The following is a 66,955-nucleotide window of genomic DNA, read 5'->3' as shown; positions in this document are numbered from 1 at the left end:
CCCAGGGCCAGTCCGGGCGGCGCCCACATTCCTCACAAGCGGGTGCGTCAGGGCTGGGCCAAGCCAGGTGGATGGCGCCCCGCCCAGGCCCCCACCTGCCCTGGAGACAGCTCAGCGCTGCTGCCTTGTAAGGAAGTGTCTGGCAGTGCCTGGAACAGGGTGTGGGAACTGCTTGCCTTGCACATCCTTGCTAGGTGGGGTGCAGGCGGGGGAGGGGGGCACCTGCTGTAACTCCTCCTATTCCTTTTGCACTCGGAGAACTGGAGGCTGAGGTCTAAGAGACCTGTGGTTGGGCCTGGGTCTTGTTTTCAGTAAGCAAATGTTGGGGGACGAGAACCATGGGGTGGGTGGGGATGGGGGTGGTGAGGACCCATCAACGGCCAGGATGAAGCAGGAGGGCACGACCTGTTCACTGCCCCCAGCTCCCAGGAGCTTTGTCCTCACCACCTGGGCTCTCTGGGCACCAGGTGGGGTGCGGGGGCAGAGGCTCCCTATGCTACGCGTCCCCACAGCTGACAGCTGCCTTCCTGTGGCCTCCACACCCCACCAGGCTGTCTGCATTGGCATCAGGGGCTGGGAGGGTCTCTGTTGGGTTGTTCAAGGTCAGTCCTCTCCTGACCTATCACTCATGGTGAATTCCTATCCACAACCCACTTCTCTCTGGGCCTCATTTTCCTCTCCTGTAAATGAGGTCAGGAACGTCTATGCCGCCAAGGCCCTTGGCCTCTTGGTGGATGGAATGTGACCTTGAGACTAAAGAAGTGACCTGAGATGGGCTGTGTTGGGACCCCCCCTCCTGCACAGCCCATGGCAGCCCTGCAGCTTCCCTGTCAGCCACAGCTTCCCTGTGGGTCAGGCCAGCCTGGTTGGGGATAGGGGTGGTGACCCTAAGTCTGGGATTTGGGGACCCTGTCTACTGTTAGCCAGCTGCTGGTCGACCTAGTGTTTCAATCCAGCTGTTTCAAACAGCTGTGGGGGGCACCTTGCCTCCTGCCACCCAGTTCAACTCAGCGGTTCTGTGCTCAGTCCACGGCCTGGGCTGGTCCCCTCTATCCTGCCCCTGCAGCAGGCAGGGCTGGCTGTTTCCCAGGTGACCAAGGGCAGCGGGCTGCAGGAGCCACTTCCCAGGCTTTGGTGGGAACCAACAGGCCCTGGCCCCGGGCCCAAGGTGGGCGTGGGAATTCTGCCCTGTATGGAAGGTCAGGAAGGGCGACCAGGGCTGTGGGAGGAAAGGCTGCGAGCAGAGGATGGCCTGCAATGAGGGGCAGCAGGCCAGGCTCCGGACATCCTGGGCCACGTCAGAGGGGAGGGGGCGCAGCAGGTGCAGCCCCTGGCCCAGCGAGGTTGTACCGGGTTGGGGCGGCAGCAACTCCTGGGATCCCTGTCCCAGTCTTCCTTGGGCTGGGCCCTGGGGCTGGCTTTCTGTGTGACCTCCTTCCCAGGGGCCCCTGCACCCCGGGACTTTGCCTCTCTTCCCTCCTCCCCTGCCCAAGCAGTGCTTTGTCTCAGGGGTAGTGGTGGGGGTGCTGTTTGCAGTGGGAGGAAATCCCTACTCTGCCCTGGTGTCTGGGGACCGAGGCTGGCTTTGTGTGTGCATGCGAGCCTGTGTGTGTGTGTGTGTGTGTATGTAGGGAAGGCAGCTGTCTCGCGCAGGTGGGCTTCTGGACATTTGCACTGGGCTATCGTAGTTGGATTCTGAACCCTGAAGGATTCTGGGAGCTGGCACTGAGGCTGAGCCCAGGGCAGCCTGGGTGTGGCGGGACAGGCCAGAACAGGCTGGGAGGGTGCGAGGCAGCTGGATGTGTGGGCCAGAGACGCCCTTCTCTCTCTCTGGCAGGCCTGGGCCTCAGCTGGGGAGCCAGGACCCAGCACCTGTCCCCCGCTCTGCCCCACCAGGCTGCCCCCCTGCTCCCTCCTGTGGGGCCCCCACATCCCCTGGCCCTTGCTGGCTTAGAGCCAGCAGCCGGGATGCACAGGCTGCCTGGGAGAAGCCCACGGTGTTCCTGAGAATCCCCACTCCTGGGGTGGTGTTTCTGATCTCTCTGGGGAGCTGGGGGACACACGCTGCACCACGGGGTGGGCCTCTGGGCCTGCCCTGCTCCTGGGAGGGGACCCCCACTGGTCCCGGAGCCTCCAGACACTGGCCTTGGGCCCCCCACTGGACAGCACTGTCTTTGTGCTGTGCAGTCGGCCAGGGGGCCGCCGTCTCCGGAGGAAGGCCTGTCTCACCCGGCACAGGTGGCCTTGCTCCGGGCTCCGCTGCTCCCTGCTCCCCTGGTCTGGGCGTCCTGTGCTTCCTGGAGGGGGCAGGCCCCTGTGTCTCCTGGCATGCAGGCGCCGGCCATCTGCCCAGAAGGCCAGTGCCCACCTGTGCCCCCAGTGGGTATAGGACCCTGCTCAGACTCTTCCCTGGGGTTCTACATCTTGGGCTGTGTTGGGATCCCTCGCAGGTGCTCCCACAGCCCCACAGCGAGGCTTCCCCGTTGGCTGCTGAGTCATGTGCTGAGGTCAGGGTCTCGCCCGGAGCAGGGTCCCCGGGGTCAGGGCACGGCCGCCGTCCTATCCCGGGGCCTCCCTCAGGAGGGCAGTGAGTGACAGTGGCCTCTGAAGGGGTGCTCGAATTTGGGGGAGTTCCCTGAGGGCTGCAAAGGCTGTCTCACTCTCCGGGCCCTGCTTCCTCCAGTCTGAGAAGAAACACCCTCCACCTTGGGATCGGGTCTCCCAGAAGATTCTAGAGTCTCTTGGGGTCAAGGAGACTGCAAGTGCCTTCTCTCCCTCTTATGGCCCGAGGTCCAGCGTGTGAGAGCAATGCTGTCCTGTGTGGGTGTGCACACGTGTGCAAGCATGTACGCCTGTGGCATGTGAGTGTGGGAGCGTGACTGTGTATTGGTGTGCAAGGCTGACACGTCTGCACTGTGAGTGGGAGCCTGTGAACATGGATACATCTGTGTGGGTGTAGGAATCTGAGTGTGAGTGTGTGTGTCTGTGATTTTGAACCTGAATCTGGGTGTGTATGGGTGTGACTATGAGGGCTGTAGGTGTGTGAATGTGGGACTCTGGGAGGGAGCATGTGCATGAGTGCGTAAGAATCTATGAAGGGATTCGAGTTGGGTGTGAGCTACAAGTGTGAGTGTGTGAATGTGTGTGGATGAGCCTGCACATGTGACTGTGCTGTCTGTGAGCACATGGCTGAGTACATGAGCTGTGTGTGAGCGTGTAAATATGTGTGAATGTGTTTGAGCGTGCATGTGTGAGTCTGAAAGTGTGCAAATGTGCATGTGAGCTGTGGTGTGAGTGTGCGAGATGGTGAGTGTGCAAGAGCTATGAGAGCGTGCAGCTTATCCTACAGGGGCTGGGAGATGACCCCGGGGTGTCAGGAGAGGCAGGCCCCCTCCCCCAGGCTCCTCCCAAACTCAGGGTCCCCGCTGGAGTTCTGGGGAGGCCCGGGGAGCTCGGAGCCTGGATTTTGCCCAGAAGAGCTGACTGAAGGGGAGCGTGTGGTCACGCTTGGTTGAAAACAGCAGTGATCCTGAGCGGACTGCGGGCGTCTCCAGGCGTGTGCAGGCTTCAGGAGCTGACACCCCTTCAGAAACAGACGAGCCTCTCCCCACGCCCGCCCCGTGCTGCGCTGCGGGTGCGCAGGGCCTGGATGGGGGGCTGTGCTCCCTCCCTGTCCTTGGGGCATCCGCAGCCTTTGTGGCCCGCGGGGGTGGCCGGGCCCTTCCCGGGAGGGTCCGCAGGGCGCCCGGCGGCTCAGTGCTGCCCTCTGGGGGCGAGGACGCGGCTCCTCCTGCTCCGCGCCGCCTCCGCGGGCGCGGGGCCCCACGCAGTCCCCTGGACGAAGTGGGGTGCGGCCTGGGCACACTCATTGCGCACACAAGCGCAGGGCACAGCGGGCACAGGTGTGTGCCCCGGCCCTCGCTGCGGCTCACGCGCAGATGCGCGCCATGTCCTGTGAGCAGAGCCGGGGGTGCCCTGGGTGGGTGCGCCCACAGGAGCCAGGGGGTCCCCAAGAGCGCAGAGGGCCTTGACTCCCTTCAGAACTGGGCGGGGGGCGGGGGAGCTGGGTAGAAAGGTCGACTTTGGGGGGAGACGTTGAGTAGAACCGCAGGGGAGGAGTTTAATGGGATGGCGAGGGCAGGGCTTCGAGCCGGAGGCTGGGAGGGGTGTTTGTTTCTGTTTTGGAATGGAGAACGGGGGGGGGGGGGAGACACGCTACGTCACACAGGTCACGTCACAAGGGGATTTTGGTTCATTGACCCGGAGGCGGGAGAATGGACGCCGTGACCCGGCCTGGACACCCGGCGCTGTGGGGGTCCTGGGAACGCGGGGGAGGAGCTGCAGGTGCTGAGGCGGCTCCGCGGCCCTGGAGGGCAAGAGGCCGGCGGGCGCGAAGCCCGAGGCAGGATCAGCGTCCAGTCCCCGTCCCTCTCCTTTCGCGGGCTGCCCGGGCGGAGGTGCGCGACCCAGAGCGGCCAGCAGAGGGCGCTGCCGCCACACATTTGAGTCTCCCGCCTGCGGGCTCCAGAGCCCGGTGTTGACTGAGGCTCATTCTTGGAAAGCAGCGGATCCTGCGGTCCTGCGGGGAAGCCTCCTGGCTTTCCCCACCGGAGCTACCAAGCACAGAAGAAACGACCCTGTGAAGTGGGGCCCCACAGTGTCCTCTTTCTCCCCTTCCCCTGCCCCCTGTCAGGCCCTGTCTGCTCAAGACCGAATTCCTTTCTGAAGTTGACCTGTGGTTAAATCATGTCTCCCCTCCCCTGCTCAGTTTCCATCTCCTGTCTCCACGTAGTGACCTTGCAGCCCCCCAGAAATGTGACTGGTCGGGCTGCCCTGCACTGGAGATCCTCCTCTGGGCCAGCTGGCTTTTCTAGAAGGTTCCCCAGTGCTGCAGCCCCTGGCTCTGCCTCTGCAGTCTCCCTGAACTCGCTGGCTCCCAGCTTCCCTCGCCTGCCTCTAGGTGAGCACTTTCTTGGCCGGTGGCCAGCGGCCTGTGCCTCCTGCCTCATCCAAGGAGCCAGCACATCCCAGAAGCCCCAGGAGCAGTCTCAGCTTTGTCTTCTGCCACAAAGGACTTCCATGTAGCCAGGTGGTGGACACAGCTGGACACTGGCTGGCTCAGAAGAGATGTGGCCTGCCCATCCGGGAAGTCCCTTCTGTTGTGAATGCCTCTTTTCACTGCCTGACATGTCCATGTGGGCAGAGACACCTCAGACTCAAGATACTCACCCACCCCTCCCTCTCTCCGTACAGTTACCAAGCTCCACTTGCTAATCTGTTTCTGGGGAAACAGGGAGAAGGAGCCCCGGGCCCCGCCTGCATCTGGATGAGTGAAGAAGTCCTAAGTGCTGACTGGCGGGTTGTTTTCTTCCTTCGATCCCTGCTTTTCCCTCTGGCTTCTCCAGCCTGGTCAGTATCACAATCCACCCACCTGCTCAGCCCAGAAAATGCAGAGTCATCCTGCTGCCGTCACCTGGGAAGACGCATTTGCGACTCACGTGCCAGAGGCCTCCTTCCCTGACTCAGGAAGGAGAAGGCCCCGCCAGAAACACAGGTCGAGATTAGGACCAGCAGCTTCACAGACACCAAGAAGGGACCAGCCATTCAGGGGAGCACGCTCAGCCTCACCAGTAACGGAGGAGCGGAAACCGAAGGCCAAGCGAGGACTTTTCAACTCTCAAGAAGACACTGGACAGCAGACAAACCCTCAGACTTCGATGAGGCCCCAGACTGCGGATGTTAGGGGAAAGTGATTCTCATTCCTGGTGGGTTGGTGGGAGCCAATATTTGTAGAACTCAGTAGAACTCAGGGATACATACATATAATATATGTATATGTGTATATATATATATATATATAAATATATACACACACGTACAGTGGACGATTCCACAGAGTAAAATACATATAAACACTAGTGGACGCTGACGAACAAGTGAGTTTTCTGAAGTTAAGAGGAAGGGGGTGGGAGAAAGGGTTGAAGGGCATGAAGGAGGATGGTGGAAAAAAATGAAAAAAAAAAAGCCATGCAAGGAAGAAAAAAGAAAGATTTGCATTTCATTCTGGAAGAAAATACGGCAACACTATCCCAATAAACAGTGGGCTCGTTCTGTAACTCCGTAATCCCACTGCTAAAATTTCCCTTCAGGATCTATTTGCAGAAGTTTGCCCTGCTTTCTGTTCAAGGTTTATCAAGTCACTGTTTGCAAAACCAAAAAAAAAAAAAAAAAAAACAACAACCCAAAAAACAAAAAACCCCTGGAAATCAGAGGGTTCAGTAGGATCAGGAGTAAATAAGTCACAGCTCAGGGACCATGGACTTTAATAATGAGGGGGGTCTCCAAGAGATAGAAATAACTGGGAAACAGGCATGGGAGAACCTTTACATATAGGCATATTAAAAGCAAAACAGGGCAGCAGTGCTTTGCCCACGCTGCAAGATTAAGTCCACTCTGCAGTACTTCCTTCATGGTGCGTCCCCTGCAGCCTTCATTCTAGCCGGGTCTCCTACTTCTGTGGTTCCCAAAATGGGTTCCGGGGAACCGTAGTTCCACATGGTCTCCGGGAAGTCGCGCCTTCATTTGGGAAACGCTTAGCACTTCCTGTACTCCTTGGAGAGTCACAGGCACAGCTGGGCGCTGGGAAGACAGCTGTAAAACAAGCAAAAACCGTGGAAAGGATGAATCTTGGCTTGGCTGACCAGGCCGTGAGCGCGGTTCTCAGTCCTGTCTCTCAGCACTGACTGGCCCGGCTGCTGTGCACAGGAACCAGAGCCGTTGCTCTGTGGGGTGGGCCCTGTTCCTTCCTGATCTTACCGGCCCCCTCGCTCCCTTGCTTACTCCACCCCAGCTGCACTAGCCCTTTTTCTGTTCCCTGGAAAGGAGTGCCTTGGTCTGGCCTCAGGGCCTTTGCACTAGCTGTTACCTCAGCCTAAATGCCCTTCCTCCTACATGACGGCTCCTTCCTTAATTCATTTTCTCCCTTCACAGGGGCAAGTTCCCTGTGTTTCCACGGAGAACAGACCATTCTCTGATTTTTTTTTCTTTCTTTTTTTTTTTAACAATGTCTTCTTTTTTTTTAAAATAAAGGCATGTTTTATTTATTTATTTATTTTATTTGTTTGTTTGTTTGTTTTGTTTATACAAGCACTGGGTACAGTCAGAAGCGCGGGAGGGTGAGAGAATTCACCAGAGCCAGAGCGGGGAGCAGAGCAGGCAGAAGGACCGAAGTACACTGCTGAGGGGAGCAGCGGGCGGCAGGAGAGGTCTGCGCGCCATGTGGGACCCTCCTCCGGTGGTCGGGGAGCAGCCGGGGATCGAACCGGCGCTGCAGAGGCTGCGGGCAGCTTCGCAACCCAGCGCTCAACTGCTGCGCCACCGGGGAGGCCCTATTCTCTGATTTGATTACTCCTCCTCTCTTCCGCTAGGATGTCTGCTCCAGGAGAGCAAAGATGTCTGGTGTGTCCATCACCATCTGCCCAGAGCCTAGGAGAGGCCGGGCACACAATAGGTGCTCAACTAACAGGGAGCCAATGGGCTGCCCTCCGAGGTCTGTTTCCTTAGCATTCCTGTTGCATCCCAGCGGGAATACCGGTCCAACTACAAGTCTCCCAGAGTCCCTCCACACCAGGCGCCTTCCCGCCTCTGCCTGGCGCTTTCTCACCTCATCTCCAGGGCCTGGCAGAGCCCTGCCCTGGCTTCGAAACCCAGCTTTGTTGTCCCTCCCTGTGAAACTGTCCTCAGCAGCCCCGTCTGAATGAGTCGCTCCTCCCAGGTGCTTGTACACACATACCTTTATCACTGCACAAACAGCACTGTGTTGCGGTGGACTCTGGCTCACACCTGCGCGCATTCCGGGCAGGGCTTGGCTGACTCAGTGCTGAAACTCAGTACCCGGCCCACTGACAGCCGTGCAGTGAATGGTGCTGAGTGAAGCCCAGCGTGGCTCTTCCTGCCTGCCTCCATGCAACAGGCGCCACAGGGTGCTGAGCTAGAGCTTATCATGGCTCCAGAGAGGAACAGAAAGCTGTCTTTTGACTGCAAGGGATAATTCTAGAAGGAAAGCGGATCTACCTCCAACGAATTCTAACACAAGTGAGAGTGGCTGGCACTCCATGGGCTGGGGGAGTGTATTCGCCTCCTACTGCTGCTGTAACAAAATACAACGTTAGGGACTTAGAGACACCCATCGTATTCTCTTTCAGTGCTGGAAGTTAGATCTGAAAATGCGTCTTACGAGGCAGGGCCGTACGGCTCCTGTTTGTTACCCTCTCCAGAGTCCACCCACCTCCGTGGCTCATGACTGCATGGCTGGGCCCTCTGATTCTGTTGTCGCGTCTCCTCCAATGCCAGCCCTCCTGCCTCCCTCTACAGTGGATTGTTCTCGTGTAAACTCCATGGCAAGTGCCTTGATGTCCTCCTAGCTGCAAAGTCCTTTTTGCCGGGTAAGGCACATAGTCACAGGTCTGGGGATTAGGATGGGGACATATCTGGGGTTTGTTGTTCTGCCCAGCACAGGGAGGGGAGGACACATCTCATCCCCGGGGGGTCACAGGCACAGGCCAGGCAGGGTGCCAGCTCAGGCTCTCATTGGTGGAAGGCTTGCAGAGTTTGTCATGGAAGTCACGGGGTACTGAGGCTGAGAAGGGATGTGGCTTGCCCATGGCCAGAGTCTGGATGGATGCTGTGCCCTTGGACCTGGGTTCCAAGCTGTTTTCTTTTTTCTTTTTCTTTTTTAAAGATTTATTTATTTATTTATTTATACAAGCACTGGGTACAGGCAGAAGTGCAGGAGGGTGAGAGAATTCACCAGAGCCAGAGCGGGGAGCAGAACGGGCAGACTGACGAAATACACTACTGAGGGGAGCAGCGGGTGCGGCAGGAGAGGTCTGCGCACCATGTGGGACCCTCGCCTGGCGGCCGGGGATCGAACCGGCGCTGCAGAGGCTGCAGGCAGTTTTGCAACCCAGTGCTCAACCGCTGCGTCACTGGGGAGGCCCTTCTTTTCCTTTTTCCTTTTTTTTCTAAAAGATTTATTTATTCATGCACATAAGAGCTGGGGCACAGGCCAGAGATGTGTCGGGGCTGGGGGGAGAGGATCCACCAGAGACAGAGCAGGGAACAGAACAGGCAGATTGACTGAAATACACTGCTGAGGGGAGCAGCAGGCGAGACAGGAGAGGTCTGCTGTGTCATGTGGGTTGTTCCCTGGCCGGCCGGGGATCGAACTCATGCTGCAGAGGCTGCGGATTGCTTCGTAGTGCGGTGCTTAACCCCTTGCGCCACCAGGGAGGCCCCCAAGCTGTTTTCATGATGTCACAGTCACAGATAACACACTTGATCTGAGGGGCTGTGAAGATTAGGGGTTGTGCTTCCTCCTGCCAAAACCTTCATGGACATCACACCTGAAGTGTTAGGTAAACAGTCTCCAGGACTCCTGGGTTCTGGGCAGAGGCAGGGACAAGGGGGCTGTGAAGTTCAGTGGAGGGAGCTTGCACCTGGCTGCTGGGTTGGGGCAGCGTCAGAGATGAGGGGGCACCCCGGGTGGGCAGAGTGATCCATGGAGCCCGGACCTGTGCGCAGGTGACCCTGCCCTGCTCCCCTGTTTTCCCTCTTGGAAACGTGGGACCACCTGCCTTTCCCCTGTGGCCTTGCTGCCCTGGGAGCCCTCGGCACTAAGGCCCTCGGCCTCTTCTTGCCTGTCCACACCCCTCCTCCCTGGTCTTCCCCCTGGTCTTCCCGTCTGGTCTTCCTCTGTTCTTCCATCCCTGGCGCTCCGTCTCTGTACCTCCACCCCTGGTCCTCTGCCCCGATCCTCCCCTCCTGGCTCTTCTCTCTGATCCTCTTCCTGTGACTTTGCCGCCCCCACCCCCATCCTCCTCTTCCCCTGTGTGGGCCAGGGGCGCGGGTCGTCCTGTGGTGGACCAGGCGGTCAGCAGCAAGTCGAAGAGTCGAGGTACCCTCCTCCGTGGGCTGTGTCAGGTCGACGGACACAGTGACCTTAGAGCGTTTCCTGCTCACCTGTAGAGTCCGAGGGGGCCCAGCGGCTAGCCTGAGCACGTGTCCAATCTGAGGGCAGAGACAGAGCCTCTCAGGGAGCCCCTCACCTGCCCCTGGATGAAACATGGAAGGAGGCACAAAGAGAGGGAATTAACCAGGAGCAAGGGGATGAGGTGGAGAGCAGAGTGGGCGCAGGGCCTGGAAGGCAGGAAGGAGCCCGGAGCCCCTTCAGGGTCTCTGACTTGGCACCCTCTCTCTCGCTGGAGGGTTCCTGCGTGGGAAGCTGCAGGAGTTCCCATGCGCACCTGCCTCGGCCCAGGCGCCCCTTGAGAGCGTCCTCCCTACCCATTCCCATGGCTCCAGCCCGCACCTGGCCCCATCGGGGCACTTGGACCTCAGGATCCTTCTTAGGGACGGGCCCAGACAGGGACTATGGCTGTGCCTGGGAAGGTGGGGTGTCCCGGGGTGTCTGTAGCCCGTCTTGGGTTCACCCCAGGCCGATGGTTTTCAGAAACCAGAGGGAGGTAGCTGAGCCTGCTTGTCCCAGGGCAGGGGAGCACCCCTTGACCCCTGGGGTGTGCAGGGGGCCTGCGGGAACCCCGCTTCTGACTTTCTTAATTGGGAGGAGGCTTGATGGAACCCCAGGAATGTTCTGCAGGAGCCAGACACAAATCATTAGTGGGCGGATCTGGGCGGGCGGCCCTGGCGCCTGGGGACAGGATGAGGTTGAGGAAACAGGGGAGGAAGAGTTTCCACCTGAGGGCAGGTGTGGCTGGGCGAGGGTGCATTTCTGGGGAATGCCTGGCCATCAGGGTGAGGTGGGCCGGGGCCTGTGGTGGCCCTGCCAGTGCCCTCCCCAGGCTGTGGGCAGGTGAGAGGAGAGTAGACTCGGGGTCTGTGGAAAGGAGCTGACAGGTGCTCTAGTGGCAGGGATCTGGGGTGAAGTGAGGTCTTTGGGACCCCTGAAATATTTGGGGTCCTCTTCTCACCAGCTAAAGTCCCAGCTGGGAGGCCAACCCAGACTCTGGGGCCTTCACTCCCCTGGCCTCACCCACATGGGTCCTTTCCTTTCCTGGGTCCCTGCCTCCAGCCTGGTCTCTGTCCCAACAATTCAATGAGCACTTACAGAGCACCTGCTGTGTGCAAGCCATGCCCCAGGTGGACAAGGGTGGGCTCTGTCCTGGGGGATGACAATGCTTGGGAGCCTGTAGGAGTCAAGGTCAGCTCATATGATCTTCCTCCGCATCAGCATGCACCTTTCGAAGGCAAACTGTATAGGGGCCCTCAGCTCTACACCCCTCGCCTTACATCAACATTCTAGGGGACCCTGGTTGCTTACATCCCAGTTGGGGCCTGCCTTACTCTACCTGCAAACATGTGGGCTTGGCAGCATCCTGGCAGAGGAGACCCAGGGCCTCTGGGATTCGGCAAGCCTGGGGCTGGTGTGAGCCTGGGAGTGTCTCCCTGGGACCTCCCCCTCTTGCACTCCCCCACTGTACTTGGCTCCCAGCAGTCTCTGGGGCTGACTCTCTTGCTTCTTACTCTCCCGTCCTCCATGTGGGCCAAGCTGCTGACAGCTGCGGGGGCCGTGGGCCTGGCGCTGCCCCTTCGGCTGCCAGGGGCCTCTCCCTGCCGGGGGTGGAGGACAGGCCCGGGCAGGAGGAGTCCTGGTCAAGAGGACCTCTGTGCAGCCCTCGGTGAAAGCCGTGGCCCTGGCTGTGGGCCTGCAGTGCCGCTGAGGCGGGGTGCCCTGCTGTGTCGCTCATGTGTCTGCGCTCTCCTCTCCTCACAGCTTTGTGGAAATGTCCTGCGGGGTTGTCCCTGAGGGTGGCGAGCTCTGTCCCTGCCTTCCTAGGCCTGCTGGGTCTAGTTCTGTCCTTCCACCTGGGGAAGAGGGCTGGACTGGGCCTGCCCTTTGGCAAGGATGGCCTTGCTGGACTGTGGCCCAGGCTACAGACTCACCAAAGAGCAGAGGCGCAAGGGAGTCATTGGTGTGGGGAAACTGAGGCCTGCCCACAACATGCAGCTGGTTATCTGAGGGCAGGGGACAAATAGTGTTGTTAGGCTGAGGCCTTAGTGATTTTGGAGGGAGGAAGGAAGGTTAATTAACTTGCTGTCCCTTGAAACAGGCCTCAAGACAAAGCTTGGGGCCTCCCTGGTGGCACAAGGGGTTAAGTCTCAGCATTATTAAGCTATCCACAGCCACTGCAGCACGAGTTCGATCCCACTGCTCCCCTCAGCAGCGTGTTTCAGTAGATCCACCTGTTCTGCTCCCTACCCTGTCTCTGGTGAATCCTCTCACCACCCCCCCCCCACACCTCTGGCCTATACCCCAGTTCTTGTATGCATAAATAAATGAAATAAAATCTTAAAAAACAAAAAGACAAAGCTTTGGGGGCTTTGGGAGTGGGGTGAGGGCGAGGTGTGGACCCTGGGGAGAGGCACTGAAGGGTGGGATGCTGGCTTGCCTGGCAACCTCGCCAGGGTCCTAGCTGTGTTCCAAGTTCAGTGCTGGAAGGCAGACCCTCTCTGATCTGACTGAGGACTGCCTGGAAGAGGGAAGGCAGAGGTTAGTCAGCCCCTGGGGAGAGGGGTTCCTGGGAGTGTGGCTCCAGCAGGGATGGGGAAGACCTTTATCACCTGTCATTACTATGAGGACCATGTCTGGTGTAGGCCATGCCTCTGACCCACTCCGGTGACCCCAGGTTCTATGGGTTCCCTGTCTCCCCCAAGACTGTCCAGAGTGACAGGAACTCCCCACTGATGTCTAATCTCCTGGAAGAGTCGGGTGGGCTCACCGTTTTTTCCCTCCAATTTATTTTATTTATTTATGCATACAAGAGCTGGGGTGTAGGTCAGAGGTGTGGGGGTAGGGGGAGGTTGGGTGAGAGGATTCACCAGAGACGGAGTGGGGAGCAGAACAGGAGTGTCTACTGAAATACACTGCTGAGGGGAGCAGCGGGGGAGACAGGAGAGGTCTGCAGCGCCATGTGGGCAGCTCCCTGGCCTCGGATCAAACTCCCATAGCTTCATAGTGCTGAGTCTTAACCCCTTGGGCCACCAGGGAGGCCCTGTTGGTTTTACCTTATTCCCTAGTCTTGCCTCCCCACACCCAGCAGCCCCAAGAATTCCCAGACATCATCGGCAGGACGAGCACAGATAAGGTTGGGGTTTACCCACTTCTTGCCCAGAGAGCTTCTGTCCCTACTCCCCAGGGAGGAGAATCTCCGCAGGAGGGACCACCCACTTTCCAGGTGGGAAGTCCTTTCAGCAGGCCCGCCTCAGCTCTGGAGCTCTGGCTCCATGGAAAACCCGACTCCCTCCCTGTCCCCACGTGTGGGCCCTGAGCCCAGGCCACCCGCGAGCCTGCCCATGGAGCGGGCTCGCCCTCCCTGCCCATCCCGCAGGCTGGCGGCCGCTGCAAGCTCCCCTTTCAGACAGGCCAGCTGCAGACGCCAGGGCCCTGGCAGCGCCTAAATCATTAGCGCCGCGGAGATTAGGCTGCTAATCTCATTGTTGGGCGGCAGGCGGGTACCAGCCGCCAGGATTGGGGTGGCGTTCTCCTCCAGTGCGGCAGCCCTTCCCCAGGGCGTGGTGCTGTGGCAGACAGGGAGTGGGGACCCTGCTGCACAGACCCTGCCTCTGCTGCCCCCCTGCCTCCCACGGGGACCCCAGCGAGTGGCTTTCCTCAGGTACTGGGGGGATGCGCCTCGGCTGCACCCTCTCCCTCAGCCCTGCCTTGGCTGACGTCACTGTCTCCGGGTTCTCTCTAAGCCTGGGAGGCAGGGATTACCAGCATTTGACAAATGAGGAAACTGATGCTTGTAAATTGACTTCCTGAGAAACTTGGATCTGAAGCTTTCTCCATGATGGCATCTGTTCCCTGAGATACCGGGATCCCCCTGGCCAGGGCCTGTGTCTCTTTCCATAGACTTGGGATTGTACCAAGAAAGTTGGGGGCTTACCTGGGAGAGGAGGTTACCTTGAACCTCCCACCCTCGCCTGGAGCCTAGGAATGCTGGGTGGGGGGCCAGGCCCGCCTCCAGGCTGCAGGCCTGTAGAGCCTTGTTCTGGGCCCTTTCTGACTCTCAGGGCTGGGTTCTACTGACACCCCTCAAGAATGAGCTCATAATTGCGTCTGAGGATGGAGGATCACCCTCCCCCGGGGCTGCAGTTCCAACCCCAGGTTTGTTTTTGAGAAGACAATGGACTGCTCAGAGGCCACCATGCCCAGGCCAGGCTTGGGCAGGCGAGGGCCTGGGGGTGCACTGTGTCCAGCCTGGCCCCAGGCCCTGGGCGGCTGGTACAGAAGCAAATTATATGGCTGGGGTTTTGGCTCTGACTTCAAGGGTCAGGGATCCAGCCCCCCTTTAGCCTGGCTATAAAGGGCCGCCGGGGTCTCTCTCCAGACCAGACCCTGCTCCTGACTTGTGGACACCATGGCCACCACCAGCAGCAGCATCTGCCAGTTCTCCACCTCCGGCTCCGTCAAGGGCCTGTGTGGGCCTGGCGGGGGCTTTTCTCGGGCATCTTCCATCCGTGTCGGGGGTGCCTGTCGGGCCCCCAGCCTTCTGGGAGCTGGCAGCAGCTGTGGCAACATGTCGGTCACCTCGTCTCGCTTCTCGACGGGCTTGGGGAGCGGCTATGGTGGGGGCTACACCTGCAGTCTGGGTGGGGGCTTTGGCTCCAATTTTGGCATGTCAGATACTCTGCTGGGGGGCGGCGAGAAGGCCACCATGCAGAACCTCAACGACCGCCTGGCCTCCTACCTGGACAAGGTGCACGCCCTGGAGGCGGCCAATGCCGACCTGGAGATGAAGATCCACGATTGGTACAAGAAGCAGGCCCCGGGGCCAGCCCGCGACTACAGCCACTACTTCAAGACCATCGAGGACCTGCGGAGCAAGGTGGGCCTCCCTGCCCTCTGTCCTCTGTCCTCAGTAACCTGCTTCTGACTCACTCCTGCACAACTCTGGCCCTTTGGGGACATCTCTTCTGTCCGAGGTCTACATCATATATCCATCCTTATATCCACCCTCTCACTTGCTTTGGAACCCTGTCCTGTGTCCTCACTGGCTCCAGGCCTGGAGGACATCCTTTTCTGGGGGAGCATACTTGGGGTGGGTGATGGAGGCGTGAGCAGCAGGACTTCAGAACCTTGAAGGCAGCAGATAACTCTCCGGGTGGAAAGGACAGCACAGGCCAATGTGCAGAGATGGGAACAAATCTTCTCACTATTCCATTTCCTGTGTCTGCTTCTCTGCCTGCCTTCCCTCCTCCAGGTAGCCCTCCTGGATGCATTATTCTTGCCTTTTATCTTCAGAGCTTGGAGTCCCTTCAACATCTGACCTTCAGTTTACACTCTCTTCATGGTGCTGGTGTCACTGATTCTGGCATGTTCTTGTGGCTGCCTTTGTTGTGGGTCCCTCTCCTTCCTCCAGGATGGTCATTCTGAGGGTCTTGAGGTGGGTGGGGGTGGGTGGTCCCTGAAGGAGGAGTTGTCTTCTCGCTTCTACTGGAAACTCCCAAGGGAAGGAATTTCTCTTAGTCTGATGGAGGAGACCACACACACAGACACACACTTGTGACCTCTAAGAACATGGCCTTGGCATTCTGTAAATGTGGCACTAGATCTTCTGCACAAGCCCTGATCTTGAGGGTCCTACAGTGCTGCCCCCCCACCTCCAGAGGTGGGTGAGAGGTTAAGGAGTCTGTTACCCAGGTCTGGGGGAGACTAGGCTGGGGTTGACTGCCCCTAGGGGGGACAGGCTTCTTCATTCCCTGGTGCAGAAGCAAGCCTGTGCTGCCCTGCAGGGGGCTTGGCCTGCTCCTGCAGGGACCTCCGAGCAGGGAATTCCTGCAGTTTCCCCTAGAGACAGGCTTGTAGTGCTAGATCAGATACTGGGCTTGGTCTGGGCTCAGGGAACCCAGGGGAGCCCTGGTGAGTCAGCATTCCAAGCTCTGGGGTCAGCCAGCTCTTCACCCCCACTCCCACATGCACCCCCGGAGTTATCCCTCTGAGTCACCCCCCCTCAGGGGTTTTCACAACTGTGCTGGCTGAGCCAAGCAGTTTCCTGTGCAGGGGGTGGGTGGGGGGCGGGTCTGCAGGTTATAGAAAGGCCCAATGAGACCCAGGGCCAGTACCAAACTGGCCCCGGGGGCCTGTCCCAGGCTTATTTCACAGAACTTAGGGCCTCCAGTGGGCTTTGAGGCTCAGGAGGAGCCTTGGGGCTGCTTTTACCTGCTGGGTCTCCCCACCATGCTGTCTACACTTCAGCCCTCAGCCTTCACCACCTCAAATGCCACTTCCATCAAGGCCTCCTCTCTGCTCTGTTCCCCCACCCCCACCCCTACAGCCCTGTCAAGGGGCCTCTCCTGGCACTTCTCAGGATAACAATGACTGTGCCAGTAATAATAACCACCCCTGCTCCTCCCTGATCTCCTCCCTCCAATATTCTCTTGCGAACCTCCTGCGTGACCCAGTGGCAAAAGACAACTGCACCGTAGGTTTGAAGTGGGCTGATCATAGCCTCATTAATTAATCAGTTAATCAATCAATTACTTAATTACGCAAATGTTTTAGGGGCTGACTCTGGGCCAGGCACTGTACCCAGGGCTGGAGATTCTGAAGAGAACAGGCAGACATGGCCTTGCCCCCTGGAGCTTGGGATCCAGTGGAGGAGGAAGCAACCAAAAAAGTCATAGAAAAAATTGCATCTGGGAGAAGTGCTGTGAAAGAGAGATAGGTGGGGAGGAACTGACAGGAAGGAGGGACCCATGCAAGGAATCATGGAGCACTTCCTGGAGGAGGTGGCAACCGAGCCTAGAGGTGAATTCAGTTGGGAGAGAGGGAGTGAGGTCCTGGCAGCTTGGACAGTGACCCTGCGGTGGGAGAGGTCTGCATATGGTCTCTCTCCTGGGATCATGGTTACCGGTGCCTGGGTATCATAGCCCCTTCCTCGAGGCTTTGACAGGGTCGTGAATTTCCAGCAGGTGCTCCGGTAGAAGATAGGGCCCCTATATCCCTCACTCTGACCCCCTCTCAAAAGGACTGCAAATGGGTGTGGTAGGACCTTCCTGGGCTGCCAAGGGTGTTAGTTCACCGAGCCCCGGTGTCCCTCAGATCCTGGCGGCCACCATCGACAACGCCAACTTGGTGCTGCAGATCGACAACGCCCGCCTGGCTGCTGATGACTTCCGCACCAAGTGAGTCTGCTCCAGGGTGGGTGGGGGTCTGGCCTGCACACCACAGACCCCCTGTGTGTACGAGGGGTGTCCTCATGCACCCCGTGGCTCACGCCTGCATCCCTCCAGGTACGAGACAGAGCTGAACCTGCGCATGAGCGTGGAGGCTGACACCAACGGCCTGCGCCGGGTGCTGGACGAGCTGACCCTGGCCAGGACCGACCTGGAGATGCAGATCGAGAGCCTGAAGGAGGAGCTGGCCTACATGAAGAAGAATCATGAGGAGGTGGGGGAAGCTCAGGAGTGAAGGAGAAACTGGACTGGGGCAAGCGAGGCTGGGGCTTCTGACTCCCTGGGCCAGAGTCGTGTTTTTTTGCTCCTGATCTGGTCTCTGGTGGAGTCCTGGCTCTGCCTGGAGGCCCTCAGAGGGCCCTCCTGTGGCCTGGAGGGCCCTCTCCCCCAGAGGACGCTTCCCCTGTCCCTCCAGGCGCAGCCCACTGCGTGGTGACAGTTAACTAACTAATGAGCGAATCAGTCTAAGAGCCAGCGTGCTAATTATTATAATTAATTGCAGTGGTGATAGTCATAACAACAACAAACATCTGCACTTTACAAGTGATTCACAGCAATTATCTCAGCCGATACCCAGACAGCACTGGGAGAGGGATGCTTGCTCTTCCTGGCTAGTGAGGAGACCGAGGCCCAAAGAGGTCGAGGGATTACTCCAGGGCTGCACAGGGCCTTCCCTCTGGTCTGTCTGACCCATATTGATTTATACCAAGGTCTGTCCCACCACTCTGCCACCTCCCCCTCCTCTTCCAAACAGCTCTGGGTCCCAGGGACTCCAAGGCTTGGCCCAAGGATGGGGGCCAACGACCCTGCAGGAGGACAAATGAGCTGGTGGCTTCCTTCTCAGCTGACCTCTGAGCTGACCTGAGCTGGGGGAGTCTCACCCCTGCATAGCAGGAGCCCTAGAGTGTCTCCCCTTAGCTCTGAGGCTGGTCGTATATTGAATTTCCCAGAAGGCTAATATTTCCCACGAGGCCTGGCTTGGCCTCGCTGATACTGGGCACCGGCTATATGCCTGGTGATGGGGACATGGCAGGCGGTCAGGGCAGTGGGTGAGGTTGTCCAGGCTCGGCCCCTATCATGACAGGGATTTGCCATCTCTCCTGTCCCAGCATACATTGGGGGTGGACCCGGAGTATGTATTGGGGGAGATTGTTGACTTCCACAGCCCTGCACGTTTGGGACATGGTGACATCTGCCTCACCTTCAGGCTGAGGAGCTACAGGCCTGTTTGTGTCTGTCTGTCTGTCTGTCATCTGCACCCAGCAACCCGAGGTGGAGAAGGCAGGCCTCAGGGTGGCCCTGCGTGAGCTCCTGCTCTCCTCTCTGCCCAGGAAATGAACTCCCTGCGAGGCCAGGTGGGTGGGGACGTCAGCGTGGAGATGGACGCCGCCCCTGGTGTGGACCTGAGCCGCATCCTGAACGAGATGCGCGACCAGTACGAGAAGATGGCGGAGAAGAACCGCAAGGACGCCGAGGACTGGTTCTTTAGCAAGGTGGGTGGCTGCTTGTGAGCGGGTGTGCGCCTGTGTGCATGTGTGTGCTGTGTGCTGAGCACGGCTGTCCCAGCGGGAAGGTCATCTGGAAACCAGATGGACCAAGCCCGCGAGTGAGATGCAAACTGCGAGGCTCAGAGAGGCCTCAGCACACCCTTCGCTGTGTCCTGGGGCAGACACCTGGGCCTCACCCTGGCGGGGCCTGCACCATGCACAGGTGTGTGTATTTAAGTCATGCTTAAAGCGTGACCTGGTAGACACCCTGGGCGCCTGCAGGGCCCTGGATGAGAAGAGTAAGGCCTGTGACCATTTCCAGCCAGGCCTGTAGTTCAGTGGGAGTAATGGATGCTGATGACCCCAGTGCAGGGTGAATGTGCTAAGTTCTGGCGTGGTCATAGGGGGTCTCCGTGGGCAGGTGTGTTTGGGGTTCCATGGAGAAGGCCAGGGAGGGGCTGGGGGAGCAGGTCTGGGTGGTCAGGGCTCAGCGCGGCAGCTGTCCTCTGCCCCACCTCTTCAGCCTCCCTCACCCCCCGGGCCCACCCTGCCTCCCCCTGCAGACAGAGGAGCTGAACCGGGAGGTGGCCACCAACACGGAGGCCCTGCAGAGCAGCAGGACAGAGATCACCGAGCTCCGCCGCACTGTGCAGAACCTGGAGATTGAGCTGCAGGCCCAGCTCAGCATGGTAGGGCCTCCGTCCTCTCCTGTCCTGCACCCATCACCCCAGGGTGGGCCCCACTGCACAGACCCCACTCATCCTGTCTGCCTTGGTCCTGGCCCCACATACCAGCAGCCCACAGCCCCACACAAGCTGGAGCCCTTCTCTGCATGCTGTGCTACGGGGAAGGGTCCCAGCTTGGTCTTACCCAGCTGCCTTCACATTGGTCCACAGAAAGCATCGCTGGAGGGCAGCCTGGCCGAGACGGAGGCGCGCTATGGGGCCCAGCTGGCCCAGCTGCAGGGGCTCATCAGCAACATCGAGCAGCAGCTGTGTGAGGTGCGCTGTGACATGGAGCGCCAGAACCACGAGTACCAGGTGCTGCTGGACGTGAAGTCCAGGCTGGAGCAGGAGATCGCCACGTACCGCCGCCTGCTGGAGGGCGAGGACTCCCAGTGAGTGGCCCCTGATGGGGTGGGCCCAGAGCTACTCCCTGCAGCAGGGGCCTGTGGCAGAGGCATCAGCAAAAGCTGGAGGCCGCGGAGAGTTGCAGGGGTGAAACTGAGAGCACTGGCTGGGGTGTGACTTGAGCACAGAAGGTCGAATTAAAGCATCTGGACTAGATGCTCCCGGTGTCTACCCGGGAGGGGTGTGATCCTCAGGAGTTCTTAGAACCTCCACTCTGGCTGCAGGGAGAAGAGCAGATCAGAGGGGTCTCGGTGGAGCCAGGGAGGCCCTGAAGGAGGGTGGAGCGGACAGTGGGAGCAGGGGCCAGAGAAGTCCCGCTGTGTGGTGGGGGAGGGCAGCGAGGGACGGGAGTGTGCAAGCAGGTGTGTTACAGCTGAATGCAGCAGGGCTGGAGTGTGGGGCGAGCATGGCTCTCCGGGGGCTCGGTGGATGTTGAGTGAGCGCATGGAGTGGGTAATGCCTGGGTTTCTGGCTCCGGGGACTGGTTGGAGACCTCGTTACCCGGGTTGGCGGTGCTCTGGTTTAGAATTGGGAGGGCTGATGGGGCCCGGCCATAAAGGTGCTGACAGTGTCCTGGAGTCGCCGTGGTTAGTTATGTAATCCTGCATTTTGCTCTCTGATGATGGGGAAGTCCATCTGTAGTCCAGCCACAGCCTCTCCTGCTTTAACTGAGTTGGTTTGTTGGGCCCTTTAGGATATGGAAAATCCGCTTGCTCAGCTTCTTGTAAATCCCTGGTTAGCCACAAGTGCCTCTGGCCTAGGATTGGGATGTCCTCTTTCCTTGTTTCTTCTTCCTGTCTCACTGGGCCCTTTGATTCTTGTGGTGGACATTCTTCGCTGTGATTTCTCTCTGGTTTGGGAGGGACCTCTTCCCAAACCTCCCCAGCCATGCCTCTTCCCAGTAGGGAGCCCCGGGGGGCTGGGTTCCACCTGCATCCCTGGGCTGACCGGTCCTTTTTCCCTGCAGCCTGGCCACCCAGTACTCCTCGTCCTTGGCCTCACAGCCCACCCGAGAAGGTAAGAGCCTGCCCGATCCTGCCTGGCGGGCAGTGGGGGGAGGCCGAGGACCTTCCCAGTGGGAGACTGGGGGAGGGCCTTGGCCTGAGTTTGCTTGTGTTTCCTCCACTGCCCGCAGCGGTGACCAGCCGCCAGGTGCGCACCATCGTGGAGGAGATGCAGGATGGCAAGGTGGTCTCCTCCCGCGAGCAGGTCCACCGCTCCACCCACTGAAGCCCTTCCCGCCTGCAACTGCCCAGCCTCGAGGGCCAAGGGCCGCCCTCGCTTCCAGCTCCTAGCTTCCAGCCCCCAGCATGCCACCGCCACACCCCAAGTGCCTGACTGCACCCCCGGCCAGGAGCTGTGGCCTTTCTGTCCCTGTAGCCCTCACAACGGGCCTCCTGGGTTTGCCTCAGTGACTGCTATTAAAGCTTTGCCTGAAGTTTCATGCCTGGTGTGATCTGCTTGGTTGTCGACTCAGGGCAGTGTGGAGGGAGGGGTGGGGGGAGGGGAGAGTGTTTGTCACCTGCCAACCTGGGCCCCACCTGTCTGGGCCCTCGGGAGGACCCTGGAGGGAGGCAAGGAGAGAGCGTGGGGAGTTGGGACATACGTCTGGCTGGGAAAGCTCCTAAGAATCAGCCCCTGGGTCTCCATTGCCAGGGCTGGTCCCTGGGAGGGCTCCACAGGTTTTCCTGGGAGCCACACCTGTTACAGACATTGCCCTGCCTCAGCCAGGGCGGGCCCAGGTTCAGGATCAGAGGGAGAAGGGCTGGGCGGGGGGCTTTCCGAAGGAGCAGTCCAGAGCGCTGATGGGGAGAGGAGGTGGCAGCCGCACAGGCACAGTCAGCGCAGGAAACCAGACCGGCTCTGCCCGGCCGGGGGTGTGTGCGGGGCGGGGTGGCGGCGGTGCCTGTGAGCGTGGGGGGCGTCCTGTTTGCTTTGGTGGCTTGGCAGCAGCTGGGCTATTGGGGAATCTCTCTCAGCTGCTGGCAGGGGCTGTCTGGGCCTGCCTGGAAAGGGGAAGCCACCGGCAGTCTGAGACACGACCGCATTCCGCCCAGCGGGCCTGCTGAGACCCCGACCCAGGCTGGCTGGGCGGGGCTGTGGGCGGGCTCCAGCCCCCCCAGGGGCCTGGTCCGGTGGAGACTCCAGAGGAGGCTGGAAGCAGGGGACTGACTTGGGGGGGTGTCTCAGGAAGACCTGGCCCAGTGTCCTTTAGGGTTCCCAGCAGGACCTGCAGTAAAGGTCCCCACCTTGGGACACCGTGGGGGGAAGAGGGGGAGCGGTTGAAGGAAGTGGAAGGGGCATGCCCCTCACATCTCTTTCGGTTCCCCGTGGACCTCCCCTCCCAGCCTGCCATTTCCTATCCTCAAGTGAAGCTCCTTTTCTGCCTGCCCTAGCCCAGTACTTGTAGGAGGGAGGTGGGGAAGGCTCAAGAGGAGGCTGGCTCACCAGTGGGTCCCAGGGATGGGGCAGGGCAGTCAACTGACCAGATGGGATCAGCCTCTGGAGGGTCTCCTGGGTGATGGGGCTCTGCAGAGGGGGCCAGGGCACCCAGCACCCCGAGGACTACGGGTGCTGTGGCATGGAGGGGTGAAGGAGGCAGCCCTGCCGGCTCAGCTCTGGAGTTAGACGGATTAGACACTGCTCCTCTCTACGCCCCATTGTCCTTATCTGTGAGGGTGTCCGTCTGAGACCTGGCAGCGCTCCTGTGTGGTGTGGTGGGCCCGGAGCTCAGGTCTGGTTTCCAAGGCAAGACAGCGTCTTGGTTCTGCTGGTCTCCCCAGCACGCAGCTCGGGGCCAGAGCCGTATGCAGCGAGGAAGCAACCTCAGGCTGGGGCTGCCTGGCTCCCCAGCCTGTTTCCCCACCAGACGCAGGGTCCAGGTGGGCAGGCTGGGGTGGCAGCTGCCTGGGAGGGCCTGGGGACGGTGACATCCTGGCTTTTCCTCTTCCCCTATTAGGTCATGGGAAAGCATAGCTGGAGGGCCTGCCTGAATCACAGGTGACAGCCCGAGACCAGAGATACGCGCATGTTCATGCCGACGCCCAGCACGGGGGTTCAGAGAAATGAGGCAAAGCCCCACTGGTGGGAGGGGAGGGGGCCCGCAGCCACCTGGGAGCTGGCAGGCGGCCAGCGGTGATGAAAGCCCAGGGGAATGGAAACCCAGGAGCGAGCCTGTTGTAATCGCTACGCCCACTTGCCGGCCTATAAAGAAGGCAGGCGGGTCCCGGCAGCAACATGCTCCTTGGGCTTCTCTCTCCTTGAACCCTCTTGCTTTGTGCCTGCCCGCCGCCATGACCACCACCATCCGCCAGTTCACCTCCTCCAGCTCCATCAAGGGCTCCTCCGGCCTTGGGGGCGGCTCGTCCCGCACCTCTTGCCGGCTGTCCGGCAGCCTGGGTGCTGGCTCCTGCAGGCTGGGGTCAGTGGGAGGCCTGGGCAGTGCCCTCGGTGGGGGCAGCAGCTACTCCAGCTGCTACAGCTTCGGCTCGGGGGGCAGCTATGGCGGCAGCTTTGGGGGCAGCTTTGGGTCTGTGGATGGGCTGCTGGCTGGAGGCGAGAAGGCCACCATGCAGAACCTCAACGACCGCCTGGCCTCCTACCTGGACAAGGTGCGCGCCCTGGAGGAGGCCAACACGGAGCTGGAGGTGAAGATCCGCGACTGGTACCAGAAGCAGGCCCCGGGGCCCGCCCGGGACTATAGCCACTTCTATCACACCATCGAGGACCTGAAGAGCAAGGTAGGACCTGCGGGTGGGTGGGAACTCGGGGGCGCTGCATCTCCCCATCCTCATTCCACTCCCTTGGGCTCCGGCCCTTGGCTGAGGCCTCGGGTCTAGCCTGGGGGCTGTCTCAGGTCATCCAGGGCAGTTTGGCTCTGGCTTGGTTTCTGGAGCCTGCCCTGGGGCCCCTGTATGCTTCATTCCTGCTTGGGTCAGCAGTCTGGCCCAGGGGCACGTGGGCATCGTGGGCTCCCTCGAGCCTCGGTTCCATTCTCATGAGCTTCCTGCCCCCTTATGGGTCTGGGGGACAGTCTGAGTGGATGCCCGAGGAGGGCGGGCCCATGAGGGGCTGGATATGAGTTCCCCTCTCTCCTTGGAGCAAGAGAGGGTTTGGAGTGATGGCGAGATGGGGGTCTCAGTGAGCTCCCAATGGCACCTGAGGGGAGGAGGAGGCAGGAGAGAGAGGGCGGGACCTTAGGAAGTGTCTCGTGTGCCTTCTTTGGGCATGTTTCTGGCTTCCCCATCCCACCTGCTGCCCTCCTCAGCAAACCTCAGGGAGCCAGACTGCCTGTTGGAGCCCAGGGTCAGGACTCACCAGGGTCCTAACTCGTGATTTGAAGCTACTCTTTAATGAGGGCTCCTTTAACCTCCTTTTGGGGAATCTCTCAGGGGCATCGTGTCCCCCAGTGTGAAAGAGGAGGCTTCCTCACATCCCCTCCTCTTTCTGGGATTCTGGGGCAGCTCCTGCCAGGGACCATCGTCCGTCCTCTCTGGGCACTCCCAACCTGCCATCTTCCCTCATGGAGGCAGACGTGTGTGTGTGTGTGTGTGTGTGTGTGTGTGTGTATGTATGTATGTGTGTGTGTGTGTAGGGTGCTAGGGGTAGGGTGCGAGCAAGTTTCAGGGCATCTGAGTCCTGCTGGTACTGCCTCTACCAACCACCACACTCAGCAAAAGGCAGGAAGGGAGGGCTCCTGGGGAAGCAGCCACATCGTGGCCTGCAGCGGGGAGACCCCCTCCAGGACCCCGGCAGATCTCCCCCCACGCAATGACCCAAGGCTGCCCCTTCTCCCCAGATCCTCACAGCCACCGTGGACAACGCCAGCATCCTGCTGCAGATTGACAACGCCCGCCTAGCTGCCGATGACTTCCGCACCAAGTGAGCCTCAGCCAGTGGGCTTGGAGCCAGAGCAGGCTGGGGGAGGAACTGGGGGCACCCTTCCCCAGGACTCCTTGATCCAGGACTAGGGGTAGGAAAGCCCTAGGTGCTGCTGAGAGCCCACCTCTAAGTCCAGGATGCGGCCCATTCTGAAGGTCCCTGGGCTCAGGAAGGTGATGGAAGAAGAGTTGGTGGGGGTAGGAGGCAGGAGGACAGAGTTAGGGAGCAGGGGGCTGTGAGGCCTGGCCCGGCGTGGTCTCCGGCTCCCACGGCTGGAGTTTGCTTCCACTCCACTCCCTTGTCATTGCTTACAAGGCCTTTGAGTCCTGGGGAAGGCAGGTGCTGGGCCCAGCCTGGACCTGCCAGTCTACGCGTCTAGACCTAATTCCCTGCATTCCTTTGCAGGTTCGAGACAGAGCAGGCCCTGCGCATGAGCGTGGAGGCGGACATCAATGGCCTGCGCAGGGTTCTGGACGAGCTGACCCTGGCCAGAGCTGACCTGGAGATGCAGATTGAGAACCTCAAGGAGGAGCTGGCCTACCTCCGGAAGAACCATGAGGAGGTGAGGGCTGGGGCAGCAGGTCAGAGAGGCTGTGCAGTGGGTGGCAGGGCTCTGGGCTGTGCCAAGGCAGAGACTGTGGGAAGAGGGCAGGCAGGTGCACCGAGGCTGGGCACCTCACGGGGCTGTTCTGTCTGCAAAGCCCCGAGTCCCGAGGTCTGGAACTGGTGTGCAGGGCAGCCCCCTCCACGTTCCACCTGCTCGATTCACTGAATCCGGAGACCTCCGGGGCCTGCAGGCCCCCTCCTGCCCATCCTGGCTGCTCTCAGGAGGCAGGGGATAAAGCAGGTCTCCCTGCTGTCCCAGTTCAAACCCTTAAATCTGGACCCTAAGTAGAAGTTTGGAAACCAGAGGGGATGTTTTGGAGAGTCCACAGTCTCATGCTACTCCCAATCTGCGGTGGAGGCAGAGCCCACACCGAGCAGGTGACAAAGTCCTTAGGAAGGTCAGCGGGCACAGGAGAGGCAGAACAAAGAGGGCTCCTAGCAGGGGCTGGAGGCTGGGAGTGAGCGATGGCAAGGCCTGGAGCCCCCCACAAACCCCGTTCTCCACAGGAGATGAATGTCCTGCGAGGCCAGGTGGGTGGTGAGATCAACGTGGAGATGGACGCCGCCCCAGGCGTGGACCTGAGCCGCATCCTGAACGAGATGCGCGACCAGTACGAGAAGATGGCGGAGAAGAACCGCAAGGATGCTGAGGACTGGTTCTTCAGCAAGGTGGGGCTGCTGGGGGCCAGAGGCCTCTCCTGCAGGTGGGGTGCAAGGTTTGACCATTGGCAATGAGCTCAGCGCTGGGGGTCCTGGGGAACTCTATTCTCAGCGAGCCTCGTGGACCCCAAAGAACAGGGTCACCAGCATGTGTAGCTGGCGCTTGGCTAGCGCTGGGGCCGGGGTTGGGGGGGAAGCCCACTGGGAGTAAAGGCAGAGGGCACAGAGCTGGGGAGGCCACCTTGATGCCAAGGAATCAGGCTACCAGGCCTGGCTGGCTCTCAGGCTTGCCTCCCACTGGTAGCGAATAAAGACAAAATTTAGCATTCCGAAGACTCCTGGCTTCAGGCAGTGGAATGTGGGGGAGAAGCAGGGTGACCTTGTTGGGGAGGGTGTCTGAGAGGCTCAGGAGTGGTGAGGAAGAGAGCTGTGCCTGGGGTGTGAAGCAGAGCAGGGAGAGCCCCAGGTGCCTGGGAGGCTGTGGGGACCTCTGACGTGAGACCCCAAGTTCACGTTGCCTTCTGTGTTTTGTCTGCAGACAGAGGAGCTGAACCGCGAGGTGGCCACGAACAGCGAGCTGGTGCAGAGCGGCAAGAGCGAGATCTCCGAGCTCCGGCGCTCCGTGCAGGCCCTGGAGATCGAGCTGCAGTCCCAGCTCAGCATGGTGGGCCCCTGCAGGGTGGCGGTATGTGCAGGGCCCCTGATGGGGCATACACCAGCCGTGCTCATCCCTGGTTCTCCCTCCCTCCTGCAGAAAGCATCCCTGGAGGGCAGCCTGGCAGAGACGGAGAACCGCTACTGCATGCAGCTGTCCCAGATCCAGGGCATGATCGGCAGCGTGGAGGAGCAGCTGGCCCAGCTGCGCTGCGAGATGGAGCAGCAGAGCCAGGAGTACAAGATCCTGCTGGACGTGAAGACCAGGCTGGAGCAGGAGATCGCCACCTACCGCCGCCTGCTGGAGGGCGAGGACGCCCAGTGAGTGGGGGAGCCCCTGGGGCAAGGTGGGGCAAGGGTGGGCTTCTCAAACCCACGTCTAATCTCCTCTGTGTGTGTGTTATTTTTTTTTTTTTGCAGCTTGTCTTACAAACCCAAAGAACGTAAGGATCTTGTTACTTGAGGTTTGGGGCTGCACGGGGTTGGGGACCATCTGCACCTGGCTGGGGGGGGTGGTATCCCCAGGACCTCCGGGGAATGGCAGCTGATTCTCTGCAGGGGTGGGGGAAAGGACCCATTTAGGGTTCAGGGTTTTTTCTCAGGGGACTCGGGAGGGTGACACTTTCTGTTCAGACAGTGGGTGAGCAGGGGAATGACCCTTACTCTGGAGAGCCTAGTCTGATAGGGAGACCTGGTCCTAGCTCATGGGGAGTTAGAGGAGTTAGAGGCCTCGTGGTCTTTACTCTCGAGACCCTGCAGATGAGCAGGAGCCGTCCTGTCTCTGGGGTCTCGTCTGTGGGAGAAAGGGAATTGGTCCTTGTCCCCAGACACCAGTCTGATGGGGCAGATAAGGTCCTAGACCTAGGGTCTAGGTGACGGGGGGACCTAGTTCTTGGCCTGGAGGTCACAGGGTGATGGGGGAGGACAGAGCATAGTCCAGGCCCTGGAGATGGTGGAGAAGCAAGATAGACCCGTTCCCCACCTGCCGGGCACCTCTCTAGGGCGGGAGGACCAGCGGCAGAACCAAACATCCACGGGGACAGAGGGAAGGGAAGAAAGGGCGAGGGCAGCGGCCAGGGCAGGAGGGCACACGTGACGTGCTGTTGGGGGACCAGCCCAGGCACTGGGGGAGACACCAGTGGCAGCGGGGGAGAAGCTGGCTCTGCTTGGGGCTGGGGGCCGAGCGAGGGTCTCTCAGCCCTGCTCACCTGGATGTGGTTTCCTGCAGCCGTGACCACCCGCCAGGTGCGCACCATCGTGGAGGAGGTGCAGGACGGCAAGGTCATCTCCTCCCGCGAGCAGGTCCACCAGACCACCCGCTAAGGACGCTGCTCCCTGACTGACTCCCGCCCCCCACCCCGCCCCGGGCCGGGAGGCAGCCTCCCCAGGGCCCCCGCGGCCCCCACAGCCTCCGGCCTCCCCGGCTCGGCCTCCCCTCTGCGTCGGCCCTGCCTGACCAATAAAGCTTGTTCACTCAGACGTGAAATGTGTCCTGGTTGTGGCCTGTGAAGTGGGCCCGTGAGGAGTGGGCGATGGAGTGGAGAGGGGGGATTGGAGTGGGGGGGATCCACGAACACCCCTTCACCCCTTGTTGTTGATTTGGAGTGAGGGGACATCTTAGAGGGGAACAGAGTGTAGAACTGGGCAGAACTTGGGCGTTTTGAACTTGCCAAGGGCCTGAGAGCTGAGGGAGGGTGTCCGGGCAGCACCAGATCCAAGGTGTGGTCAGCATATTGGGGGCCTCAGGTGCCTCTTGCCCTTTAAGTAGGTCTGTGACCTCGGGCTGTTGCCGAGCCTCATTTTCTCACCCATAAAAGGATGAAGTGAGAGCGGGAGGCCGACATAGCCAGCAAGTCCCCCCCCCGCCCCCAGGTCCTGGGGGTAGTGTCCACCTCCGAAGCGGGCGGGAGGGGGTCAGGACCGAGAGGAGTGCCAGGGCGTCCTGGGGGAGGCGCAGGGCAGAGGGAAGGTGGGGGCCGGCTGCATGTTTGGGCTCAGCTTCCTGTGTGAGTCTCAGGGAACCCTAAAAGGTCAGTGGGTCTCTCGGGATACTCCCATCGCCTCCACCCCAGGAATGTGAACTGGAAACTTGTGCTAGGGAAGCTGCGGGCCCCCTGGAAGTGTGGGAGCAAGGGGGCCCTCTCATGGGGGTGTTTCCTCAAGTGGTCAGCTGCTGCAAGGATGGGGCTGGAGAGCCACTGTAGATCTGGGGGGGGGTTGTGCTACCTTCTCTGGCACTTTGCCTCCCCCTGGCCCCAGGGGCCATAGCCTGGCAGCAGGGGCTGGTGGGAAACTGGCCCGGGAAGGGGAAGGGTGGTCCTGCCCTAGCCACTCCCAGGACTCCCCTTGAGTAAATCTGGCGCTGGGTGGGGCGGGTCTTATTGTCTAATTTTCTCTAAGAAGTTGGGGTGAGCGGAGGGGGCACAGAGGGGAGGAGTGCCTCTGCCCCAATTCACTGGCCAGCCTGGGACTGGCTGCCGCTGCAGAGTCAGATCAGACGAGGGCCCTCCAAACACCCGGAGCCGGAGCCGAAGGCGGGCCCGGGGCAGGCAGGGGGCAGGTGTGGCTGAGCCCCCTGCTCCTACCTCCCCAAGCCCCAAGGCCTGGGGGCTGAGCCCTTCTATGAAGTGTGTGTGGGGGGAGGACTTTGGGCGAGGTCACCGGCCCTTTCTCTACCTTGGAAACCGCAGTAAACAAAGGGTGTGATGAAACCCAGGTAACGGCCCTTCGGGCCCTGACATGGGACAGTGGGCTCCTTTCTGCCAGGAGCCCACACTCCCCTCCCAGATGCTGCAGGTACAGACGTCATCCCAACGCTCCTGGCGTCTGGGCCTGCAGTGTCTGGGCGGGGAGTGTGGCTCTGCCTCCTGGGCACAGTTAGGGCCGGATGGAGGGCGGGAAGGAGGTAATGCTCCCCCACCCTGGGCTCCCTCTCCTTTCTTTCCCTTCTGTCCCCCACCTTCCCCCCCCCCCCCATTCAGCCACAACTAGAAGAACCGGCCCTGGCCTAGGCCTGCTCATCCAGAGGGTGACGTCATTTATCGGGAAGTCCCGGAAGCAGCACGGGTGCCCCATTGTGTAGAAGGGGACACTGAGGCTCCGAGGAGCTGTGACTCAGTCCTTGTCTGGATCCCGGCACGCCAGGGGTGGGGCAGCCCATCTCTGGGAAGAGGAGCTGGTGAGCCCCACCTCCAGCACCACCCCAGCTCTCAGGCAGGGGATTCAGGGGAATCTCTCCCAGAGAGGTCCACTCCTGCTAATGGGGTGAGTGAGGAGGGGTCAGCGCGTGAGGCTGTGCAGAGACATCCCTGGACGGTGCCCCTCTGCTGGGGCTGAGGCCCCTGCCCGCAGAGTGGGTGCTTGGGAAGCCATGACAGGGGCAGCAGAGCTGAGCCAATAGAGGAAGCGGTTATCACACGGGGGGCAGGGTCCCCTGGATGGCCCTGGACCCACCCTTTCCTGAGTCCCAGGCCTGGGCTGGAGGGGCTACTAGGGACTGGGGCCTATGGTCCCCTTTGTGAATGGTATGCAGAATTTTGGGGGAGTTGACCCAGGCTGCTGGGAACACGTGCCTGTAGTAGGTGTCGGGGTCCAGCTGTGGGACTCTCCAGAGGGGCTCGCAGCATCTGCACCGTGTTGGCCTGCAGTTGCCCTCGGAGCTTCATCCATTGTCATGTGATACGCACACCCCGGTTCCTGGCCTGGGCCAGCCCCTGGGACTCTCAGCTTCCACCCCCACCCACCGGCAGGGTGACCTGGCCACGCTTCCCACAGGAAGGCTGCCCAAGGTGCTGCGGCGCTTGGCGCCTACCTGTGTGGGGCTGGGGTTGGGGGTGGGGGCGAAGGGACACGGGCTCTGCGCTGGAGGCTCAGATCTCTGGGGCCTAAAGGACCCCGGTCTAGGGGTGGTAAGGAGGGCAGAGTGGGGTGCTGACAATCTTCCATTAGCCCCTCGCAGGGTGTTTCTTGTGCCTCCCCACGCTGTGGGCTTGAAGAGAACAGTGGGCAGCAGCAGGGAGGTCTTGCCTCCAGGCACAGACCGAGCTTGACCGGGCTGAGGGTCCCTCCATGATGGAGCAGCCCCTACCCTCAGAAGGGGGTCAGGCATGGAAGCAGGGGAGAGGACCAGATATGGCGGGCTGGTGCTCGCAGTCAGTGAACTCCAGGCCTGTCCTGGCCCCGGGACTGTCACCAAGCCAGCGCCCGCGCCCGAGACGGGTGTTCCCTCCCCAGGAGCCTGGACCATCCTTGCAGACTCCCCCGCCCTCCCCCTCCTCTCACCACACGATCCCACAGAATTGGTGTTACTCTATCCCTCCCCCCCCACCAGACTGTATGCCCTGAGTGCCCAGCAGTGCATGGCACATAGTAGGTACTTGACAAATGAGCGCTGAATAAACGCAGTGACAAGCGCAGGTCTGCGCCTGAGTTATTCCTCTCACTTCTGATCCTCTAACGTGTCTGTGGAGTTACAGCACCATTTCCCAGAAGAGGAAACTGAGCCTCAGGGAGGTGGAGCCTTTCCCCAAGGTCTGACTCTCCCCTGACCACTCCCCCCGCAGCCCCCTCTGGCCCTCCCAGCTCTCCTACCCTTTCTGCTCCTCCCTCCAGTCCCCCCTCCCGCCCCAGGCCAGCTCCAGGCTGCTCTGTCCTGACTCGTGGGGAATCTTCTCTTTCTTCATCCTGCCCTGAAGCCGTGACTCTGGCTGCCACCAGGTCCTGGGGGCCCCTTTCCTTCTGTTTCTTTGGGGCTTCCTTTCCCTCCCTTCTGCCCCTGCAAGGCCTCTTGGTCAGCAGAATCCCCTGGGAGCCTGTAAGCTGCGCACAGCAGGCTCTCCAGGGAGTGCTGATTGCCAAGGGTCGAGAGCTTCCCACGGGGAGTCTGGTGCTCTCCGGGCTGGGGTTCATCACACAAGTCGGGGCGTGCATTGGCCAATAGTGGTTCCCGTCCAGCTCAGGTATGAGGTGACCTCATACCCGAGATGGGGTGGGGTGGGGGAGGAACCCATCGCCTGCAGGGATGCCAGGTGGGTGGGAGTCCTTGTCCTGGGCCCTGGGATTAGGGCAACCCTAGGGAAAAGCCCCCCTGTTCCTTCTTTGCCAAGTCAGGCCTTTGTGGGCCCTGCTGGAGCTCCTCCTCATCACTCCAGGCACCTTCTGGGGGAGCTTCTGGGGGCTTAGGGCTGGGAGGGCAGCCCCCCTTTACTGTTGAGGCTTCGGGTGGGATAACGCCCACCAGCTGTGTCCTGTGGGGCCCCTGCTCCCCAGGTTTCCTGCCACGAGATGCTGTGTTCCCCAGCCTTAACATGCCCCTCCTTGGTCAGATGATAAGTTCCAGGGTCAGAGTCAAGTCATCACCCCCACCCCCGGCCCGTGCCCGGCGGTGGGGCTGGTCTGTGGTGTGGACTGAGTGGTTCGGGCTTGGTCGGCAGCTTCCCTCAGCTTCTCAGCCCACACAGGTGCCCAGACCGTCAGGGCCCAGCCCTTGTCTAATCCCACCCCGACTCCTCCAGCAGGGCGGGGCGGGTGGGCTGGGGCAGAGAGCTGACTCTACAGGGGAGTCTGGTTCCCCTGGGGGAACTCGAAAACCCTCCTGGGGGGTACTGGGAGAGTGGGGGTGAAGCTTGGTTATGGGCTTGGAGCCGGCTTGGAGCCCCTGCTCTTCTGCTTCTGTGCTTTTAACTTGGGACGAGACTGTCCCTCTCTCTGCTTGGGCTTGGTGTCCCTGAAGGTTATTTCCAGTTCTGAGTCTATGAATGGACCTGACCCTCAGGCCCCATATCTGAGACTGTGGGGTTTCTGTCCAAGATTCCAGGGGTCCCTCTGTACATTTTGGGTCAGGGAGGGGAACATTAGCTTCTCTCCTCCGGGCCTGGCCCTGGAGATGGGGTTCCAGGGGTATCAGCCAGCAGTGTTCAGGCTGAAGCAAGTCCTCTCTCGACTCCTGTCACCTACACTTCAGAGCAAGGCGGTGGCCAGCTCTGTGGGTCCCCCCAGAACACCTCGAGGAGGCCTCAGTCTTTGGTCCCACCAGCCCCCATCCTCTCTCTAGGCCCCAGTGCCAAGGTCATGCCCACCACTGGCAGAGCTTGTCCCAGACACCATGGGGCAGGGGATGGTCCATCCCTGCCTGCAAGGCCTCATGGAATAGCAGGGTTGGGCTCTGGGTTTTAATCCTGATTGCGCAGTTTAAAGCCAAGTGACCGGGCTGATCACCCCCTTTATTCTGGGCTTCCTTCTGAATCCCTACTCCCCAAGGTTAGTTCAAGACCATGATGTGGGCCTCCTTAGCGGTGTAGGGGTTAAAGTCTCAGCACTATGAAGCTATCACTCAAGTTATAGCCAGCCACCGTGGCACGGGTTTGATCCCCAGCCAGGGAGCTGACCCACATGGCACAGCAGACCTCTCCTGTCTCCCTGCTGCTGCCCTCAGCAGTGAATTTCAGTCAATTTGCCTATTCTGCTCCCCACTCTGCCTTTGGTGATCCTCTCACCCCCACACCTTTGGCTTATACCCCAGCTCTTGTATGCATAAATAAATAAAATAAATCTTAAAAAAACCCCACCACGATGTACGATTGAGACATACCAGGTTGGTGGAAAGGACTTGCGCTGCGTGAGCGGAGGCACAGGGTTCAAACCTTGACTGGGGTCCTGGGGAGCCCCCTCACCCATCTGGCTCCCTTGTCTGTGAGTGGGTGGCAGGACTAATGCCGCACAGAGACCATGTTACACATGTAAGCACTTCACGCAGCACCTGAGTGAGCAGATGACCAGAGGATCACCCGCCTCTCCTCTGGTGAATGGATGGAGCTGGCCTGCCCAGCCTGGAATCTGTGTGCAGAAGGATGCTGCTGGGAACTGAACCCCATTAATGACTGTTTTCTATGTGGGAACTTGAAAACCCTTGGAGGGGTCAGGGGTCCTGCATGGCGCTCGTGGCAGGAAGGGGGCTCTCTCCCCACAGCTCACAGTGGGTGCCTGAGGTTGGAGACATGCACTGGGGGTGGGCTGCTCCAAGGTAGTGATGCAGGGGTGTAAAGGAGAGGGCAGGAGTATGGGACGGAGGTGTCAGAGCATAGAGGCGGGTGCGTGGAGACAGGTGAGGGGCAGCCAGGCTGGAAGGGGAGGCTGAGGGCGAGCTGGCCATCAGGGAGGGTCAGCAGGGTGCTCTGTGCATGTTCCCTGTGGCTGGTGGTATGTCCACCCCTTTCACAGATGAGAAAACTGAGGCCCAGGGGGCTCGGGGCAAAGTGGGGGTTCAAGTCATCACTTGTCTGACTCCACAGGGCTGGCTGGTTCATGTCCATGCACATGTCCCCTCTGGAGGCCCCGGGGCCTTGAAGGCAGCCTCTGAAGTTGGAATTGGACCCAATAGAGGAAAGAGCCAGGATTTTTTTGGACTAGAAAGGACTCGGAGACCATCCAGTGAAGCCACGTCACTTCACTGGAGGGAGACGGACCCAGAGAGTTGCGGGGAGACAGCTCAGGTCACACAGCAAACAAAGCAGAGGGAGGTGTGGGCCCAGCTCTGCGCCTGGAGCCGGCATAGAAGGGCCCCATGTCCCAGACAGCCCCGGTCCCCATCACTGAGGCTCTTTCGGGCAAGGCTGTCACCGTGGGGCAGGGAGACCTTCCACTGCTGACTCACCGCCTGGGGACGCAGCCGCCACAAAGCCGCCGTGTCAAGTCCCCGCTGGCCCCTGGGGCTCCAGGAATAGAGACAACTCCTGCCGCCCATCCTGAGTCACGATCCACTCCATTTGTGTTTTCTCTCGGCCCCACACCCCCAGAGCTGGGTGGAACTCCCAGCCAGCGCACGGCCAAGTGAGTGGACCCCAGCCTGAATAATCCGGAGCAGGGAGTTGGACGGGACCGGAGTGACGAAATCCCGGGGAACCCGAGTCAGCAGTTGGGAGCGCCCCGCCTTCCCCAGGTGAGTATAAATGTTCCTGGGGTTTGAGGCAGCACCAGCATCTTCCCAGCCTCGCAGAGCACCTTTCTCCTCTCTCTGCCAACTCGCTCGCTGCTCGCTCACACCCTCCTCAGCATCATGACCTCCTGCAGCCGCCAGTTCACCTCCAGCTCCGTGAAGGGCTCCTGTGGCATCGGTGGTGGCTCCAGCCGCATGTCCTCTGTCCTGACCGGAGGGTCCTGCCGGGCCCCCAGCGCCTGCGGAGGCCTGTCTGTCTCCTCCACCCGCTACTCCTCTGGGGGAGTCTGCGGGATGGGGGGCGGCTACGGTGGTGGCTTCAGCAGCAGCAGCAGCTTCGGTGGGGCCCTGGGTAGTGGCTTCGGTGGTGGCTTCGGTGCAGGATATGGCGGTGGCTTCGGTGGTGGCTTTGGTGGTGGCTTCGGTGGTAGCTTCGGTGGTGGCGATGGGGTCCTCTCTGGCAACGAGAAGATCACCATGCAGAACCTCAACGACCGCCTGGCCTCCTACCTGGACAAGGTGCACGCCCTGGAAGAGGCCAATGCCGACCTGGAGGTGAAGATCCGGGACTGGTACCAGAGGCAGCAGCCCAATGAGACCAAGGACTACAGCCCCTACTTCAGGACCATTGAGGACCTGAGGAACAAGGTGAGAGCTGGCAGGGCAGCTCTGCGGGTGGAGTGGAGGAAGGCCGTGGCTGTGGTGGTCCTTAAACGGGGAGACTGAGGCCTACCTTGGGGAAGTGGCAAAGGGCACCCATACAATTGATGGCATAGGTCCCTTTTCAGCATTTAGGTATCTCCCATTCCCTGCAAGCAGGCCTTGCACTGTGCCCCTAGCCTCTCAGTCTCGGGCCCAGGATGGGGAGGTGGGAGATGGCGGGAGTGCATCCCCTGTATGTCCTGAGCTAGGGGACTCCATACTAGTGGGGGAGTAGAGCCTGATCTCCCAGCCAGTTGGTCTCCAAATTTGGGGAGACTGTTTTCTTCCCTCTCTGCTCTTTGCTCTTGAGCAAGGGTTCTTGGCTCACCAGGCCTCCTGTCCTTCCATCCCCTGCAGATCATCACGGCCACCATTGAAAATGCTCAGCCCATTCTGCAGATTGACAACGCCAGGCTGGCTGCCGATGACTTCAGGACTAAGTGAGCAGACACCATGGAGGGCAGAGGGCAGGGGAACAGTGAGGTTGTCCATGCAGAGGACCAGCGGGTCTTCAGCTGTGGCAGCCTCATGGATGGAGCCTGATACCCTGACCTCTGTCCTGCTAGGTATGAGCACGAGCTGGCCCTGCGTCAGAGCGTGGAGGCCGACATCAATGGCCTGCGCCGGGTGCTGGACGAGCTGACCCTGGCCAGGACCGACCTGGAGATGCAGATCGAGAGCCTGAAGGAGGAGCTGGCCTACATGAAGAAGAACCATGAGGAGGTAGGTCGCCCCTGGTGTTGGTGGGGAGACTGGTGGGTCCGGTGGGGTTGCAGCTACACTGGGGGTCAGGAGACAGGTGAGGTGAGCTGACCATCTCTTACCATCCTTTTCTAGGAGATGTTTGCCCTGCGGGGTCAGACTGGTGGGGATGTCAATGTGGAGATGGACGCTGCCCCCGGCGTGGACCTGAGCCGCATCCTGAACGAGATGCGCGACCAGTACGAGCAAATGGCGGAGAAGAACCGCAGAGACGCCGAGGCCTGGTTCCTGAGCAAGGTGGGGCATGGTCCTCAGGCCTCCGCCTGGACTTCCCAGCCAGGGCACCTCAGGAGTGGAGCCTCACTTTCTGCTCTTCTTTCCTCTCTCAGACAGAGGAGCTGAACAAGGAGGTGGCCTCCAACAGCCAGCTGGTGCAGAGCAGCCGCAGCGAGGTGACAGAGCTCCGCAGGGTGCTCCAGGGCCTGGAGATCGAGCTGCAGTCCCAGATCAGCATGGTAAGAAGGACCTGGCCCAGCCCTGGCCCAAGTCACCAGTAACGACCACCCCTCTTCAGCACTGCCACATTGCAGTTCTGCCCTCTCTTCCCAGGAGCAGGGCTGGAGGGATCACTCTACCCTTTATATAGAGGGAGAAAGGAAGGCCCAGAATAGTGGAATAACTTTTCTCCATGTTGCCTGCCCCATCAGTAGTTCAGCAGGGGCCTAACGCTCGGTCTCTCTCAGGAAACATGTCCAGAGACCCAGAAGGGCAGGAGTGACATCCCCTTCCCCTCACCATTGACTCTGACTCTTTCTTCCCCTCACAGAAAGCATCCCTAGAGAACAGCCTGGAGGAGACCAAAGGCCGCTACTGCATGCAGCTGGCCCAGATCCAGGGTCTGATCGGCAACGTGGAGGAGCAGCTGGCCCAGCTGCGCTGCGAGATGGAGCAGCAGAGCCAGGAGTACCAGATCCTCCTGGACGTGAAGACCAGGCTGGAGCAGGAGATCGCCACCTACCGCCGCCTGCTGGAGGGCGAGGATGCCCAGTGAGTGCTGGCCCCAGTCCTGCCCCATGGACCCTTCAGGGCCTGGCTGCTCCCAGCACATCTAATGGCTCTGTCTGTTTCCCCACAGCCTCTCCTCCTCCCAGCAAATGTCTGGCCAGTCCTATTCTTCCCGGGAAGGTAAGGCTCCTGAGTGAGGGTCCTCTGCTTATTTCCATGAGGGCTGGGGTGGGGGCCAGTGGAGGTTTCCTCTCCCAGTGTGTGTGTGGGGGTTGTCTGGCTCCCACAGCCCTTTTCACCTCCTCTTTTCTCTCCCACAGGTTTCTCCTCCTCGTCCTCCACCATCCGTCAGACCAGGCCCATCCTCAAGGAGCAGGGCTCGTCCAGCTTCAGCCAGAGCCAGAACTCCAGGCCCTGAGCTGCCTCTCCCAGAGCCTGTTGCCCACTTCCCGGCCTCACCTCCTGAAGGCCTGGGTCAGGCCTCTGCTCTCCAGGCGCAGTTCCCAGCTGTCTCCCTGCCCCCTCTGCTGGTGGTGGGCTAATAAAGCTGATTTTCTGGTTGATGCAAACCTCTGTGGTCTCCATTCTTGAACCTGACTTGGGGGAGGGTGGCAGTTGAAGGTGTCTCCCAGGAACCGTTCTGGGGCCCACAGCTGGAGAGAGGCAAGTGACAGAGCACAGAGAAGAGCTTGCAGGTTCTTCTGGGAAGGCCTCATGCCATCGTGCATTGGGGGGAGTGGGAGGAGGGAGCCCATGTGAAGCATTTTATGGAGGTGCTTTCTTTAGACCCTCCTACCACCTCTGTGAGGCTGGGGTGGTTGGGTCCTTTTAGATAGGAGACAATCCCAGCATTCATAAAGCCCTGTGGATGCAGCAGTTGGGGTCACCCAGGTCTGCCTGGCTACCACATCCATGCCTTTCTCTTATGCTGCTCTAACGTTTTTAGGCATTTTAACCCAAGGACTCCAAAGCTGGAGGTCTTCACTCTACCCCTTGACACCTCACATTTGTACACAAGGATCTTTGTGTTAGTGGATGGAAGGAGGAGCCTTCTGCCTTGGGGTTGGTGTCCATGGTTAGAACTGGGCTCTTTCTTCTCCCAAACCAGTCCTTTTTATCAGCCCTATTGATGCCTGCCTCTCCCTCATTCCCCTCGCCAGTGAATTGAGTGCTGAGTCTCCTAGGAAATATCTTCCCTCTGTGCCCTCCTCTGCAATCTCCCCCTTTTTCCCCCCTTACCCCCATCAGGTCTGCTTCCTCTCTCCCTAGTACTGGGCCCCTTGTCATCCATCTCCCCCATTCTATTTCTGTCTAATGACCTTTCTAACAAGAATCAAGGACAAGGATGTGCCTATCCCATTAACCACTCCATGTTCCCTTTTCCTCTAGTGCTCAGCCCTCAGCCTCAAACTACTTGGGGCCTTCCTGTCATTCTGCCCTGCACCCCAAGAAGCAACCATACCAGACTAATTGCAGTGTCCCACATCTCTCATTTTCTATGGGGGCCTTCCATATTTAAAATTTATAATAAAAAATCTAAGTTGTATATGTGTAACATTGTAACACTTATTATGAAAAAGAGCCATTCCTAGCAGGTTGTACGTCTCCATTCCCACCTCCTACTTTCAACTCTTAGCTGTTAGTTTTGATATTTTCTTCCTTATTTCTAAACAATGCACTTATATTTCTTGGTTATTCTAGCTTTAGTTTTTAATCACTAGAATTCCAACTATGAAGGGTGAGGATTTCGTTTTCTTATACAATATTGTCCCTCCCTACTTTTTCCTACCCTCTCATATTTTCACTAGACAAATGCTTAATGTTTACATTATGCTTATTTAAAAATTTTGATTTGCTGAAGTTTTCTATTTACCTATCAGTCCCCAATTCACTCCAGAAGTATAAATTTCCTCTTAGTAAGTTTAAACACTGTAGAGCACATCAATTTCATCTTGAAGCTATCCCTCCTGGAGTCCCCTCTCTGGTCTGGTGTGTTCTGGGTGCTCTTTACCCCTGCTATCGTCCTGGAGCCTCCTTCTGTTGTCATCATGGGCATTCCTTCTTTCTTCACTGTATTCTTTGTTTCCCAGATCCCATGTCTTCTCTTTTCTTTTTTTCTCCCCTTCATTTTAGTGAACTCATCCACTCATCTCTAGTTTCTAGAGAAAGGACATGTGACCTTTCATGTCTGAAACTATCATTAGTCTACCCTCATTCTTGATGAATAGTTTGGCTGGGTATAAAATTATAGGTTGGAAAGAACTTTCCCTCAGCATTTTGAGGGCATTGTTTCATTGTTTCCTAATGTCCAGTGTTGTCACTGGGAATTGTAATGCTATTTTGAGTCGACATCTTTTGTGCTATTCTATTCCCACATCTTTCCCCAGAGCTTTTAGTTTTTGCTCTCTCTCTCTAGTAGAGAATATCAATATCTATAGCTTTTCCCCTTGGGTAAGTTTTTTTCCTAGGAAGGATGCCGTTAATGTCCTACCTGGAGTTTAAAAACATACCGACTTTCAGGAAACCATGTGAAAGAAGGGGGTGTCATTTTAGTTAATCTGACTTATTTCAGTTAATTACTCCACACTTTGCTGTGCTTGGTGTCTCAGGGTTTAAAACCCTTCTGGGTAAATTCTCTAGAGTAAATTTCAGTTTCTCCCCAGGTAAAGGAGGAATGACTGGCATTTGGTTGGGTGGGGGAGTGAGGAGTTTATGGACCTGCTTTTTAGACAGAATTTTGATCCATCTATCTTTCTAGCCCACTGGCACGCCACTTTCAGAGATACCTGGCATCTCCCATTCCAGAGACTTTCAGCACTGTGATGTGTGAATCTGCTTGCTTCTTGGCTTCTCCCCAGGAAAGCACTGAGATTTCTTTTCTTGCTTTTTTCTTTTTGTTTTTCAGAATCTCATGTTTTGTTACAATAATCTCCTCTCCTGTTCTCTCTGTCTAATATGGATTTTTTTCTATTTATAGTAATTTTAGGGGTATTTAGAAATTGAAGATAAACCACAGGTTTCACACAAAGTGCTGCTCTACGTGGCAAAATATTTTCCACCTTTCAAGCCTGCTGAGTCTGATTCATCACTCCTAATGCATTACCATCATTGGTTGTTCAGCAAAAACATCTCCCTTCTTTTGGTCAACAATCCTAACATCAGGGTCATAGGGTGAGCTTATGATTCAGACTGGGCCCCAAATTACAGTACCAAAGGTAATCACTAATAACATTTTGATGAGATCTTTCATATAGATAGGAAATACATATTACAAGTTTTGTGTATACATGTATATGTTTTATATACAAAACATAACTATAATCACCCTGAGTATCTATACTGTCTCACATAATTCAATTTTTAGTAATATAAAACAAACACTTCCTTGTGTTATTAAAAATGCTATACATTTTCAACACTTTCTGTGGTTGTTTTTTCTTTTCTGGTTGCCATTTAAATCAAAACAACAATGAATGTCTTTCTGCAGAAAGCTTTTATATATATTTTGCCTCTATTCCTCAGGCTAGATTCCCTGATGTATAATTACTAGATAATAAGATAACAAATAGTTTGAGGCTCTTGATTTGTATCATCAAATTGCTTTAAAGAGACGCTGTACCAGTTTACATTTTTTGCCAGCAGGGAGTGGGAGAGGTTATTTCAATACACACTCACTAACTTTGACTATTATTTAAAAAAAAACACCTCTTTTGTACATTGATTGACCTGCTATTTTTTTTTTAAATTTTTTTTTTTTATAGAGTGACCTGCTATTTTTAAAACTGAAATTACACAGAGATAGAGCATCCCTGAGCCTGGGTTTTTAAAAATTCCCACGCTGGATGGGGCATGTGTTCCCAAGTTGCTCAGTGAGCTGTCAGAAGGCGGATAGAGAACGCCCTCTACCTGGGCATGAGGAGTGATTGAACAAAGCTGCCCTGAGGTGTCTTCAGAGAGCTGGCCACTCAGCAGTGGACCCTTGGGAAGCCCCGTGAAAAAGGCCTCCATTTGACCAATGGGAAAACTGAGGTTACAACTAATCAAGAAAAAATAACCCAACTCCTTGGGTTTCCTCGCTAGTTAGGTAAAACTCCCTGAGGGTGGAGCCACACTCCTGTTCCTTGCTGTGTTCTGTGGAAACAAAATCTGAGCCCTTTTCAAGATGAACACTATCAACACAGAATGTGCTGGGGCGGGGACCGGCTTCTCTGTTCAGAAGCGCCTGCTGCCTGGGTTGCTCAAGCTAAGCCCCAAGTCCCAAGTCAGACCTCATCTGCTCTGTGTGGCCTTCCCCAGTTCCCAAGATTCTGGAACTTGGGATGAGAAGGTTGAGAACTCGCTAGTGTTTCTGTAATGTCTCTATTTTGAACACACCCTTAGATTCTTTATGCTTGAGTTAGTGTCAAAGTTTGTGAAATACTGTTTTAGATAATTGCATAAGTGCTGAAACAATGGCCAGAGTGAGAATTAATGATAGTCTATAAAGTGCATCTGCTGATGTAAATGAATTAGTGGTAAGCTTGTAAGTTTTAGCTGTCTTTGGGTCCATTGTTCATGGAAGCTATAAAAAGCACAGTTCCCTCTTGGAGTCTGAGATAAGTGACTGCTGTTTGCCTTCCCATTGCTGAGGGTTGTTGTTTATGCTCTTCTAGCAGCTTCATGAAACATAAACATGAATCAAACCTTTTATTTTGCTTGTCCTCAACAAACTTAGATAGCACCCAGCACAGAAGGGACATGCAATTAATATTTGTGGAGTCAAACCATGGGTTTGGGTAGAAGACTTTGCTCTTTCTGGTCTCCATGGAAACTTCTCAGAAGCAAGTTCCTTGAGGACAGTTTTCTCTGGCTTCCACGTGCCTTTTGTCACATGGGTATCAGGCAGCCCCCTTGGGTAGGCGTTGCTGACCTGCCTTGGAGAGAAAGTAAGACTCTTCCTGAGCCATGGAGGCGCAGAGCCTGGTCTGCAGGAGCTGGGGCACCAGACAAGGACCTGCCTCTGATGAGCTATGTGGTCATCTCCGTGAGCACATGCAGTTCTGTACTCCTCCCACACCCCCATCCCCAAGAGTCCAGGAGCCTTGAAGGGCTTCGAGCAGATCAAGGGGTGTTACAGCAAGGATGATAGCAACTTGGGGGAGTTCAGGGAGTTCATTTCTGACCAGTGTTCCTGTTGACACATGGCTGGAGGCCAAGGGTCTCTTTCTTTTCTACAATGATAGGATTGTTACACATCAAACAGATCTGTTTGGTTCCTTCTGATTTTTTTTGTCAATATGTTTATTGTATTGCATTTATCTGAAAAGTCTCCATAAAAAATGATGGCTTGGTTTAGGAGCTCTCAGCAGCCTGCCTCAAGCTCTGAGGAAGCTTGCCTTCATCTTGGGATGGCTGCGTTTTTTTTTTTTTTTTTTTAAAGATTTATTTATTTATGTGGGCCCCACCTGGTGGCCAGCGGTTGAGCGCTGGGCTGCGAAGCTTCCCCGCAGCCTCTGCAGCGCGTTAGATCCCTGGCTGCTGGTGAGGGTCCCACTTGGCACGCAGACCTCTCCTGCCGCCTGCTGCTCCCCTCAGCAGTGTACTTCGGTCCTTCTGCCTGTTCTGCTCCCCACTCTGGCTCTGGTGAATTCTCTCACCCTCCCGTGCTTCTGACTGTACCCAGTGCTTGTATAAATAAATAAATCTTTTTTTTTTATGCATACAAGAACTGGGGTGGAGGCCAGAGGTGGGGGTGGTGGTGAGAGGATCCACCAGAGATAGCTTGGGGAGCAGAACAGGTAGATCCGGTGAAATACACTGCTGAGGGGAGCAGTGGGCAAGACAGGAGAGGTCTGCTGCGCCATGTGGGTCAGCTCCCTGGCCAGGGTTCAAACTAGTGCTGCAGTGGCTGGCAATAGCTTGATAGCGCTGTGTTTAACCCCTGTGCCACCAGGGAGGCCCTCTGCCTCTTCTTTTTAACTTCTTTCTTTGACTTCTCATAACTGAGCTCTCTGATAAGACAGCAGGAGGTCTTGGCCACCTCTTCTCTCATGTCTGGACTCATACTGTTGTTTGTGTACTGAGAAGACTTGACATTACTACCGCCTTTCCTTCTTACAGCAGGTCTGGGACAGGCAGCTATGTCCTGCCTCCTGAGCCTGAGCTGGTCCAACTCCTCCTCCCCACCACTCCTGCTGAAACTACCCCCTAGCTCCCTACAGCATGCAGGAGCCCCTTCACAGGTGAGGAAACTGAAGCTTAGGATGCTGAATGCTTTGCTCAAGGGTGCATGACTGGAAGGTGGGGTGTCAGCTGGGCCCCCAAGCCACCTCCATGGAGCTCTTTCAGATGACCAGACACCTGGCCTTGCTGGACTCGACCAGGTTCCCAGAGAAGGAGAGTTTCAGGTGGACGCAGCCCATGTCCACCTGGAAGCTGCTCTGGGCCAGGGGTTGGTCAGGGCTCAGCATGGATGGTGCTGCAGGGAGAACCTTGTCCTGGGCAGCGCGTCCCTGGCCATCCTCTCTTCCTCTGCCTAAGGTGGTGGGGTGTCTATACCTTGGAAATTGTAAATTCGACAAACCAGGGCTTGATCTGTTGTTTTCCTGATTATCTGGACTGCAGTTGAGGCACAGGGCTCAGTTGTTTTGGTTTTACTTTTCTCTTTATTTTTTTTTTTTTAGATTTATTTATTTTTATTTATTTAAGAGGCATGTTTTTTTTATTTATTTATTTGTTTGTTTGTTTTTTGTTTATACATGCACTGGGTACAGTCAGAAGCGCGGGAGGGTGAGAGAATTCACCAGAGCCAGAGCGGGGAGCAGAGCAGGCAGAAGGACCGAAGTACACTGCTGAGGGGAGCAGCGGGCGGCAGGAGAGGTCTGCGCACCATGTGGGACCCTCCTCTGGTGGCCGGGGAGCAGCTGGGGATCGAACCGGTGCTGCAGAGGCTGCGGGCAGCTTCACAACCCAGCGCTCAACCGCTGCGCCACCGGGGAGGCCCTTTACTTTTCTCTTTAACATAAACACAACTTCACCTGGTATTCATGTCACAACTAACCTGTTCGTCAATTGTATCCATTGGTTGTAAGAATTTGGCGAGAGATTAGACCCAAGAGATTGGCAAGAATCAATGAGAGCATCCTATGAGAATCAATGGATGTGAATTTCCGATAAAGAGTATCTCTTACATTTGTAAGCTGAGTTCTTATGTAATCCTTTTTATGAGAAAACTTACATATAAAGAGAGAATCTTGCTTAGCTCATAAAGGTTGGGGCCAAATCTGTGTGCCTCCTTCTCCTGATACCAGACCCTTTGTTTTTGATCATGGGGGGTATGTTTGCCTGCTGGGCTGCTTGTGCAGGATTCTAGACACTGGCCACACCAGGCCACGAAGAAGCTTCCTGGGTTTTTCAATTTTGTGCTGATCTTCTCCCTTCCTGAGGCTGAAGGGTGAGTTCAGGGCTGCCTCAGCTATGGCTCCAGCCTCATGGGTGGTTGTGCTGTGCACATGGAGCCAGGGGCAGAGTAAGACGAGGCGCACAGTGTGTGTGTGTGTGTGTGTGTGTGTGTGTGTGTGTGTGTGTGAGAGAGAGAGAGAGAGAGAGAGAGAGAGGAACTACTTCCTTCATGTTGGGTTTGTGACTTGCAGTCACACTGTGCTCATCTGCGTATCTGTTACCTAATTTCTTAATTAATTTTTCGTGCCCCCTTGCTGGGTATTTGGACTTTGATTATACACATGTCGTTTATCATTAGCTGCTCAAATCACCTCTTTTGGAAGTGAGCGACACAGAATTGGGGGGTGTAAGTGCAGATATGGTCCCCACCCTGCTGATGGGCAGGGCTGCGAGGAGAGGCACAGGCCCCGGGGAGGCTGCGTGACCTGAGGTTACTTCCACCCTTGGGCCTCAAGACCCCACTGGGGCACCTGAGCTGCAGATTTCCCGCCTCCTCACCCCAGGCCAGGGGAACTGCTGCTCCCCCACCCCTCGCCCAAGCTGTCCTGCTGACGCCTCCTTGGCAGCACTCCTGTCCCCCAGACTCCACCTTGGCCAGAGCTCTCACTCTCCAGCTCGCCGCTGGCGGCCTCAGCGGCTCTCCCAGCTGCTTCTTTCTTTCTTTTTTTTTTTTTTATAGAGGCATATTTTATTTATTTATTTATTTATTTATTCGTTTGTTTTGTTTATACATGCACTGGGTACAGTCAGAAGCGCGGGAGGGCGAGAGAACTCACCAGAGCCAGAGCAGGGAGCAGAGCAGGCAGAAGGACCAAAGTACACTGCTGAGGGGAGCAGCGGGCGGCAGGAGAGGTCTGCGCGCCATGTGGGACCCTCCTCTGGTGGCCGGGGAGCAGCCGGGAATCGAACCGGTGCTGCAGAGGCCGCGGGCAGCCTCGCAACCCAGCGCTCAACCGCTGCGCCACCGGGGAGGCCCCCAGCTGCTTCTTTCTGTCACTTCAGCGCCCGGCTCGGTCCTGGACTCCTCTTGTTCCTTGTTTCTCTATTCCTGATTTTTTTTGCCCGCTCTCCCCATGAGATCACCCTGCCCCCTGCTCCAACCCCAGGGCTAATTGAAGGGAACTTCTAAGCCTCCCGATCACACTGTGTCCAGTGCCAGGCTGGCCACTTGCCACGAATCCTTTGCTCCTCTCAGTGACGCCGCCAGGTGGGAACCGGTATTATGTCTACTTGTTGGGAAAGAGATTGGAGGGCTGCAGTGGCTGCCGTGGTGGGGGGTGTCTTCAGACTGGAACCCAGGTCTGATGGACTTGGGGGACCCGCTGCTTCTCTGGCCCCACGTGGTGTCTCAGCCTGGGGTCAGGGAGAAGGTTGGGGGGGGGGTGACCTGAGCCTGCTCCTGAAACTCTCCCTAGGGAAACTGCTCCTTTCCTTCTGCGCAGGAGCCAGAGCTGGCTGGGCCCTCTCTCTAGCCTTTCCTTTCCCCTCTGTCCAGCCGGCCAGGACTCCTGACACAGCCGTTCCGCCTCCCAGGCGGCCTTTCCTCACAGGTGCAGCTGGAGTTCCCACAGCCACACCCCTGCCTGGGAATGCCCTCGCCCCACCCCACCCAGCCAGGCTCTTCCTCCTCTCAAAACCTGAGTCAAGCACACCCTTTCCCAGAAGCCTTCTTTCCGCGTGTCACCCATCCCACCAGGGGCTCCACGGCTCTGGGCTCCCCACAGCCCAGGGAGCAGTGAGCTCCAGGCCCCTTAGCCCTCCCCCATCAGGCTGGGCATCCCCCAGGGCAAGGGTGTGCCTCCCCCAGCAGGCCAGAGCAGCTCCAGCAAATGAACAGGCCAAGTGCCTGCTGTGGGAGAGCAGTGTGTGCCCCACAAACCACGGCGGTAAGCGAGAATGGAGGGAGGGGGGCACAGATCACAGAGCCAGGGGGAGGGCGGAGAAGGGGAGAGGCCCAGGTGTGGGAGGGACTTCCTGCAGGGCTGAGCCAATGCCATCTCTCACCTGGATAATGGCAGGGCGCCTTCCTGGCCCGCTCCCTCTCCTGCCCCACTCCCAAAGAGTGTTCCACAAGCTCGCCAGCCCGGCTTTTGTAAAACACCCCTGGCAGCGTCACTCCCCTCCTTAACGTCCTTCACTGGCTCCAGGATAAAATCTGAGCTCCCTAGCGTGACTTTTATCACCTGGCCTGTGCTCTCCTCTCATCAGGCGGACCCAGCCTTCGGCCCTGCGCACTGGCCAACTTAACTGCTGGCTGTTTCCGTTAGACCAGAGTTTGGCACCTGCTCAGGTGCTGCCCTGAGCCGTGGGGTGTCCGTCCTCTGCTGCCTCCACTTCCTCTGCTGTCTCAGCATCTACTCACCTTGCAGTTCAGCTCAGTTTAGATGGGGTGTGTGTGTGTGTGTGATGGGGCTTTCTCTGGGTTTCTTTGACTCTTCACCCTCTTGTCCACCCACACTCCCACGCCCACCCACCCACGTCCATTCATCCTCCATTGGCCCATTCATTTGCTTCCTTCCATCCACCTGTCCACTCGCCTGTTCATCCACCCATCTGCTTTCTACTCATCCATTTATCCACCCCCCACCCACCCATCCATGCTTCCATGTTCCTTTGCCATGTCTCCTTTCTCCTCTTCATCTCGCCTTAGTCTTTCCTTCATGGAATATCTACTTCATGCCACAGTCTATAGAAATAATTTCTTATCTCTGTATGCTGAACTGAGGCTTAATCATAAACAATGCGAGGAATTTGCGTAGGAGGAGAGGACAAAAGTGGAATTTCTAGCAGAATACCAAGCAGAAGCTAGGAAGAGGGTGGGGGTCAGGGCTGCTGGGGCTGGAGCTCAGGTTCAGTGGGCACTACGGGTGACTGGTGGAGGGTTGAAGGCTTACTTTCTCTGAGCTGGCAGGTGGGTGTGAACCCATCTGTTGCTGGCTCCTGGCCACGAAAGCCATTCATATTTTTAACAACCCAAAGGTGATTCTGGGGTGCAGACACCGCTCTTTTCACCCCACATCTCACCCTGCTTAACTCAGATTCCTGAGTGATGCTTGTTAAATAAACACTTTGCACCATCAAAGTAGGCTCTGCTGTGTCACTTTGAACACAGCCCTTCTCTGGGACTCAGTGTCTCCACCTGTACGGTTCAGAGGCTGGTCAAGGTGACCACTCTGTTCATCTCTGACTTTGGGGTGCCTTCTAGCATGGGGACACCTGCTGCTGAAAAGTGAGGCTGGCAGCCTGGCAGAACTGGGCTTGGGTCTGGTTGAGCAGCTTCCTTGCTCTGGGCCCTGGGGACTTCTGCCACCTCTGAACCCTCGTCCATGGTGTGGGATGGTCAGTCTCGGTCCCGTCAGCTTCAGCAGCTGGCAGGCTCCCACAGGCCACGCCCATGGCAATGCTTAGTCAGCCCAAGACTCTTGACCCAGACAGGCAGGCGGACCTGAGAAACCAGAGGGTGGCAACATTTTCTCGGGGAGAGGGGACCCAGGGCCTCGGGAGGTGCTCCAGGCTCCTGTTGGCGTTCATGTTGGCAATGCCGCCCCCAGGCTGTCCCCGGCCCCATCATCTCAAGGGAGTGTCTTAGGGCACAGAGAGGGTTTGAGGAGGCCCCACCTGGCCGCAGGGCTGGACAAGACAGGAAGAAAGAATTCTTTTATGGGCCTGCACCTGCCTCTCCCACCCTAGCCTCTCCCGAAGGTCCTGGGCCCGAAGGAGTCCAGAATGACCCTGCAGGTCACTGAGAGCCTTTCTCCTCCTCTGATGGACACAAAAATGAGTGGGTAAGAGTTGAAGGGAACACACTATAACTGCCTCCTCTCGAAGTACCTTCCTCAAGGTATTTATTAATCTCAGCAGAAAAGGCAGTAACATCACAGTGCAGGGACCGGGCAGGCCACCATCCCCAGCAATCAGACATGTCAACTCGAGTCTCGTGTGCCCGAGACAGGGAAGAAGACCCCGCAGCGCTGCATGGTTTCTTCCCAAATGCATGACCTCCCGTGATGGCGGGAAAATGTCAGAAAACCCAAACGGAGGGATTTTCTAAAAAATAACTGACCGGGATTGGTCAAAAGTGTCGAATCACGAAAGGCGAAGAAAGACAGAGGGGCTGTCAGGTCATGCAGGAGACGGAGGGGACGTGGCAGCTAATGGCAGCTAATGGGACACGGGTCCTGGATGGCACCTTCGTGGAGAAACTGGTGAAATCTGAATCACGTCTCTAGTCGGTCAGTAGCATTGCATCAGTGTTAAAGGACTGGTTATGGTAAGTGCACAATACTTACAGAAAATGCTCCCTGAAACAGGGTTCAGGGGACACATGAACTCTGCACCATTTTTGCAACTTTGTCTGAAAATCTACCATGATCTCAAAGTAAAAAGTTAAAAAAAAAATAAGTTTTTTTCCGGAGCCATCGTCTACCTGTGAAGGAGCCAGAGAAACTGGAGAGTGGGAAGTGTGGCAGAGACCTGGCATTCGGTGACTCCCAAACTTGTATGTTGCGCTAGAGGCTGCTTCCAGAAGCTTCCAGATTGGCCCTGTCCACATCTTATCATAACTATCTCTCCTCCAAGTTTTCACCACCGCCTCTGCAGCGCGTATGGTTCCCGGCCTCTCACACAGCCTAGTGGGTGAGCAGCGCCCGCCTGCCCCATGCATGTCCACCTGCAACGCCACAATGTGACCTTATTAGGAAATAAGGTCCTGGCAGATGTAACAACTGAGGGGAGATTTTACTAGATTAAGGTGGGCACAGAAGGCAACGTGTGTCCTTGTAAGAGAGAGAAAGGGACACGTGGACACCCAGAGATAAGGCCACATAGGACCGAGGCAGAGATTGCAGTGACCCCACCATAAACCTGGGGGGAAGGAGCCCCCTGAGGCTGGAAGAGGAGGCAGGGGGCTCAGATGCCCAGGCCAGGAGGAGGGATTCTCCCCGAGCACCTTCAGAGGAAGTGTGGTCCGCTGACACCTTGACTTCAGGCTTCTGGCGTGGGGACTGCGAGAGTGACTCTTGGTTCAGACCCTTTGTGGCCCTCGTCACAGCAGCCCCGGAAGCAGACACGCGGACTATGCTTTTCTGACGTCTGCCGGCATCCCGAGTGATTCTGCCGTGCACCCTGTCTTCCCTCCCAGGCTGCGGGTTCTTAGGGGCTGGGGCAGCCTCTTCCATTGGACGGGGCTCCAAAGGCAGGGCCATGCCTCCCTCCCCAGACTGTGCAGCCCCAGGTCCCCTCCTTAGCCTCTCATTCCCTGGCGTCTGGCCTGGTCCTCAGCACACAATGCCGGCTCTGTGGGGGGAGGGAGGGGTGTTTGGATTGGCATTGGTCCCCCACTGAAGGCTGGCGCAGGGAGACTTGCTAACCGCAAGAGGCACCACCCCGGCTCCTCCTTCACTCTCCTTCCTGAGGCAGCAGGAGCAAGGGTCAGGCAATGGCGCCTGCAGGAAACCCACCTAGGACTCCAGCAGGCAGCACCCCCATCCCACTCACCCCTGTTGCCCAGCGAGCTGCCTCTCCTCAAAATGTCATGAGCTCGGGGGGCCATTTGCTTCTAGCTCTGGTCTGCAGAGGCAGGGGGCTGGCTTCGGGTTCTAATCCCGGTAGATCCTGGTACCGGGTCAGACTTGACTGTGGGGTGGGGGTGGGGCTGGCAAAGGCCTCTTCCTAGACTGTGTGTGTGGGTTTCTCTGTCATCAGTTCCCACTGCTCTTATCTTTTGGATTTCCTTTGAAGGAGGTGAGGAGGGGTCTCTTCCTTTCCACTGAATCGGGTGAGGGAGACGGGGAGCTTTCCTGGGTGCTATATGCCAGGATTCTATTTGTGGAGGGAGACAGGATGGTGGGGGGCAGAGGAAGCCAGTGTGGGCTCCTGCTCCCCAGATCCCTCTGGATGCTGCATTTTTCTTGGGTGAGCACACCCTCCCCCCAACCCATAGCCGACAGCAACATGCCTTCGAACAAAAACATCTGTTCTGCAGCCAAAATCCCTCCAGCCTCTAGTGGGGAAATTGTAGGGCTGGGCCAGGGTGGGGGGAATGGCCCCTGGAAGGAGATTAGGAGTGTCTGTCAGGGGTGGGTGGGGTGGGGCGGGCCCTCGCTTACTCACATCCTTTGAGTCCTGGGTGGCAGATCAAGGAGCCCACAACCTCAAGTGTCTGCCTCAGCATTGTCTTCTGAGCCGCGAGTCTGTGTGTGCATGTGTGCATGTGTGTGTGCATGTGCGTGTGCGTGTGTGTGTGTGTGTGTGTGTGTAGCAGCTCTCTGATTTCTGCTGTGGTGGCAGCTGGGAGGCGGGTGGGGGCAGGGGGAGGCTCTGCTTCCTTTCTGGGAGCTCATGACTCCAGGAAGAGCGGGAGCCTCCAGCGGGGGCTGTTGGGGCCTGTCTGGGGAGATGGGACGTGTCAGGCAGCCCTAGACATGACCACATTCCTCCCAACATGCCTGCAGGGGTCCGTGAGTTGAGGGGCTGGTGGTAGGGTGGGGTGGTGACGAAGGGGGTGCTGTTGGAGGTTGTCTGGGAGACATGGGATAACTAAGGTCTTGAGTGTCAACCTGGAAAACAGGACCAAATGGATTCCTGGGAGTGTCCCCCAACCCTAGGGACCTCAGGAGTCAGGGACTCTCGAGTCCACTCCCAGGTGCCTGCATTCCCTCCCTTCACCAAAAAACCCCCAACAAAAACCCCTAAAAATCCTTGAGCCAACTTTAGAAGGGGCTCAAAGAAGAGACCCTGCCCCAGTCCCTTCCACCGGGGCTGCTCTGGGGCCCTGGAAGTCACGTGGGGCTGGAAGCAGAGAGGACCTTACACATGGCCTAGTCCAGGGATTCTGCTCCACCTGCTCTGGGGCCCAGGTTGGGTCGCGGCAGCACTACCAGGCTAGCCATACTCCCTCACAGCCTCCCTTCACATGCACAGTCACAATGAGTCCTCGGAGCTGACTCTGCAGGAAGCAGGGCGGGGGAATCATTCCCGGTTTACAGATGAGCGCACTGAGGCTCAGAGCAGGGCCTGGCTCACACAGGAAAAAGACAGTGCGGGTACTCCTCTGACCTCATGCTCTTTCCTCACACCTCTGGCGGCACCTGATGCCACCTGCCCTTGGCCAGACTGAGCAGCCCGGCTGGGTCCTTCCCTAGCTGGTGGGGGATCTTAGGGTTTGTGCTCAGGTTGAGAAAGTCACCTGGATTGTCCTTCCTGGGGGTTTCAGAGTGGAAGCTCCAACCACCTGTCTGGCTGGCATCTTTCAGGGATGTGACAGGTTCCCTTGCCCAGCAGGAAGGCCTGGGAGGGGCGCGAGTCCATCTTGTCTCCCTTTATAGATGGCGATGCAGGGGGTACATCTCTGTGGGTGCTCGTCCAGCAGTTGCCCCGAGTGGTAGGTTTCCTTTAAGTCGATATCAAAGCCCCCCCCTTTGTGAATGGGGAGCTACAGGGTCACCAGGTTTGTGGTCAGAGCTGCTCCTGCCACCTGGCCGAGCCCGGCACACGGGCACCCAGGGCTGTGGCACCAGGGCTGAGGGGAAAGTGTAGCCTACAGGCCCACACCTCCTCAAGTGAATCACGCCTGGCGGGACGAGAAACCAAAAACACCCCAAACAATGAGTTTCCAGTAAAATATGATAGACATGATGAGGCGGAGAGGAGGGATCGACTGGGAGTTGGCGCTGGCCCCTGGTGATGAAAGCCAAGGGGAATGGAAAATGCCAGGCCCGCCCCTTACTCAGGCGTATAAAGCACCTGCATCCTTTTCCAACTTACCTGAACACCTTTCTCCTCTCTCTGCCAACTCGCTCACTGCTCGCTCACACCCTCCTCGGCACCATGACCTCCTGCAGCCGCCAGTTCACCTCCAGCTCCGTGAAGGGCTCCTGTGGCATCGGCGGTGGCTCCAGCCGCATGTCCTCTGTCCTGGCCGGAGGGTCCTGCCGGGCCCCCAGCGCCTGTGGAGGCCTGTCTGTCTCCTCCACCCGCTACTCCTCTGGGGGAGTCTGCGGGATGGGGGGCGGCTATGGCGGTGGCTTCAGCAGCAGCAGCAGCTTCGGTGGGGGCCTGGGTAGTGGCTTCGGCGGTGGCTTCGGCGGTGGCTTCGGCGGTGGCTTCGGTGGTGGCCTTGGTGCCGGCTTCGGTGGTGGTGATGGGCTTCTGGTGGGCAGCGAGAAGGTGACCATGCAGAACCTCAACGACCGCCTGGCCTCCTACCTGGACAAGGTGCGCGCCCTGGAGGAGGCCAACACCGACCTGGAGGTGAAGATCCGGGACTGGTACCAGAAGCAGCGGCCTGCTGAGACCAAGGACTACAGCCCCTACTTCAAGACCATCGAGGACCTGAGGAACAAGGTGCGTGACTGAGCACTAGGAGCTGCCATTCCAGCCTCGTTGTGGGAGTAGGAGAGACGTCAGGCCACAGAAACTTTAGATCCTCAGACAGTACAGACTCCCAGCCCGGATTCCTTCTAGCCCCCAACCCTCACCTAGTTAGGGAGAAGTTGGCCTCCCTCCCCCCACCTTGCTCATAATCTTCTGGGCTCCAGATCTTCAGGTGAGACCAAGGATTCCTGCTCTTCCACTTTACAGAGAAAGAAGTAGGTTTGAGAGGTCCAGGGACCTGCCTGAGATCACACAGCAAATTAACAGCAGAGCCGAGAATCCTTGTGTCCCACCTGTACCCCCTGCCATCACAGGAGGCAGCTACCTGCTCTTCAGCACAGGGGTGGAGTGAGGCTGTAACGGGACCGGGCTAGACACCCAAACCGCTCATTAGCTCATTAGTCTGGGCTGTGGCGGCTGCCGCCCATGAGCCTTGGCACCGCTGGCTCTTTCCCTACAGATAGGCGCGCATGGAAAACCTTCAGATACCTGGGGTCGGCCCACCCTAGATGCCCTGCGGGGGAGGGAGCCTGGTGGCTTGGCCCCCAGCTCTTTGCTCCCACATCCCCGTGGAGCCTTCCTGCTTCCCTGGGTGTCAGGCTCTGCTGCCAGGTGTGGATTAGGGAAATGAGACGTTGAGGGCGGGAACTCCAGCCAATTCAGGGTTTCACTGAGCTTCTGTTTATTCTGCATCCTCTTTTCTAATCCCCTGTGTCAGCTGGGACTCACCTTCTTGGAAAGCCCCGCCTGAGGCCCCATGCCCTGTCATGTAAAGGAATGCCCTCAGAGCAGGGCCAGGGCCGGCTAATGCGAGAGGGAATCAGCGCGGGAAGGGGGTCAGAGAGCCTCAGGCTGCCTCCCTCACCTGTGGGGGAGCACAGATCCGTCTCAGGTCTTGCAGTAGAACCAGGGCCAGAACTGAAAGGGTTGTTTTTTTATATCCCCTCTGCTGTCCAGGGGGCAGCAAAGTTGCCCGACTACTGGGGGTTGTCTTATAAGGCTGTTATGGTGGAGGCAGGTGGGGAGGGGGCAGACAGGCAAGAGCATGAACACCAAGGCCTGACGCAGGCTGCAGGGAGGACTGGCTGGTTGCGCCATTGACAGACGACCTGTCCTTCCCGCCCGCAGATCCTCACGGCCACCGTGGACAACGCTAACGTCCTCCTGCAGATCGACAACGCCCGCTTGGCTGCTGATGACTTCCGCACCAAGTGAGTTTGCAGGACGTTCTGTCTTTCCAGGGTGGGGCATTTTTGGAGCAGTGCTCCCTACACAGAGCTGGCAAGTGCCAGGATGGCTGTGTGAAAAGCCCTGAGGGTGCTTGTAAAAAGACAAGTCTTGGGACCCACCCTTGCAGTTTTGATTCAACTATTTTTAACAGGCTGCCTGGGTGATTGTGACCCACAGCCAGGTTTGGGAACCATTGCTTTAGGGAGAGGCACCCCCCACTTCCCGACCTGCCCCAGTAGGCAGGAGGGAGTCATATTTGGAGGTCTTGTTGGTTGAAGCTAAAACATCTCCCCTCCCTGAATCTTCAGCATGAATAAGATGAACGAACTGCTGTATTCCCTGCCCTCCGTTCCCCTCCCGGGAATGTTTAGATCTGAGCATTCAATGAGAACTGTGTCCACCCATGCCATTTTCAAGATTGGCTCCCTAACTACCCACGGGGTGCCAGCTGTGGGAAGAAGCTTCAGGGGCAAGAGAACAAAGCTTTCAGTGTGGCCAGGATGGGTGTCTCATTCCTTTTCTCTTGGGTCATTTCAGGTACGAGACAGAGCTGAACCTGCGCATGAGCGTGGAGGCCGACACCAACGGCCTGCGCCGGGTGCTGGACGAGCTGACCCTGGCCAGAGCTGACCTGGAGATGCAGATCGAGAGCCTGAAGGAGGAGTTGGCCTACCTCCGGAAGAACCACGAGGAGGTGAGAGCTCATGGGAAAGCCACTTGGGAGATGAAGTGGGAAGGGAGAGATGGAATTCAGATGATGGAGGGTGAGGGAGGCCCAATGAGCTGCCAGAGTGAGGCTCCTGACTGTGGACTGTTCTTTGGTTGTGCAGGAAATGAACTCCCTGAGAGGCCAGGTGGGCGGGGATGTCAATGTGGAGATGGACGCCGCCCCCGGCGTGGACCTGAGCCGCATCCTGAACGAGATGCGCGACCAGTACGAGAAGATGGCAGAGAAGAACCGCAAGGATGCCGAGGACTGGTTCTTCAGCAAGGTGGGTGTTGTTGGGGGTGCAAGGGACCCAGGATATCGGCCTCCCTGAAGCTTCCAGTGTGAGCAATGCTTTGTCTTCTGCAGACAGAGGAGCTGAACCGCGAGGTGGCCACGAACAGCGAGCTGGTGCAGAGCGGCAAGAGCGAGATCTCCGAGCTCCGGCGCTCCGTGCAGAACCTGGAGATCGAGCTGCAGTCCCAGCTCAGCATGGTAGGGGCACTGCCAGGCCTGGGGAGGGCCCAGGGCTGGGAGGGAGGGAATGGCCGCCTTACTGATGCCTGATCCTCTCTCCTCCCCTCACAGAAAGCATCCCTAGAGAACAGCTTGGAGGAGACCAAAGGCCGCTACTGCATGCAGCTGGCCCAGATCCAGGACATGATCGGCAACGTGGAGGAGCAGCTGGCCCAGCTGCGCTGCGAGATGGAGCAGCAGAACCAGGAGTACCAGATCCTGCTGGACGTGAAGACCAGGCTGGAGCAGGAGATCGCCACCTACCGCCGCCTGCTGGAGGGCGAGGATGCCCAGTGAGTGCCCAACTCTCCCTCCTGGTCCCTCCCCCTCCTCACTCACTGTCCCCTCCGTGTGTCTAACGATCTTGCTCTTCCTGTCTTCACAGCCTCTCCTCGGCCCAGTTCTCCTCTGGCTCTCAGTCCTCCAGAGACGGTAAGACTTTCTTCTCCATACAGCCTGGTTTCGGGACTCTCTAACTCCCAGCAAACCTAGGGTTGGGTAGGGGCTTCTTGTGGGGCTGAGCTGAGGTCTTTTCATCCATGTCCCTTATAAACCACCTTGAGTAGAAGGAACTTTCCTTTAAACCCTCCAGTCTAGGAGCTAGTGGCCTCCACCTTAAACTTCTGTGTCCAGTGTCTGCAGAGCCTGTGGTCCTGGTGGTCAGCACCATGGACAGGGCCCACAGCGTTCTTCCCTCTTGTCCATTTGGGGTGATCTGAACTGAACCCATTAGGTCTGAGTTCTCAGGAGGCTCCTGTCTGAGAATATAGACTCTGCCCCTGACCTCAGGGCACCCTATTCTGAAAAAATTGTGTTGATGCTATCAGCATTTGAGCAAGAGCAATGACTAAAGTGGCAAATAGGGCAGCAGGAGACAGTTCATGCAAATCCCTTCAGGTCCTTGGTCTCCCCACTCCTGGTTTCTCCACCAACTGTCCACTGCTGGTAACATCCTCTCTCCCCTCTTCCCCAGTGACCTCTTCCAGTCGCCAGATCCGCACCAAGGTCATGGACATGCACGACGGCAAGGTGGTATCCACCCACGAGCAGGTCCTTCGCTCCAAGAACTAAGGCTGCCCAGTGCTGCTCGGGCCCAGAAGACCCCCTGTGTGTGCACAGGTCTCAATGGGGGCCCCCCGCTCCTTCCCCCCAGGCACTTCACATTTGAGCCCTGCCTCACCCTTGCCCCTTCCTGGCAATCAATAAAGCTCATTATCTGAATTGCACAATTCCGCCTCTGTCCGGTCATTGTTGGGGTGGAGGTGGGAGTCAGCAGGGGAAGCTGCTCCTGGTTTGGCCTCAGCATTGCACCTGGTTTGGCCTCAGCATTGCACCTGGTTTGGCCTCTGGGATTGGGAGGAAGGAGCCGGGGGAGGATTGGGCTCGGGTCCCAGGTGACTTTCATCACTCGGGAAGGTACAGAGCGATGTGTGTACTAGGTCATTTGTTGTGTCCTAGGGGACGGAGGCACATTCATGCACCCACTCACTCATTCGTTTGGTCGTTCACTCATCAGACAGCATGAAGTGCCTTTTGTGTGCCAGATAATGTGCTAGATTAGAGATAATCTTAACATTTTTGTCATTCAGGGATTCCTCTCAGAATATATTGAAAGCTATAGATCTTCTTCCTTCAAATTCCATAAACACACACACACATATACTTGTAAACAATTCATGAGCTTCATGGGTCCCCTAAAGCTCTCCAGTGGAACTCTATGAACCCAGTAAGAACTCATGCTTTACCAACAACTGGTGGCCTAGGGGTTAAGTCTCAGCATTACCATGGCTTGAGTTAGAGTCCCGGCCAGGGAGTAACCCAAATATGGTTCAGCAGACCTCTCCTGTCTTGCCTGCTGCTCCCCTCAGCAGTGTATTTCAGTGGATCTACCTGTTCTGCTCCCCACTCTGTCTCTGGTGACTCCTCTTACCCCCCCCATACCTCTGGCCTACACCCCAGCTCTTCTATGCATAAATAAATAAATCTTCAAAAAAAAAAAAGAACTGTCTCCTCCCACCCCCCATCCCATCTGCTTTTCCCTCCAGAGTTGAGTCTGAAATTGTCTGATCTTAGCTGATGTAAGGCAACTGATTATCATTGCCAAGCCTCAGTTTCCACAACTGTAGAGTGGGCATGATGGAAGTACCCATCCTGTCCTGAGAATTCCTTAGAAGCTTGCAAACAAACCCCTGCAGGGTGCCTGGCATGGCGCCAGCTCAGGGCACTGAGTGAGTGATCCTGGGTGAGCTACGTGTCTGCATGGTGGCTTTGTCCATGACAAGGGCATTGTTGGAGGCTTTAGGGGCAGTCTGAGAGTTTCCAACCTGGGCTCTGCTGTGTTAGCTCTGCGGCTTGGAGAGTCTCAGTTTCCCTGCCTTTATAGTAAGCATGGCGTTCTCTGGGAACACAATGAATGAGCACATATTCAGTCAGGCTGCAGGAGCCTCCCTTGAGGGGGAGTGTCTTTTTCTCTCTTTGGGGGAATGAAAATGGGGGGAGGAATAGGAGGACCTCATCTGAGTGAGGAGTGAAGATTCCAGAGGTGGGTAGGGCTCACTGCCCCGAGCGAGGAAAGAGTTGACTAGTTACTGTGTCAGTCTAAACAGCTCAATCATTCGGTTCTATGAATGAAGCTTCCAGGGGGAGCCAAGGGTGGGACAGGGGTTAAAGAAAGACTTAGTTTTTGAGGGCGGGGGCGGGGTATGAAAGCCTGGGCTTCAGGATCAGACACTCGGAGTTGGAGTCCTGGCTTCTACACTGACTAACCTTAAGAGTTTGGAAAGATCCTCTCTTACAAAATGGGGAACAGGCGCGCTCACGACACGTGGCTGACGAAGGATTAGATGATCTCATGAAGGCAATGAGTCAGCATTGTGATTGGCACAGTCAGTGCTCCAGAAATGGCATCGTAAGAGGGTGAGTTATTTAGGAAAAGGAATGAAGTGATGTTGACTCCACCTCACTCGATCTTCACCTCATGAAAAAGAGGTCTGCTTTGTGTTCTGAAAACTTGGGGTGCCTTTTTATCTGAGTTTTGGCATTAAGAAGATTTGATATGGGGTGATCTCTGGGTGAGGGTGGATAATTCACCAGAATGGAGATGAATGTCTACAGTTTTAGGTATAAGAGGACAACTCAGGGAGGAGGAAGATTTGAAGGTACTTCCTTGGGGTCTGGGATAAGATGGTTTTGTGACCCTAGAAGTGATAGGACCCTGGTGGGGAGGGGATGCATGATACTTTCAGAGCACCAGCGATCCTAGCTGTGCAACAAGGTCAAGTGTGGCATGGGGTGTGGGGCGTAGTTCATGTTCTGGCAGCCACGTGGGTCTGGACAGGGGTCAGAACATGTCAGCAGCATCCGTGTGGGCTGAGCCCCGAGTCAGCATTGTGATTGGCACACAGTGCTCTAGAAATGGTATCGTCAGATACTCTGGACTGTACAGGAATCCCCAGACAGCACTCTGCCTTGCACCTCCCAAAGAGATCTGCTTTAGAGGAATCTGGGGATGGGAGATTTCCTAGACTGGGTATGGTGGGGTGAGCCCCTCTGCTCCAGCGGCTGCCATTGCTGTGCGGAAGGAATACAGGGGATAAAGATGGTGGCTGGAGGACACCTGACTGAAAGCACAGTCAGAAATAGGAGGAAGTCAAGCTTTGGGTTTTGAGGCCCCTGCCCCCTCCTGTGTGCCTGGGCCCCAGAGGAAGAGAGCAGAAGGGGCAGCTGCCCCAGGGTCCCACATAGAGCCTGCTCCCCTCTGCGGTTTCCCCCCTACCTCACTGGAGCGAGTGGCGACAATACTTTGGGTCCTGCCCTGACCAGTGCTTCTGTCCACACCAGCATCCCACCAAGACCCGGCCAGGCCCTCTGCCACTGGCCAGACGCCCTCCCGTTTCCCACCCTGGAGCGAACCTATAGGAACCGAGAAAGTGACTCCACAGCGCAGTCTAGTGGAGGCGGCGGGAACTGCTTCCTGCGGCCTGGGGAAGTCACGTAGCCCCTTGGGCTCCAAATCCCAGAGCCACCTGGAGGAGCCATCTGCCACCCACCCTCTCGGATGGCGGAGATCCGCCCCTGACCTCCTCTACCTCGGCGTGGGTGGAGGCCTGCCCAGCTCGTGTGGACAGCAGTGGGGGTGTATAGGTGAGCAGCTGGGCTCCATGGCCAGAGGAAGGCTGTCCTCGCCCCTCCCCCCAAGTCCTCATACCCCTGCCCTTTGGGGATCCCTCCCAGGTGGAATATGTTGCCTCACTGTGTTCCCCTGTCTGTGCCTTCCGACCCTCGCCCCCAGCATCAGCCTTCCGGGCTTCAGGTCTCTTCTCTTTACTAGCCACCTTCTCACCCGCCGCCTTGCAAGATGGAAAAGAGCCAGGGTGGACTTTCTAAGATGTCCCTTTACCCCAAGATCAGGGCAGGGCAGGACCCAAAGTATTGGCGCCACTCGCTCACAGCCCCTTATCTCCGCTTGTTCCCCCTCAGGGTCAGGGGCTGCTGGGTGGTGCTGATTCTCCCCCGCCCAGGTGCAGGGCCCCCCCCAGCTGCATTTGCTGCATCCTTGTTCATTCTTTGGAAGTTTCCTGTGGGAGGTGTTAGAAGTGGGACTCGAGGGGCAGCAGCTGGGCAAAGATTTATTTATGAAGGAAATTTTGTATTGCACGGTTACCAACAAGTGAAAATCAGAATCACTTGCCGGAAATAGAAGGACATGATAGAAATAAATACTCAATTCCTTGCTGGATGCTGTTGTTCCTACAGAGTCTGAGCCCAAGGCTACCTATGGTTTAGTTAAACAGGGCGATTGACAAGTGTGGAAGGTGTGGAAGAGGACAAGGTGTCCAATGGACACTGCTCCTTGACTAATAAAAAGGTCAAGAGATAGAAAAAGAAAGCACTTTCCTCCAAAGGGGTTCACTGTCAATGAACACAGTCTCTGTGTGTTGCCCAAAAGAGTCTCAGGGAACCCTGCCCCTTGAGGAGTCTAAATATGTTTTAGCTTCAGCCCATGGCTCATTGCCTCTTCCAGGCCCCTCCTGAGAGGCCAGGCCTCTCTCTTTGTGCCTTTGGCTCCCTTTCTGCTCTTAGCATCTACCTGGAAGGGCTGGTCATCTCACCCTCATCTCATGCGTGTCAGGTCCCACTTGCACCAGACACAGTGCCAGCACTGGTCAAGTACAAGAGGAGCAGGTGCAGGCATAGAGGGATTCCTGCTGTGGACGTGGGTGGGGGACCCGAGATACAGTCTGAGAAACTGCCACAAAGTGCAAACCCAGAGGGAGGGAACCCAGGGAAGCTTCATAGAGGAGGGGGCACATGGAAGGCTTGGCAAGGGTGCATTGGAGTTTTCTGGGTAGAAAAGATGGAGAGGGACATTTCAGTGGGAAGGAATTGGAGGCCCTGAGCATTAGCCGAGGCATGAAGGATGTCTGAGCACATCATACGATTTGGTTAGAGAATTTGGGGAGCTTCAGGAGATGGAACTAGAATGGAAAGATCTAGATGGGCCTTTAGTGCCATGAATGTGGACCTGATCTTGGGGTAAAGGGACATCTTAGAAAGTCCACCCTGGCTCTTTTCCATCTTGCAAGGCGGCGGGTGAGAAGGTGGCTACTAAAGAGAAGAGACCTGAAGCCCCGAACAAAGGCTGATGCTGGGGGCGAGGGTCAGAAGGCACAGGCCAACCCCCTAAGAGGGGGAAAGCCCCACACAGTGGGAACCATCCCAGTGACAGGAGTGGGCAGGTACTCCTCGCCTGCTGTGTATTCCAGAAAGGCCATGCACAGGAGGAAGTGTTCAGCTGCAAGATCCAGGACTGAAAAGAAAAAGAGGAGCTTCTTGCTACTGTCACAAAACCAGCTGATGGTGACAAGAATGTACCCGGGTGGTTAAATTTCACAACATGCCTCCATATTATCCTATTGAAGCTGTTCCTCGAGCACTATTGAGCCACAGCAAAACCCCAGTCAGCATGTGAGAAAACTGAGCCAGTATCACTCCTGGGACTGTTCTGACCATCCTAACAGGGTGTCACAGAGGCAAGATGTGGTTTTCTGGAAGCAGCTGGGCAGTAGCTTGCTACTTGGGACCGGTCCTCTGTCCCCCAACGAGTTCCCCTGCACAGACACACCAGAAATCTGTCATTGTCATCTCCACCAAAACTAGTATCAGTGGTGTGAAGACCCCCACACACCTCCCTGATGCTGATTTCAAGAAGAAGCCAAGTCAGCCTCAGCACCAGGCAGGTGAGCTCTTTGGCACAGAACAGCATGAGGAACAGCATGAGGTTGACCAGAAAGCTGTGGACTCGCAAATTCTGCACCAGATTAAAACTCAGCTCCAGGGCCACCTCTGCTCTGTGCTTACTCTCACCCCTGGAATTCACCCTCACAAATCGCTGTTCTAAATTTCCTACAAAGAACCTAATTAAATAATGATCTATTGAAAAGAAAAAAAAGCAAGCAGGAAAGACCACATGGAGGAGGAGCAGGACAGAGGCCGGGGAACAGTGGGGAAGTGATGACAAAGGGCCAGGTGAGGGCAGAGTCCAGAGCGTTTGGGGGTGAATAATTGGGGACAATGGAACATTTTTTGAGGGTTTCTCAAGCATCTCTTTTCAGAAATGGGTAAACTGTTATATCATCACTGAGAGGAGGGAGTAGAGGCTTGAGCAACCTGCCAGCTGGTGAGCACGGAGCTGGCTGCAGGTGGCATGGCACCAGAGCCCACTGCCCTCTGTGCCTCTCTCCTCTGGCCGCAGTGACCAGAATATGCTCTGACTTTGCCAGGATCAAGGGGTCATATGTTTCAGAAGGATGGGGGGAGCCATTCATCTCTGGAGCCCACCCAGGACTCAGGATGGGCCAGGCGCTCAGCCAAAGCCCCGGGCTTTCAAGTCCATGCTCACCTCTGGGCCCTGCGGACAGACCACAGCGGTCGAGTGGCTTGTGCTTCTGCTCGAAGGTCTGTTGGCATCAGCACTTCGGCATCTCTCAGTCCACTTTCCCCCAAATCCTTCTTGTGAATTTGCCCTTTTTGGTGCTGGCGGACACCTTGCTGTGGAACCAGCCCAGGCTTCCCGCCTTGCCCTTGTCTCGGAGGCAGGAGGCAGGGTCCGTCTCCCCGAGGGCAGGGTCTGTCTCCCAGTCATCCTGAAGGATCCCCGAGAGCAAGTACTGGGCCCCCCCCATCAGGTTGGGGATTTGTGAGCACAGGGTCTGGACTTCCCAGTCATACTGGCAGCTCCTGTGGGCAGGGGCTGTGCCTCCCCATTTCCTGCAAAAACTCCTTGGTGCCCTGTTCCAAGTGGCTCAGCCCACATTAGGCCCAAAATGAGGGCAGGGAGGGGTTTGGACAGTAACTGTCATCAGTAGGGAGGCGTGAACTCTACTCCGGGGGTTTCTGTGCTGGAGGGGCTCAGTCTTAGATCTGCTCTCCAGCCGTAGATTATCAAACTCCAGGATCTAGGTCACCCCCTTGGCAATGCTGCTGATTTATGGTGCCCAGACAGCCTAATATCATTAAATTACCCCACACAATGGAGAGAGGCTGGGCCACCTCCCGGCAGGCACCGTAGGACGCGGAGCCTGGGGCAGCTGGCGGCCTCCCGGATCCCAGAGCGCCTGGGAGTCTGGGGGAGTCCGGCTCGGGCAGCGGCACACCCAGGCGTGCCACCTTCAGTCGCGGTATAAGTAGGCAGCCTTGGGGACAGCTCTGTACCCGTGCTTGGAACCAGCAACACTGGCCCACTGCTTCCCACCTTTGAGCTGCGCCATGAGTTGCCGACAGTCCAGCTTGTCCAGCAGCGGCGGCTGCGGGGGTGGCATGCGGGCCTCGTCCAGCAGCCGCTGTGTTTCCTCGGGGGCTGGTGCTGGAGCGGGCCGCTCTAGCTCTTCCAGTGGCTATGGAGGAGGGAGCGCTGGGGCTTGTGGGAGGGCAGGTGGAGGCAGTTTTGGGTCCAGCTGTGGTGGAGGGTCTGGGGCCGGTATGAGGGGTGGCAGCTCTTGTGGCAGCTTTGGTGGAGGTACTGGGGGCTTTGGGAGTGGGTCTGGAGGCAGCTTTGGGGGATCTGGAGGCTTTGGGGGCAGCATTGGTGGTGGTTCTGGAGGTGGCTTTGGGGGATCTGGAGGCTTTGGGGGTGTTTCTGGAGGAGGCTTTGGGGGTGGTTCTGGAGGTGGTTTTGGAGGGTCTGGAGGCTTTGGGGGTGTTTCTGGAGGAAGTTTTGGGGGGTCTGCAGGTGGCTTTGGGGGTGGCGTCGGTGGTGGTGATGGTGGCATCCTGGGTGCTGATGAGAAGACCACCATGCAGGGCCTCAACTCCCGCCTGGCCTCCTACTTGGAGAAGGTGCAGGCACTAGAGGAAGCCAATACCCATCTGGAGAATAAGATCCGGGAATGGTATGACAAACAGGGGCCCAAGAACGTCCCCAAGGACTACTCCTGTTACTATGACACTATGGAGGACCTCAAGAAACAGGTAGGTGGGAGACTGCTCCCCCAGCGCCCCCTCCACTCATGCACAAGCTTTATCTTCTGAAATGATAAGATGTTTAACTCTAGGCTCAGAAAATAGCCAGGGAATCCATCTTTTGGAAACTGAACTTTCATCAGTAAGAGCCTCGTGCTTGGCTCCTGATGACCCTGGTTCTGTGACCTTGTGCTGTGCTCTGGGCTGTCATTGCCCTGTTCCCAGCTCTCAGAATCTCAGCAGAGCAGGGAAGGGTTAATATGGGTGACTTGGGAGCCTCCCCTTGGCCTGGGCGCAGCTCGGGAGTGTGGAGGCAGCATGGCGGGAGGGCAGCCAGGAGGCTCCTCTTAGAGCCAGGGGTCCGGTTCTGGGTCGGCCACCAACTTACTGTGTGGCCACGAGAAACCCAATGCCTCGCTGGACCTGTTCTGTACCTTTAAATGCAGAGGAGGGGCAGACTATCTCTCAGCTTCCTGCTGGCTTAGAACTTCTGTAATCTTATGAAAAAAAAGAAGAGGTAAATTCTGTTGCCAAAAACACGGATCATGTGGCTCAGGCGAGGGGAGTGTCTGTGCCTGTCTCTCCTCTCACTCTGTAAACATTCAGAGATTTCTACTTTGGGAAACTAGAAACTATTTCCCTTCCTACTCCTCCTGGGCTTCTGTAGGGGTCTGGCTTGGTCTTTCCCTCTTTGCTGGACCTAGAGATGTATGCTCAGATGGTGGAGAGGATCTAGAACTCGGGATGGAAGTCACCTCTCCACTCATCCACTCATCCATCCATCATCCATCCATCCATCATCCATCCATCATCCATCCATTCAGCCATCCATCCATCCATCCATCCATCCACATGTCCATTTATCCATTTAATTTAGTGAGTTTTAATTTAATTCACTGAATTTAGTGAGTTGTTGCTCTGGGAAGACAGAGGGATGTACCAGACTTGGTCTCTGCCCCCAAGGAAATCAGTAGCTAATTCCCCGTTTTCACCTGTTTCCCTTGCCTTCACGCCTTCTGGTGAATAGTCTCTGGATGTGTTTTTTTTGTTCCACCCCCAAATCTTTTCTATATTTTTATTCATGTACAATCTTAGCCATCCTTCAGGCACCAACTCGGTTGCCTCTTCTTAGCTCAATTTCCCAAAGCCACAGTTGATCTTTTTTCCTTGAACCCTTCTAGGATATCTGGAACATCATAGTTGACTGTGGGTTCCTTGAGGAGATGTGTCTCAGTGATCCCTAATCCCCCCAGTGCCCTTTGTCACAGCACTTCAAATATTTATTGAGTGACTAAATGAAGGCCACATTGACCATCCTTGGGGAAGGGGCAATGACTCTCTGCCATGTACCAGCTGCTGGAAGATTCTCCTACCTCTTGAGCATCTTCTGGATGGCGTCTTGACCTTCTGTGTCTATGTCTGGCCTCTTGACCTCTCAGCAGTGGGTCATGGCCTTGGGCATGGGTTCCACACTGTCTTCTCTTTTTTTAGATTGTGGACCTCACGGTGACCAACAACAAAACCCTCCTGGACATTGACAACACTCGCATGACCGTGGATGACTTCAGGATGAAGTGAGTCCTCCTGCCTCTCCCTGTCCTGTCCTCATCCTTCCCCTACGCCACAGTGCTCTGACAGTCCCTGGCGTGGGGTTGGTGCCCTCTTGCTCACCCCTACCCCTGGCTGGCCTGCAGGTTTGAGATGGAGCAGAGCCTGCGCCTGTCAGTGGAAGCTGACATCAACGGCCTGCGGAGGGTATTGGATGATCTGACCATGCAGAAGTCTGACCTGGAGATGCAGTACGAGTCTCTGCAGGAGGAGCTGGCCGCCCTCAAGAAGAATCATGAGGATGTAGGGTCATGGCGACTTCCGGCTTTTTGGGGAGAGGGAGGAACAAAAGTGTAGAGCTCTTGGGGGTGTTAGGGGGGCTATGGAACACTGCCTGGAAACTCCCTCTCCCTTACTCTTGAGGACACTCCCGGCTCCTCCTTGACACTCCTGTAGTGGTGGTTGGGCTTTGGCTTCACAACTGTGTCCCCCCTTTGTTCTCTGGGGAGAGCAGAGGGAGCAGGTGAAAGGTGGGGGGAAGACTCCACTCCCTGACTCCATCTCCCCTCCATCCCTGGCAGGAGATGTGCCAGATGACTGGGCAGAGCAGTGGGGAAGTCAGCGTGGAGATGAACGCCGCTCCCAGCGTGGATCTCACCCTGATCCTCAACCACATGCGCCAGGAGTACGAGGAGATCAGTGCTAAGAACCGCAAGGACATCGAGCAGCAATACGAGGCTCAGGTGGGTAGGGGCCGCCATTCAGCCTCTGGTCCTCTGCCTGGATCCCTGCATTCACCACGTCCCCCCTTTACCCTCCCCTCCCTTCACCCCCACCCTCCCTCTCTCCTGCTCGCTGTCATCCATCCCGCTGCTGATTCGTCCATTGCACACAAACATGATTAGTGAGTAGCTGTTCAGCACCAGGTTTTATGTAAAGGGCTGATGTCTCAGAGGCTGTAAGAGTACCGCCCCGAGAACCTTCTTTCATTACATGTGTGTCAACAAAGACAAAACATGAACAACTTACCCAGGGCTTTGTGCTAGGAGATTCTAGTCGAGGGGACGAGTGTGTCTCTCGCCTTACCCTGAGCTCCTTGATGCCTCCCCTTCTCCCTAGGTCTCGGGCTCTTACCACAGAGCCTGTTGCATGCAGACATGCCTGTAGTGTGTGTGTGTGTGTGTGTGTGTGTGTGTATGAAATAATGTTAGAAAGGTGGTTTAGGGACAAAGTGTGAACAGTCTTGAAGCTTTGCAGAAAGGGAATGTTAAGTTGGGAGAACGAGACAACCCTGCTGGGCTGGAGGGAACCAAGGCTCAGAATGACTTGTCCTTGACTTTGGTTCAGCCTTGGCCTTGGAGCTGAAGATCCAGGCAATTTGGGGAAGAACTCGTTGAGTCCTGCCCCCTTTCTCTGTCTTGTCCTCCATCCTTGCCCTACTCCATGGTGCTCTGATGGCCCCTGGGGCAGGGGTTGGTGCCCTCTAGTCCGTGGCAGCCTCTGGTTCATGCTGGTCCTCACTGAGCTCTGGGTTTGCAGATGAACAAGATGCATCAGGAGGTGGCGACTAATAGCCAGGAGACGGACACCTGCAACAAGCAGGTGATCCAGCTGCGGCAGACCTTCCAGGCGCTGGAGATCGAGCTGCAGTCTCAGCTGAGCATGG

At 57.2% G+C, this 66,955-nt stretch overlaps 5 protein-coding genes and 1 pseudogene across 8 annotated transcripts in view; all 6 read left to right on the top strand.

The window, feature by feature from the left end:
* Positions 1 to 14,414: 14,414 nt before the first annotated feature.
* On the top strand, positions 14,415 to 21,103 carry LOC311173276 (keratin, type I cytoskeletal 42; the record flags this gene model as incomplete). The annotated part of the gene is made up of 8 exons (XM_084237134.1): positions 14,415 to 14,906; positions 17,123 to 17,205; positions 17,314 to 17,470; positions 18,588 to 18,749; positions 19,307 to 19,432; positions 19,640 to 19,860; positions 20,841 to 20,890; positions 21,009 to 21,103. Exons 1-8 carry the CDS (start codon positions 14,439 to 14,441, stop codon positions 21,101 to 21,103), a joined length of 1,362 nt encoding a protein of 453 aa, XP_084093260.1. The 5' UTR covers positions 14,415 to 14,438.
* A 2,063-nt stretch (positions 21,104 to 23,166) lies between these two features.
* Positions 23,167 to 28,102, top strand: KRT17 (keratin 17; the record flags this gene model as incomplete). Of its 2 annotated transcripts, XM_084237120.1 has the most annotated exons (8): positions 23,167 to 23,613; positions 24,672 to 24,754; positions 25,160 to 25,316; positions 25,868 to 26,029; positions 26,559 to 26,684; positions 26,775 to 26,995; positions 27,095 to 27,117; positions 27,903 to 28,102. In XM_084237120.1, the coding sequence occupies 8 exons, from the start codon at positions 23,167 to 23,169 to the stop codon at positions 27,995 to 27,997; spliced, it is 1,314 nt and encodes a 437-aa protein (XP_084093246.1). In that variant the 3' UTR covers positions 27,998 to 28,102. The 2 variants fall into 2 exon arrangements, with proteins under 2 accessions (XP_084093246.1, XP_084093245.1); XM_084237119.1 differs by lacking the exon at positions 27,095 to 27,117 and having other exon boundaries at positions 27,859 to 28,102.
* A 6,625-nt stretch (positions 28,103 to 34,727) lies between these two features.
* On the top strand, positions 34,728 to 37,062 carry KRT16 (keratin 16; the record flags this gene model as incomplete). Its single annotated transcript, XM_084237124.1, has 6 exons — positions 34,728 to 35,255; positions 35,667 to 35,749; positions 35,876 to 36,032; positions 36,147 to 36,308; positions 36,401 to 36,526; positions 36,838 to 37,062. 6 exons carry the CDS (start codon positions 34,728 to 34,730, stop codon positions 37,060 to 37,062), a joined length of 1,281 nt encoding a protein of 426 aa, XP_084093250.1.
* Positions 37,063 to 52,283: 15,221 nt separating this feature from the next.
* Positions 52,284 to 56,445, top strand: KRT14 (keratin 14; the record flags this gene model as incomplete). Of its 2 annotated transcripts, XM_084237111.1 has the most annotated exons (8): positions 52,284 to 52,799; positions 53,958 to 54,040; positions 54,597 to 54,753; positions 54,890 to 55,051; positions 55,135 to 55,260; positions 55,354 to 55,574; positions 55,667 to 55,713; positions 56,255 to 56,445. In XM_084237111.1, 8 exons carry the CDS (start codon positions 52,284 to 52,286, stop codon positions 56,350 to 56,352), a joined length of 1,410 nt encoding a protein of 469 aa, XP_084093237.1. In that variant the 3' UTR covers positions 56,353 to 56,445. The 2 variants fall into 2 exon arrangements, with proteins under 2 accessions (XP_084093237.1, XP_084093238.1); XM_084237112.1 differs by lacking the exon at positions 54,890 to 55,051 and having other exon boundaries at positions 55,156 to 55,260.
* A 4,348-nt stretch (positions 56,446 to 60,793) lies between these two features.
* Positions 60,794 to 61,681, top strand: LOC311173924 (large ribosomal subunit protein eL6-like; annotated as a pseudogene). Its single transcript has 2 exons — positions 60,794 to 60,816; positions 60,867 to 61,681. The product of its transcript is annotated as a large ribosomal subunit protein eL6-like (transcript).
* A 1,895-nt stretch (positions 61,682 to 63,576) lies between these two features.
* LOC311173923 (keratin, type I cytoskeletal 9-like) overlaps positions 63,577 to 66,955 on the top strand; it is a gene marked incomplete at both ends in the record, with an annotated part of 3,733 nt that continues 354 nt past the window's right edge. The window contains 5 exons of the mRNA XM_084238006.1: positions 63,577 to 63,750; positions 65,233 to 65,315; positions 65,436 to 65,592; positions 65,871 to 66,032; positions 66,829 to 66,954. Coding sequence (XP_084094132.1) covers positions 63,577 to 63,750; positions 65,233 to 65,315; positions 65,436 to 65,592; positions 65,871 to 66,032; positions 66,829 to 66,954 — 702 coding nt within the window. The remainder of the gene's footprint in view (positions 63,751 to 65,232; positions 65,316 to 65,435; positions 65,593 to 65,870; positions 66,033 to 66,828; position 66,955) is intronic.

The sequence above is a fragment of the Talpa europaea genome (genome assembly GCF_964194135.1).
Source record: "Talpa europaea genome assembly, chromosome: 7".
Classification (NCBI taxonomy): Eukaryota; Metazoa; Chordata; class Mammalia; order Eulipotyphla; family Talpidae; genus Talpa; species Talpa europaea.
Note: the sequence above shows the minus strand (reverse complement) of the source record. Positions and strands in the feature narration are given on the sequence as shown.